This window comes from Schistocerca piceifrons, chromosome 7 (assembly GCF_021461385.2).
Source record: "Schistocerca piceifrons isolate TAMUIC-IGC-003096 chromosome 7, iqSchPice1.1, whole genome shotgun sequence".
Classification (NCBI taxonomy): domain Eukaryota; kingdom Metazoa; phylum Arthropoda; class Insecta; order Orthoptera; family Acrididae; genus Schistocerca; species Schistocerca piceifrons.
In genome coordinates, this window is record NC_060144.1 from 192,892,833 (window position 1) to 192,964,921 (window position 72,089).

Sequence of the window (72,089 nt, forward strand, 5' to 3'; positions counted from 1 at the left end):
CAGTATGGCGATGGCGAATACACGCTTCCAATGAGCGCTCACCACGATGTCGCCAAACACGGATGCGACCATCGTGATGCTCTAAACAGAACTTGGATTCATCCAAGAAAATGACATTTTGCCATTTGTGCACCCAGGTTCATCATCGTGTACACCATCGCAGACGCTCCTGTCTGTGACGCAGCGTCAAAGGTAACCGCAGCCGTGGTGTCCTAGCTGATAGTCCGTGCTGCTGCAAACGTCGTCGAACTGTTGGTGCAGATGGTTGTTGTCTTGCAAATGTCCCCATCTGTTGACTCAGTGATCGAGACGTGACTGCACGATCCGTTACAGCCGTGCAGATAAGATGCCTGTCATCTCGACTGCTAGTGATATGAGACCATTGGGATCCAGCATGGCATTCCGTATTACCCTCCTGAACTCACCGATTCCATATTCTGCTAACAGTCATTGGATCTCGAGCAACGCGAGCAGCAATGTCGCGATACAATAAACTGCAATTGCGATGGACTACAATATAACTTTTATGAAAGTCGGAAACGTGATGGTACGCATTTCTCCTCCTTACAACAACGTTTCACCAGGCAACGCCGGCCAGCTGCTGTTTGTGCATGAGAAATCAGTTGGAAACTCTCCTCATGTCAGCACGTTGTAGGTGTCGCCATTGGCGCCAACCTTGTAAGAATGTTCTGAAAAGGTAATCATTTGCATATCGCAGGATCTTCTCCCTGTCGGTTAAATTTCGCGTCTGTAGCACATCATCATCGTGGTGTAGTATTTTTAAGGGCCAGTAGTGTAGTTTACATTATCTCCTGTGACTTTCTCTTTCTGTCTGGCCAGTTTTTTAAATTTTGTCTCCTTTCACAACTTTCCCTATCGTTTTTTTCTTTTCCAATCATATTTTTGGACCATATAGACAACTTTTCTGGCGAGAAGTTCTTGCCCACTCATTGCCTCTTGTTAACCATTGGCTGTTGGGTTGTGTGAAAGATCTTTTGACAGTATTCTCCTGTGGTAGTTACTGGAGACTTCACACATTGCTCTCTTGAGTTCCAAACACATTTGATTCCACATCTCTGTATCTAAAGCCCTATGCTTTCTTTTATACCTATTATGTGGTAGTCTCCCTTTCTTTAGAAGTTTCTTCATACTATCTGAATACCACGAAGGACCTATTTCATTATGAACTGTTCTACTGAGTACATACCCTTTCCCTGTTGCTTGAACATACAGGCTGGTCCACATGTAACAGTCTGCCAGCTAAGATACCTGCACAAACATGTGTGCATGCAATATATCACCACAAATCTCATGTGTCTACATGGCACACTTTCAGTCTACTACTGGACCACCATCTGCGGGTTTTAGAAAACAAATATCAGTCATCAGTGTAGAAGTCACTGGCATTATGCTCTAGCAAACATACTCTACTTCAGGGCATTTATTCAGACCTGAGAAAATTCTCCCGTGGCATGTCTTAACTTAAAAAAAGTGCAAACAAAGTGTCAGAGGCAGAAGGAATGACCTAAATGGTTTAATACAATGGTCCCTAAAATGAGGACAACTTTCACATATTATTGTACTTCACAAGTTACAATGGGAACACAGTGACTGACAAAATTTGTGAATGGACATGGTGACGTACAATAGCAATTCACGCTCATAACTCGTCACACAATATGGCCAAATACTTATTTGAGGAAAACAGATACATCCCTTGAGTAGCTAAGAGCAACATTATGATTTCTGACAATAGCGTGAAGATTTAGAGGTTCACAATTTCAGACTGCAATGTCCATCAATCATTGACATAAAACATGCGAATCTATTTAAACCACTCTGACGAAATGTCTCATGCAAGCAAATAAAGTACCTCAATTATGCACTGTATCAGCTGTGACAAGTTACAGAAAACATTTTTACATTTTTAGACACACCTTCAGAGCGACAGATATTATCAGAAGTTACGAAAGGTACCAATGAGGTAGGTTTTACTTAGTTTCTGAGTATCTGGAGATTTTCAGTTCTGTACCTCACGTCTACCAGGGTACACAACAGTGTGCCTCCTTGTCGGTCATCCAAACTCCCCAGCAAGAAGGTGAATACCACCAGAGCTACTGTAAATTTTACGAAGTATTGGATTCAGTAACAATTTTGGTCTCTGCAAAAGGGCTGAACTTCACACCCATCTCGAGGAGCATACGGAAACAGCACGTTATTAGCAGCATGGAGAAAACCATCTGAGGCCTGCAAAAGGAGGAAGTAGAGGAGATCCAGTAGGAAATTGCAGGGTCATCAAGACGTCCTGACTTTCAAAAGTGAACATGACTTCAATGGAATGGGAGACTAGCCAGTCATTGAGAGATAATGCTGATACATCGTTCTTCCAACAGACAATGGGAATGCAACGGTGTTGATAGGCACTGATGACTACCATCATAAAATTGGCTCACTGATGAAGGATCCACCCTACAGGGAGCTCAAGAAGGATCCGCCCTCAACGATGACCAGGACAACTGTGGCTGTGCTGAAGAACTCAGGTCCACCAGAGGCAGTGAAGAAGGGGCTGGATCCTAAGCTGCCAGTGGCACCAAACTACTGAAAATCTACAAGAAAGGGACACCTCTGAGGCCATTACTCAACCATCAATTCATCCAATTACAGACAGGCCAAATATCTGGCGACACTTCTACACCCACTTGTGGGACACTGTGGTCGTAATGTTAAGAACTCAGCCCATTTCTGAACATACTTAAGGACATGCAGTTACAAAGAGATGAAATGGATGTGAGTTTTTATGTTACATCACTGTTTGTGAAAGAACCTCTGCAAGACCCCTTGGTGCTGCTGACTCAACATTTTGAGCCACAAACAGATAAATCCTTTGAACATACAGTACATCTACTTCAAGTGCAAAGAGGAGTGTTATGAACAGATGGAAGGAGTGATCGTGGGATCCCAGTGACTCCAGAGACTGCAAATCTCTAAATGGAACACACTGAGGAGGTGGCACTTAAAACTGCTTGCCAGAAACCCAAGCACTTCTTCATCTGTATCAATGATACTTCTGTGGTATGGGAGCCTGGCAGACAGGCACTAGTTGAGTTTCTGGACCAGCTTAACAGTATTCATCAGAATATTGCTTTCATCGTGGAAATAGAGGAGAATGGTTGTCTCCCTTTCCTGAACATACTAATAAGGAAGAAACCAGGTGGATACTAGGCACTTCAGCATACAGGAAGAAGACACACGCAGACATGTACCTGCGTGCAACAAGTTGTACTATTCAGTGCAGTGGTAGACAGTGCTGATCACTTTGGTACATAGGGTGTACATCATCTGTGATAAAAAGTCTTCTGGGTGAACTACAACACTTGAAGGAAGTATTCTGCAAAAATGGGTGCAGTGAAGCATAGATTAGTAGAGCATTCCAGAAGAGTCAGGATTCTGTAAGCCAGGAAGATGAGGAAGAAGACAAGAGAGTCACTTCCCTTCTACACTTGGGACCACTCTGAGCCAAAATTGCGATGCTACTTGAAAAATTCTACGTGAAAACCATATTCTCACCATCACCAAAGATGAAAGAGTGGCTTGACTCTGCAAAAGACCCACTAAAAAGGAACATTCCTGGAATATATAACATTGCTTGCTTCTGTGGCCAACAGCACATTGGGCAAACACAGTGCTGTATTTTAAAACACTGCAAGAAGCACGTTAGACTCATGCATCTGGGGCAGACAGCTAGATCAGTGACACCAAATTGCTTTGCTGAGTAACTGGCTGTTGGGACAGTGCCCTATGGGAATCCACTGAGATATGAGTTCATAAGGATTGGGTCAACAGACAGAGCACACCAGCTAATTGCGACACGGAATCCCAATATGACAAGAGTGCACCCAGTACCGTCAGCTCGCAAGATGCAGCTCGTATGCCCGCACAGGGATGTGAACGGCACACCCGCTACAACCACCACTGCAATTTCACCCCTCCCAACCTTTTGCCAGAACAGTGCCTACCCACCCACAGCCAGGGATTACAGCATTCACATATCTTGACATTTCGCCAGAGGAGGATGAGCATCACACTTGTCCAAACATCATGGCGTTTTAACACTGCTACCTGGATGGAAGACCAAGAGCTTCTCACCAAGGGGTAGAATGTTTCAAAACTATGATAACTTATATGCAAGATAGCATCATTAATATAAATTCCACGTGCAGAGAGCTGCTGCACGCTGTGAAGAGACAAGGAACAAAATATATTACCAGGAGCAGTAGGAAACATTGTACCTCCAACAAGCGTTACATAACTTGTGTTAATTTAGTATCTGGCAGTTTGCAAGAAATTATACCCTTTCCTAGACATGGCAGTGGTTTCAGCAGTGTTTTACAGTCATACCAGATGTGAACATTGATTGATGGCTTTCGGGATTGCATTCTAGGTAAGTGGATGTTGGGTTTTGTGCAACCTATAGTTTCCATCTGTCTACTGTACTGTGCATGTAACAAGGCGGGTAGTGGGGTAATGGACAATAGCAAGGAAGGCAGTGGGAATTGAACACGTAACAATAATTTTTGCATTAGAGCATCTATGGCAAAGACTAGTTAGCCATTACAGTCTTGATTGTGGCTGACAAAGGCAAACACATAAGGAGAATCAGAAACAGAAACAATGTCCTTAGAGTGGCAAATCTTGCAGCATTGCCTGTTGAGACATCTGCTGGAGTGTGTGGTGTGGAAAAGGGACAGAGAGCACACTGGTCATGTGACAAAATGTCCTCTTTTTCTCTGTGCACAACACATTTCATAGTCACAAATGCATATATCTGTCTAGCAGTGGTAAAGTTGACTGATGATGTGGATCGTGTGTGTGTGTGTGTGTGTGTGTGTGTGTGTGTGTGTGTGTGTGTGAAATGGAGAAAGCATCACATCAGAAAAGTAGTAACAACGTCAATCTGCACCAGACAGTCAAAATCTGTGCTGCTCATCACCTTTCCGGGAAAAATTCTCAAGAGGCACCATTTTTGGAGCTACCTATCATCAACAATAACACATTTATGCCCTCCAGTCACACCAAACAGGAAAAACTTGATCACGCACTCATCCTTCCGCTGCGTATGCCAGTAACTTTTATGGCCGGATGTGCTGATTTTGTGGATGAGAGATTGTGCATCCAAATAAATTACAGAATGAAATTAGCATTTATAATCATACCATCAACATGGTCATTGGCAATGGAGCTCAAGTTCACATTAGGAACAGTATGGGGAAGGAAATTATCCATATCCTTTTCACAGTAACCATTCCAGTATTTGCCCTAAACGTTTTACGGAAATCATATAAAACCTAAATATGGATAGCCAGACAGGGCTTTCACTTGCCGTCCTCCCAAATGCTAGAGCAGTGTGCTAACTACGGCATCAGCTCACTTGTTGCTTTATCGTTAGAATCTGTCATGACAACGGGGTTGAAGCCATAGGGCTGGATTTTTTATGGGTTGCTACCACTGCACCAGTGGAGCTGCAACTGGACCCACCATTATATTCAGACTGTAGTGGGGCTCAAGTTGTAATGAGTGTGTACTCAGTGGGAGGCTCATTCTTGGCTTCTCTCTTACTGTGCTCTCTTGGTTTCGGGACATTTTATTCTACAACTACAATGCTATCGGGATTTTGTCAAGTGCTTGTTTCAGTTTACTGCACTTCTGGTACTTAGTGAAACATAGTTATTACAAGGGGGAAAACCTCACCTCTTTTTGGACATGTATTCTTTATGTGCATTTGAAAACAATGCAGGATTTTCTATCACCGTCTGTCAAATCACATCGTCAGTAATGTCTCTTGATGTTATGACTATTCCAATGTGCCTGCTTGAGTTTATAGACAGGTACTTCATAACCTTAGTTTGCCTGACCCGCTTCCCGATATAACTGCTCCAGTGAAATGTTTCTGTGTAATCTCTAGATATTTTAGCATTCCCATTGATTTTAAGAACACCGAAGCCTATGCTTGATTTTTGGACACTGCATTAGTAAATAATTAATTCAATTTTGCAGCTCATTCATTTTCCTAGATTTCTTTTCCCTAACATGTTTCAACACTTCTGTACCATATGAAGTATTTACAAAATAATCGCAACAATAGCCCAGTTTTTTGTTAAGATTGTGATGTTTTCCTTTGTTACTAGTTTATATAATGTGTAGCACATTCGATAATTTTTGGCTGGGTAGCCCCTCCTTTGTGACAGCGTAATTGTTCTGGAAGATGGACAAATCTAATAAAAATCACAAACTGTGTGTGTTGTGCAATTTTTTTCTCCACACACGATTTTCCAATGTGTATCCCACTCACATGATAATACAGTCATGAAGCCATTGTATATGTTTATCAAAGGCATTCTACTTACTTCTGTTTTCATAATACCACATTCATACCAAATGAATCCTTCCCACTGCAGTGAAGTGTGCAGTGTGCACTCTTTTAAAACTTCCTGGAAGATTAAAATTGCATATGGCAGACAAGGACTTTCACAGGCAATACTCACGGAATGAGCTATGCAGGTAAGAACCATGACCTCCTCTAACAGCTTAACTGTTACCAATACTTCTCTCCTACTTTCCATACATAACAGAAACTCTCCTCTGTACCTTACTGGACCACCAGGCATGGAAGAAAAAATATTGTGGTTGGAATACTCTTTCATCAACTTAATTAGCAATGGTTCCTTGAATTTTCTTGAGTGACTCAATGTTAGTCCCTGTCTGCGAAGGGCATCTTCAGAATGATGGTTTGGGTACCCAACTACCCGGTCTTTAGTGTTAAAATCTCTTATGAGGCAACTGTGGTTAACAATAAAAAGTTCAACAGTAGCTAAAATACAAAAAAACTTCATTTACGCACAGAGATAAGTCATATTTATAGCCAGTTTCAAAACTTTCCTTAAAAAGGAGAAATTCTGTGAGTAGATCGAAGACAATACAACAGATCAATGTGAATGCACTGGCCTAAAAGAGAATCAGCTAGCCTAGATTACTGTGTACAAAAATCTCCAAACAGATGCTGAGGTTCTGGAACAGTGATATTAGAGAGGCAATTATATTAAGTTGGTAGAAAATATCGTCAACTGAGAAGCTGGTTATAATATGAACAGGGTATGGGATCCAAAATTAAAAGCAATAAAACAATGCTGAAAGCTCAGTCTATGCCATAGACATGGGAGTGGAGGACATATGTAAGGCCTTGCACAGGCGAGGAACACTTTGGGAGCAGGCAGAATATTTCTCTGAAACCATACTGGCTAATAGGTGACAGGAGGGGGTATCGGCATGTACCGGTACAAAAGGAAGAGCAGTGATGATGACAAGAAACTAGTGTTGAAATACTGAGCCATGGAAACACAACAATCCAACACCTTACCCACAAGGACTTTACACATGACATATCATGGCAAAGCATGAGACCTTATAATATTTATTCTACAGATGCAGTTCACCTAGGGTTGCTTACCAAGTCACTGTTTTGAATTAGAAGTTTCAGAGACACTGACACTGGCAATGCGACCAAACATCAATACGTGATCTCAACCAAATCTTATTTCAGTGCCCTCGACATGACAGAAGCAGTATACAACTTGAACAAATTGGATGGTCCTAGGTCACTTGTTACCCCTCTGCACCTCCAATTTACTACATCGCAGAAATTACTGTACCAAAACAAAATTTATTCAGGACCAAAAAATAGTAATTATAAGGCATATATTTGCATATATTGCAAGATTTTAGTCACATTGCTAACTTGTGCTATAATTGTTTTGTTTTAGTATACAAATGTGTCTTCTACTGACATTCATCTTTCATAAAAACAAAAGATTAGGAACAATGAAATACTACGCATAAATGTCAGGTGCCTATCCTGAGTGTCCCAGGAGGAATGGTCTATATTCAGTGATATGACAGGAATTATCATTTGAAACAAAAAACTTTGTATGGGCATAGGCATATTTTACAAACTGTCAATTGAAACATACGTATTTTTAACATATTCATCTCTAAGTATTGCTGTACACTTCACATTACAGGTACTGTACAGTTCACAATAAATGTTCCATGATGTGATCAAGCAGTTTATCTCACGTATTCAAGTTTTGTTTGTACACCTCACATTTTATCCAACCACATAATACAAAAATCTAATGGCACAAGGTGTGAAAGTGTTTGTGGCAAGTCCTAATCTAGCAATTAAAGCAAGTGTAGTTGAGAAGTTTCCTCACACATTCGGTAAAATGTACATTAAATGTTTTATCTTGGAAACCATTCAGAACAGGACACATGTCCATTACTACTACTACTACTACTACTACTACTACTACTACTCGGATCTACAGCCCTTGGAGGGCCTTGGCCTGCATCACAATATCCTGCCATTCTATCCGATCCATGGCTTTCCGTCTCCATCCTCTGACACACAGCTTTTTCATGTCTTCTTCAACTCCATCCACCCACCTCTTTCTGGGGCGTCCCCTCCACCGTCTGCCTCCAGCCTTGCCATCAAAAATCCTCTTACATGCTCTGTCTTCTTTCATTCTGACCATGTGCCCAGCCCACCGTAGTCTTCTTATTTTAATGGTAGTAACAATGCCAGGTTCTTCAAAAAGGTGTTGTATTCCTGCATTCGTACAAATGCGCCAACATCCTTGCTCATATATTGGGCCATATATTTTACGTAGCACCTTTCTCTCCCATATGCTAAGGATCCTTTCCTCATTTACAGTCATGGTCCACTTTTCGCCACCATACATAACAACTGGTCTTATAATTGTTTTGTAAATGAGGATTTTGGATTTATGTGATAGAAGCGAACTCCTAAGCATGGGTAATGCGGCAAAGTAGCATCTGTTACCTGCTGCTATTCTGGCTTTCACCTCACTGCCAGTGTCATTTGTCTCAGTGATAGTCGACCCAAGGTACTTGAAGTCTCTCACCCTTTCAAACTCCCTGTGGGCTATCCTGAGATTTGTGCGGTTTTGTTGGTTGGTCATTGCCATATACTTGGTCTTTTCGATGTTGACTGTCAGGCCAAGTTCCCTTGCACCTTTCTGCAGTTGTTGATAGGCTTCACCTAGCACAGCAGTGTTTCGTGCGAGTAATGCCACATCATCAGCATACGCTAGATACTGCAGTGAAAGATTTAAGAAGGTTCATCCTTTATTTAACTCTGACTGACTTATGACTTTTTCTAGGCAAAGGTTGAATAGCAAAGAGGAGATATTGTCACCCTGTCTAAGTCCCTTCTTCACTTCCACTTCTCTGGAGATTTCGCCCTGTATTTTTACTTTACAGTTGGTTTCGCTGAGGGTCATCATAGAAAGTTTAATGAGCTTCTTAGGTATTTCAGCCTCTTCCACTACATTCTTCAATGCCACTCTCCAGATGCTATCATAGGCTTGTTTAAAGTCGATATAAAGCTGGTGTATGTTAATTTGATGTTCATAACATTTTTCAAGTAGTATGCACTATGTGAATATCTGGTCAGTTGTTGACCTATTTCTTCTAAAGCCACTCTGATAGTCTCCAACTCTCTCTTCCGCATATGGAGTAAGCCTGCTGGTTAGAATCTTGGAGAAAACTTTATATGTAGTATTTAGTAGGGAGATTCCTCGATAGTTCTGGCAGTTTAAGTTATCTCCTTTTTTATGTATGGGGCACATTATAGCTGTTTTCCACTCCTTTGGCATGCTCTCCTCTTGCCAGATATTCAGTTTTATTTTATGAATTGTTTCCCACAGCGTTTCCCCACCATACTTGAGAAGTTTGGCCAGGATCTGATCTTCTCCAGGTGCCTTAACCCTTCTACTTCTGGGTTCAGTAACTCTTGGAAGTATTCTGCCCACCTGTGAAGTATTTTATAACTCTCCCCTATCAAATCCCCTTCTTTGTTCCTACACATATTTGTTCTGGGTTGGAACCTGGTCTTTCCTTCTTTAATCTTTCGGTACATTTCACGACTCTGCTTCTCTTCTCCTAGCTGTTCAATTTCTTCCAGTTTTTCTTTTCTAGTGCTCTTTTCTTCTGTCTGCAGACCCTCTTTGCTATATGGCACTTTTCATTATATTCATTCAGATTTGCTTGAGTTGTTCTCTGCAGTAATTTCATTTGTGCTATATTATGTTCCTCAATTCATCTCATACATTCTTTGTCAAACCAATCTTCTTTTCTTTAAGCCCATTCATGTCCTAAAACCTCTCCAGCTGCCTCGAGGATTGCAGTCTTACATCGTTTCCACATTACTTCTGTATGTTCATTTGACGTGTCGGTCTCCTTCTTAATCCTCTCTTCTATTTTCATCTGATATGCTCTCTGTATTTCTTCTAACTTCAGTTTCTTTATGTCAGACTTCTCAAGTTCAACCCATGCCATCTGGATCCTTCCCTCCAGTAGCAACTTTTCTGAACTACTTGAACAGGACTTTTTCTTGCAATGCATCCTTCACTCCTGATTGACTGCTTAATTGAGAAGGGTGATATCATCAGTCCCACAGTTCCAAAGTGAGTCACAGAAGAAAGAGGGTCTGCGAAAAGTGGATTGATCCAATAAGAGGAGTCAAATTATAAAATAATGATCATTAAACACACACAGTAAAGGAATAAAAGGCGAGACCAAAACTAAAAACTGGAAAAAAGGGGGGCCATCATGGGGTCACAGACCGAGAAGACTGTAAAAGATGTCCCGACCACAACCAACCTGCCCCTGCTCCAAGACTAATGTAGAACCTTATGTCTGGAAATAAAAACCACTTTCATGGAGGAAACTGAGGACCAGTTCAGCCATCTGTGGATCGTCTGCTAATATTAAATTTAAGGAATCGGGAAGACTATACTTAACATGAAGGGCCAAAAGAAAGGGACATTCCACCAATATGTGAAATATTGTCAGTCTGGCTCCACAACAACATTGTGGGGATGAGTCGTTACATAGGAGGAAACAATGGTAACCAATGCATAAATAGCATAAAACAGTGGACTCCTCCCGAGAGGAGTGGCAGGGAGAGCACTAAACTGCAGTAGACTCCTTGATTGTGTGGAGTTTATTCCTATGAATAGTAGTGCTCCAGATGGCGTTCCACTTTTGGTCAAAGAGAGATTCGACACAGATCTGCACATCCACAGTTGGAATCATGAAAGCAAATGTGGGGTAACTTTCTGCTTCCCTAGCCAAACGGTCAGTCAGTTCATTCCCTGGGATGCCCATATGACTTGAGACCCACAGAATGATGACTGAACAGGTGGCATGCTCAAGGGCATGGAGCAGGTCATGGATAGTAGAGACCAAAGGATGACGAGAGTAGCATCAGTCGATAGCCTGCACGCTGCTCATGGAATCTGAACAAATTAAAACACTGTGGAGGGAAGCCTGAGAAACAAAAAGGAGGTCCCCATGAATGGCTAGTAGCTTTGCTGTGAACACACTACATGATCCCGGCAATAAATGGTGTTCAAAGCCAGTAGAAAACATGAAAGCGTATCCCACCTTATCGATTGTCTTAGAACCATCAGTGTAAAAGATGGTGGCATCCTGGAACTCTGCAAGGACGGCACATATAAGATGCTGGTAAACCGTAGGAACCACAGAGAGCTGAGGGGACATCAGTGCCAGCAGCATGAAGAATAGCGGCAGAGATGCCTTGCATGACTACATCGATGGAATTCGACAGGGAGGAGTCAAAGTTACAGCACACATATATAAAGGCCAATTGGCCCTGCAGAATGCCCAATGTGGGGGGCTTGTCTGCCTGGTGGCAACAGGGGAATGATAGAATCACCAGACACTGTCACAAAGGTCATCATGTGATGACCAATGTAGGGAAGCCACAATGGCAGGGCAGGAGATTGTGACATCGATAGCAGAGAAGGTGCCATGAGCTGCACTGAAGTGGGTAGGGGAACCATCATTGAGGAGACACAAATCAAGGTCAGTGATAAGTTGGTCAATTCGGATACCCCTACCCATTGAAGTGACACTCCCCCACAGTGGATGGGGGCACTGAAGTCCCCAAGGAGGAGAAATGGGGGTGGGAGTTGCTGGATTAAGGGAGACAGTGCAACATAAGGAAGTGGTCTACCTGGAGCGAGGTAGACATTGCGAATGGTGATTGCCGGAGTCGTTTGCACTCGAACCACTATCGCTTCCAAGTTGGTACATAGGGGGATCCAGTCACAAATAACATCAGAGCAAACCAAAGTGCAGACCCCACCAGATGCTACCGTAGGGCTAGCATGGTTCTGACAGAATGCCTGATAGCCATGACATGTTTGAGAGTGGGCATCATGGAAATGCGTTTCTTGAAGAACAAGACAAAATGCAGAATAGGAGGAGACAAGACATTGCATTTCCAATAGGTGACATTAGTATCCATTGCAGTTCCACTGGATGATCGTGTGGTGCGAGTCCAAGGTAGACAAGGAGAAGCCGAGGGGGAGGTCAGGCCACTTGGAGGTCAGTAGTCGTCACCGACAAGGAGTGGGTGACATCCATAAATAAGATGTCAGGTTGCGAGGGGGGGGGGGGGGGGGGAGATGGTGCCGGGGGTGCTTTGTCTTGGGATTTATGTTTCTTCTTCTTCTCTTTCTGAGGTGGAAGAGGGCAGGGCACAGGGGGAACAGAGGCTTCTGCAAGATCTGGAACTGAATGAGAACGGGCGACCTTGGGGCGCTGACTCAGCCTCATGGCCGAGTGACAGTAAGAGTCTTCTGGCCTGAGAGACACTGGGGAGAGGGGTCCCAGGAGGGAGCCCGATCACCGGCAGATGCCGAAGAAGGGGGGCACTTCTTCAGCCAGGGAGGGGAAGCAGCTCCCTGACGGGAGGTTGTGGGGAGACAGGAATGGGGCTGGGGTAAGGATGAGGGAGGAGGAAGAAATGAAGTAACAGAAGAAAACGTTGAAGACAGTGACACTGGATGGAGTCTCTCATACTTTGGCAAGCCTCAGCATATGACAGGCGATCCAGGGACTTGTATTCTTGGATCTTCTTTTCTCTCTTGTAAGTCGGGGGTGGCCACATTCACCATAAAAAGGGTCCGCCATACAGCCGGAAGACATATGCCCAAAACGCAAGCCCTGAAAGCATCGCATTGGTTGAGGGACGTATGGCTTTATGTCACATCTGTAGCTCATAACCTTGATCTTCTCTTGGAGGGTATCCCTCTCAAAAGCCAGAATGAAGGCACCAATATCAGTGCGGTTGTCTTTGTGACCCTTTGCACACGTCTAAAAAAATGAATGCCACGCCAATCCGGATTAGTCTGGAGCTCCTCATGTTTGCAGGACAAGGTCCCTACGATAAATTATTCCCTGGACCATATTCAGAGATTGGTGAGGAGTGATAGACACTAGAACATTTCCAAGACAATCACAAGCATGAAGGGCTGCAGATTAGGCGGCGGAAGAAGCTTTGATCAACAGGGAGCCCGACTGCATCTACACTAAGAGACTTCTCTTCACCAAACTTGTCCTCGATATTTTCCACGAAAAACAATGGTTTTGTGGCGGTGTATGTGTCCCCATCCATCCTAGTACAGACGAGGTAATGGGGAAAGGGTTTCATCCCAAGACGGCAGGGCCTGGCCTGTCTCCCATGGTGTAGCCAGGAAAGGGAAGGTTGCCGGGTCACACGAAGCAGCATTCAATGATCCTTCACCATTTAAAGAGTCAGCCATATGAGAATGGCCAGATTTTTGCAGCTTGATACACTTCATGCTCTGAGCATCCGCCCTGAGACCACCCACTCCGACCAGGCGCTCTCCCCATGGGTGCCACCCAGCCACAGCAAGCGTCTTCTGGCATGGCGGCTGTTGTTGGGAGTTCCGATGCTCTAAGTCGATAAGCAACCACTCTTTAGCATACAGGGGGAGGGAACAGCTCAGGTATCAGTAGTGTGATCCCTGCATTGTCAGGGGGCTCAGCCATACGGGTACATAACAGCCCCACCACACGGACTGGTGACGTAACAGGGCAGAAAGGAGATACCGTGGGGAAAGGAGAGGGGAAGGAAGGGAGAAGAGGAATCCACACCATAGATGCTAGGAAGGGAGTTCTTCCCCATACGGATCACACTAAAAACAGGAAATTTTGAAGTGGAGGTCAAACCTCAAGTGGGGACCTAAACGCCAAAAAAGATGAGAGAACAGGCAAAAGGAACAAAATTGCAACCAATACAGGAAACCAGGTGGATAGCCAGGTTGACATAAATTAGAACACTGAGATAGGGGAAGGCAGTGGCAATGGGGAAGGAGCGAGGATATGGAGGGAGGGCAGGATGAAGGAAATGCAGCCAGGGAAGGAAGAATTGGCTGAAATAGCTCAGTGCCCCATGTGCGCCACGCACACACTCACGGAAGAACTGTGAGCCCCCTAGGGGGATCCTTCGCTCCTGTAATCCTCCTAGCCTCAATCTCTGCCTACCCCCTGCACCTACATCCTCTACCCAAAGTCTCCTCCTCCCCATGCCCTGCATCTCCTCCCAATTCACTTCTTCATGTCATTGTAATCTTGTGCAGCACAAACTCACTGGCTCCAGTGCCTGTGTGTGGCATCTCTATCTTGTACACCTGGGTCATTCCACATGAAGTGTGCTAGGGCTCCCAGCTCAACCATCTTCAATTTTGAACAGTATGTACCTGAGGGCCCTACATGAACGTATGCAAAGTCTCAGACTCACCTGTAACTTGGTTGAGGTGCTAGAGCCACTTTCATGAAGACCATTTTTACAAAGACCGAAAAGTCGCGAAGAAATCTTCAAGTTTGGCATTCCACTATTCCTAATGTAAAAGAGATAGACTCTTGCTTCTGGGTATAGTGGTACAAATTTTTGTGCTCTACACACAAATGATGGAAGTAGAGTTCAGAAAGCAATGCATTGGTATAATCTCAGTTCAAAGTGGACAAGAAAACATGTCACGGGAAATTTGTCGCATACTTTAATGAGGCATAAGTAGTGGAGAAAGTGCGCTATGGACCTGGTCGTTTGCCAAACTACTGTCTGGGTGCTCAGTACATCACAAATTTGGGCCTGGATTGTGTGTTTAATTCCTGTGCTACCATCCTGTAAACTTTATAAAAAAAACATGAATGTATCAAAATATACCCATGTTCAAAGTAATTCTCAAAACGGACATCTACCACATTACATTCATTAACACCACAACAGAGCACATTTCATTCTATTAGAAAAACTTGTTTTCATTTTGGTGTGTCTTTGGGTAAGGTGCAAAAATTGCGCCTAAACTACTGAAATTTTTTGTAATTTGACAAAAATCCTTGCGTTGGTCCATGGTCGTTATGCCACTACCAATCTCAGTGACTAGTAGCCCGATCGCCAAGGGGCCATGCCCAATAGCCATGCTAGGTCAGCCACGGGTGCATTTCGTTACTGCATGTTCCCAAGCCTGAAAGTGGGTATCTAGCAGATTCCCAAGCCTGAATGTGGGTATCCAACAGGTTCCCAAGCCTTGTTTGAGTCTGTTTGTGGTTCCCAAGCCATAAAAGCAGATTCCTTCAGTTGTTAAATGCTTTAAATTTGTTGCTGATGTCCAAAACTATTGCTTCCGGCAAGCTTTATTGCCACCCCATCATTGAAGCAGCTAGAACTGGTATGACTGCAATTATCTGTTGCCACGCAGTCTTAGGTGCCATGCCACGGTTCATGCAGCTTCCCCCCATTGGAGATTCGAGTCCTCCCTCAGGTGTGTGTGTGTGTGTGTGTGTGTGTGTGTGTGTGTGTGTGTGTGTGTGTGTGTGTGTGTTTTGTCCTTAGTGTAAGTTAGTTTTTAAGTTAAAGTAGTGGTTAAGCCAGGGACCGATGACACCCAGCAGTTTGGTCCCATAAGTAATGAAAAAAATTATTTGTTGTTCTGGAATCCAGCATATGTCTCTTCTAGCTGGCCAGTGAAATGACTGAGCAGCTCCATGAGGATGCATGAAATTGATCAAGGCATCTTTTTCTTCAGATGAAAGTTCACAGATATTTCCTATCCACCATAAACGTAAGCGACATACTGGCCAGGCTGTAGTTCAGTAATGGCAACATGTTTAGTAGCAACTTTAGCATATCGGTTAACATTTTCTATAGAGGACAATGTATCATTTGATACTCTATGAATCTGAAGTCGCTTTTCATCAATTGGCACAGAATGGTAATGGTCTCTTGCACCAGACACTGTACATCCACCCTCAAAACGTTTTTCTTGATCAATTTTTCCATCTTCAATAATTTCTTTTCTAATAGAGATCAATTCAATGCCATGCACATTTTTTGCCAATATTCAAACAGATCACTTGGTGTTAAAGATTTGGATGTCAATTGGGTGCTGAAGGCTATGCTGCTCAACACTTAACTGTGCCCCCAATTCCATCACATGGGATTTCCTATAGCTTGTTCCAAAAAAAATTCCATTCTGCAGTAATGCGAAAATCTTTTTATGATGGCAAAGATTTAGGAAGCTCTTGAAATTTTTGTACTGTGCAGCAGAACCATCACTAAAATAATGAATATGCTTAATTTCTTTAAAAATGCACTTCAGGGACTTGATGAAGTATGTTAAAAACACATGCACTGCAACTGTGTCATGACAGAGGCAACCACTGATTATGCAGCAGCTGATGCGTTTTAAGTCTTCATTATCTTTTCAGTAAATTACAAATGGATGTATTGTAGCTTGACTATTTTCCCAGTGGAATCCTTGAACTGCGTCTTGGACAATGAAGAAGTAATTTTCAACAAAATCCATTCATGTAATCAATTCTCCTGGTTTGAGGCCTTCTTTAGTGAACTGCAAATGCTTGCTCTGATACTTTGCAGTGTAGTGGCGAGTAGAAAGGGCCAAAAGTTTTGTAACTTAATAGTTCAATGAATTCTTCAACGTCATTTCTCTGGTTTCAAGTGTATCTCCGTCAGTGTGAGTCCATTGTTTGAACTGAATTTTATCCTCAGAATCAATATCTACAAAAGCACTTCCCAAATATTCCCTTAGAGCTTCTGTTTCTGGACATACTTCATAGTGATGAAACATGCAATCCTTTGTTTCCAAATTACAGACAATTTTGTTCAGTAATATTTTGTAATCTTCTTTTATTGGGCTATGTGCCAACATTAGTTTTAAATTTTCCCATATTGTGCAGTCACAAACTGAATGTGAACCAGCTGGGCCTACTGTCAAAGACCATTTTGGCCTTAATTCACAAAATTGGGAAAATCCAATTTACAGTCCATTTTTTATTGCAATACGCAACAAACATTTCTTTTAAGTTGCTCAGTAATTTTTGTTTTTGAACCCTTTCTCCATCAATCCAAACAGTAAAATAGTCCTCATTTCCTGGACAAATCCGACTAAACTCTTCATCACAAAAATGTTCATTGACTCTTGCCTTCACAGCCTCAGAAAGCTTTTTTCCACATTTATCTTTGGGCTTTATCAATATTCCCTGTTAATCTTTTAACTTTCTAGTCTTCCTTACCATTCTTTCTGAAATACTAAATTCTTCCATAGTCTTTTTGATAGACCAACTTTGAGGAACTAAGGTCAAAATTTGATTTTTCTCATTGATTTGATATATGTAATTTGTCTTTCAATTCTTGGATCAGCTGACTGTATTCTGAACAAGTCAAGCATTGCTTGCTTGTGGATGGTTGCTCCAGTTCACTGGGATCAAGTCCTCCCACTTCTGCAATTTTCTTAATAACTGAACCTTCAACTTCATGTATTTTGGGCTTTGCATATCCTTTTGTATCCCTTGCACCAATTTGTTGAAATTTTAGTGGTGATATTCCAACAGCTGTTAAGCTCATATTCAAATTGTGAACATCATTTGTCTCACCATCTTCATCTGACTGAGATGTTAACTTCCATTTGTGAATATTTCAGTGTATCAAATTCTTTTCTACAGGAAGGCCACATTTTTCGGACATGGTTTAATATCAGACACAGTTATCCTTTTTAGTAGGTCAGCAGTTTCTATGTTGATTGAGAGCAAGCTTTTTCGTGCAGTAAGGTATCTCTTACCAAATGGGTTGCAGCAAATTCAAATCTTTGTAGGAGTAAAGCTTCATGATGGACGCGTAGCTGAACATTTTCAGTAGAGTGTAAACCACTCCATCTAGTAAATAAATCTTGTTGTTCTAAGGAAAGTTCCTTTGCAGCTTTTAGTCCTTTTTAGGCACTGTATGTCATTAAATGGTATGGGGAATCAGTCTTTCAAAAACTGCATCATTAACTTGATCTTATTTTTCCATTTTAACAGCAACTTGATATGCTTCGGGTACTAAAATCAAATTGTCAAGTCCTAAATAAAGAAAAGAAATAAAATTAATAAGCATTCATCTTCACAAAAATTATGTATCAGTCTCTAGTACAGTTAAATTTAGCAATGAACCAGTCACAAACAGGTTTAAAATCACCAAATATTAAGCAAAATGAATAATTAAACACTGCAGACATAATCAACAAAATTTCAAATTTAAGGTGCAATTTTTGCACCTTACCCAAAGAGAGACAAAAATGAAAATATGTTTTTCTAGTAGAATGAAATGTGCTCTGTTGAATGGTGTTAATGAATGTAGTGTGGTAGGTGTCCATTTTGAGACACACGACTTTGAATGCAGTTATATTTTGATACATTCATGTTTTTTAGGAAATTTACAGGATGGTAGCACAGTAATTAAATACATAAGCCAAGCCCAAATTTGTGATATACTAAACACCCAGACGGACAATAGTTTGGCAAAAAAACCAGGTCCTTTAGCACACTTTCTCCACTACTTATGCCTCATTAAAGCATGGGACAAATTTCTCATAACATGATTTGTTGCCCACTTTGAACTGAAATTATGCCAAATGCATTGCTTTCTGAACTCTACTTCCATCATTTGTTTGAAGAGCACAAAAACTTGTATCACTATACCCAGAAGCAAGAGTCTAGCTCTTTTACATTAGAAGGTCAAACTTGAAGATTTCTTCGAGACTTTTCGGTCTCGATAAAAGTGGTCTTCACAGAAGTGTCTCTAGTACCTCATCCAAGTTACAGGTGAGCCTGAAACTTTGCACAAGTTCATGTAGGACCCTCAGGTACATACTGTACAAATTTCATTATAGTTGATGACGACTGAGCTGGATGCATCTTCTAAACTGGGACACTTCACATGGAATGACCCACCTGTTGCCTCTTCCTCTTGCATGCCTATCCCACACATCTGCTGCCTCTCTCCAAGCCTTAAGTTTCTCCTCCCCAACCCTTCCTCCCACAACTTTTTTCCCCTCAACCCACCCCAGTAGAAACAAGTTGTCGAACTGTAATTGAGTGTTCAAGCCAGAATGATGTAGCACCACAGAGGGGTGTGTGTGTACGTGTACATACTCTACATTGTTAAAGGATTCATTCAAAACCTAGCAAAGTTTTCATTCATTTTTTGGTGCCTGTCACTGACTCAATGCTTCTATCAGGCGAGTTGTCTCCCCAGCTCCTAAATTATGAGCGTGTGCTGAAAAGTAAAGCACACATGCTTGTAAAACATGTAAAAAGCAATTAAGAAGATCAGGCATAAAGTTTATTAACGTATAATTTTTAAGCTTCAAAATCATATATTTATTTTTCAACATATTCATTGTTGGGACTAACATATTTCTCCCAACATGTAACAAGTTTTTTTCATTCCATCACTGAAAATTCTTCAGACTTTTCTCGAATCCAAGACTTGACAGCTGCCTTCATCTCGTCATCTGAAATGTAATGATTACCCTTGAGCTCTCTCTTGGAGGAAAAAAATAAAAATCACGAGATGTGTTTTTTTCTTCTTTTTTTGGGGGGGGGGGGGGGGGGGAGATTGGAGAGTGTGGAATCGGTTCAATCTTCAGGTTTCACAGAGCCTCATCAGTAGCATGTGAGATGTGTGGATCTGAGCATTATCAAGTTGCAAGGTTATTGGTGCCAAGCTACCTCTAGCAAGACAAACTCGACTTTTTAGAGTCTCTATGTACTGAGGAGAATTTACCATTGCCTCTCATACTAGACAATGTTACATAAACTCTGTGAGCCTGTCTTTTCTCTTCTTGGTCATAATGATGTACCCATGACTCCTCCCCTATCACAATACTCGAAAGGAGGCCATCTCCTTCGTCACAGTAACACTGCAAAAGTTGCTCACTGTTTTCCAATCAATGCTGTTTTTTTTTTTCGTGTGAGAGACAGCATGGTACCCATTGTGCACAAATTTTACAATATCCTAATTGTTCAATAATGAAACTGACACGTTCCTTGAATATTCCAATATGGTTTTCACTACACTTTTGAGTGATTTGCTAGTCATTTTGAATCAAATTGTTGATGAGTTTACAATGTTTATTGTCTGTAGAAGTGATGGACATCCACTGCAAGTTTCGTAAACATTTATGGTTTTCCCAGGTCTGCAATACAGATTTTTACTACCCACTGATTTACAGTAGACCTATCAACAGTATTGTCACCATAAACAGCCTTCAAACAATGATGAACCTCACTAGGAGTCAATTTTTCAGCAGTTAAACATTCAAACAGTTTGCTTTTTAACACACATCTCCATACTTCCGCAATTCAAAATACACTGGATGAACGCAATTCATTCGAATTGTGCATATGTATATATGGAGAAGTTACCGTTCACATGCTACTTGGCACATTTCTCAAGGTCATTTAGGTCACGTTCTACAAAGCAAGTGTGCATTACTTTTCAGCCTACTCCCATATTTACATTGCCTTTTAACATAGACATACAAAATTCCACCATATAGATAAGCCTGCAAGTAAAGAATAATAATAGTCTATAAAAGTAGAAGAACATTTTTTTAAACATATTGGAACTAATGACATACAGTGAATAAGAAATGTTAATTGTATTAAAAAAATCTTTATTATTTTGAAAATGTGAAGAATATTAAATCTCAATTTCTGTCACTGAGATACATTCAATTTTTTTGACTGTGTATATACACTGTAAGGCAACAATAAGTGTGTGCAAGTTCTGTGTCCTGTTAACAATCAAATTATTCTGAAAGTCTTTTTGAGATGACCAAGACAGGCAGTTTATGTCAAGTTTAAGCAATCTTAGGAGGGGGAGGAGGAATTATAGATACAGATTTAGGGGGAGGTGGAGGTACTGGATTGAAAACAGGAGGAGCAGGGGGCATCCCCGGCGGAGGCACGAGATTTCGAGGTGGCGGCGGCGGCTGAACGACTGGTGGAGGAGGTGGGACTGGAGGTGGCACTAAGTTGGGAGGTGGGTGCACAGCAAGCATCCCCACACCCACTCCAGACACTGGGGGCGGTGGGCCTGGCACAGCAGGCACTGGGACTTTAGCCACCGGCTTTTGCTCATTTTTAAATGCAAACTGCAAAAAGAACTGTTTTGTGTCTTTATTCCAGTGTGTCCAGAATTTTCCCTCTGTCTTTTCCACTTCACGGCTTGGGACCTGTAAAAGACAAGAGAAAGTGTGATGATTGTAGCAATATTATATTTTTTTTTATAAAATACTAGACACACTCGTTCTCTCTTACTGAAATGTGCAGGAGTGAAGGCTAATTGTGACTTAGTACGGAAGTCGAGTACACTATCTTGCTGTTGTAAAGTAGCAGAGACAAGGCGAAATGACCGACTGTCATGATTAAATGGCATTCAATGAAGCTGCGCTTTGTTAGAGTGTGGAGGGTGTAAGACAAAATTTAAGTGATGCAGTGTATACAATTGCAAATATGTTTATTACAAGAGAAGTGATGTCTAAGTGTACACTTCAGATCAAAAACATACAAATGTTTTCTAATGCAAACAGTGTGGTTGTATTCTTGTTTATTCCATCTCCACCATAAGAATATGTATGTGACGTGTCAAACGTTGTGTTCCTGAAATCAAAAAGCACAACATTTGTGCATCCTTTTGGTCATGGCAAGTAGCTCTAACTTTTTTGAAGACTGTTGTAAATTTATTTTCATAATTAATCCCCATTTAGAGAATGCACGTCATCCTCATGTCATGATTTTTGTACTGTCACCACAGACTTGATAATGCCTTGCAAATGTAGACAGTCACTGAATAGACATCATATAATACAATAAACTTAAAGCTCACACACACAGACACACACACACACACACACACACACACACACACACACAGACAGACAGACAGACAGACAGAGACACACACACACACACACACACACACACACACACACACACACACACACACATCTATATAAATGTGTGCATAAACAAAACAACATTTGCTGCTAACCAGTCAGTCACTGTACTGGTATGCAATTATTATCTAGTCCTGTGGTTGTATCTGTAGCAGCAATGCCAAGTCTGCAATTATACTCATGTACTTGTTCTCCTCTGTATGTGGGATGTGTGTGATTGTTGTCAGGTACAAACTCGGTTAAACAGACAGCAGCAGTGACTTGTGAGTCGAATCACTCAGCACACGAAAATGGCAAGTTTGGAGACGATGTTATGCTGCTTGCTGGCACGTTTAAAGCTAGTACACGAAGCTCATTTCTGATCCCTACCCCCCCGCCCATATAAAAAAAACAAAACACAGTGGGAAGTATCCAGATAACCCGGACGGTGTAACACTGTGCCAAGATGTGCTGGCCGTGCACCAAGGCATGTTTAGCCACAGGGTGATCCTCATTACCAACAAACACTGTCTGCCTGTATCCATTCATGCGAATGGACAGTTTGTTGCTGGTCATTCCCACATAGAAAGCTTCACAGTGTAGGCAGGTCAGTTGGTAAATCACGTGGGTGCTTTCACACGTGGCTCTGCCTTTGATCGTGTACACCTTCCGGGTTACAGGACTGGAGTAAGTGATGGGAGGGTGCATGGGACAGGTTTTACACCGGATCAACACCTTCAACCCATTACATGCAGTCTCCCATTCTTCATCAAAGACACCAACCACTTTCTCGAATGCCTGGAATCCTTACCCAGTCTGTTACTCCTGGAAACCATCCTTGTAACCATTGATGCCACTTCCTTATACACAAATATTCCGCACGTCCAGGGCCTCACTGTGATGGAGCACTTCCTTTCACGCCGATCACCTGCCACCCTACCTAAAACCTCTATCCTCATTACCTTAGCCAGCTTCATCCTGACCCACAACTTCTTCACTTTTGAAGGCCAGACATACCAACAATTAAAGGGAACAGCCATGGGTACCAGGATGGCCCCCTCGTATGCCAACCTATTCATGGGTCGCTTAGAGGAAGCCTTCTTGGTTACCCAGGCCTGCCAACCCAATGTTTGGTACAGATTTATTGATGATATCTTCATGATCTGGACTCACAGTGAAGAAGAACTCCAGAATTTCCTCTCCAACCTCAACTCCTTTGGTTCCATCAGATTCACCTGGTCCTACTCCAAATCCCATGCCACTTTCCTTGACGTTGACCTCCATCTGTCCAATGGCCAGCTTCACACGTCCGTCCACATCAAACCCACCAACAAGCAACAGTACCTCCATTATGACAGCTGCCACCCATTCCATATCAAACGGTCCCTTCCCTACAGCCTAGGTCTTCGTGGCAAACGAATCTGCTCCAGTCCGGAATCCCTGAACCATTACACCAACAACCTGACAACAGCTTTCGCATCCCGCAACTACCCTCCCGACCTGGTACAGAAGCAAATAACCAGAGCCACTTCCTTATCCCCTCAAACCCAGAACCTCCCACAGAAGAACCACAAAAGTGCCCCACTTGTGACAGGATACTTTCCGGGACTGGATCAGACTCTGAATGTGGCTCTCCAGCAGGGATACGACTTCCTCAAATCCTGCCCTGAAATGAGATCCATCCTTCATGAAATCCTCCCCACTCCACCAAGAGTGTCTTTCTGCCGTCCACCTAACCTTCGTAACCTCTTAGTTCATCCCTATGAAATCCCCAAACCACCTTCCCTACCCTCTGGCTCCTACCCTTGTAACCGCCCCCAGTGTAAAACCTGTCCCATGCACCCTCCCACCTCCACCTACTCCAGTACTGTAACCCGGAAGGTGTACACGATCAAAGGCAGAGCCACGTGTGAAGGCACCCACATGATTTACCAACTGACCTGCCTACACTGTGAAGCTTTCTATGTGGAAATGACCAGCAACAAACTGTCCATTCACATGAATGGACACAGGCAGACAGTGTTTGTTGGTAATGAGGATCATCCTGTGGCTAAACATGCCTTGGTGCACGGCCAGCACATTTTGGCACAGTGTTACACCGTCTGGGTTATCTGGATACTTCCCACTAACACCAACCTGTCAGAACTCCGGAGATGGGAACTTGCCCTTCAGTATATCCTCTCTTCTCGTTATCCGCCAGGCCTCAACCTCCGCTAATTTCAAGTTGCTGCCGCTCATACCTCACCTGTCTTTCAACAACATCTTTGCCTCTTTACTTCTGCCTCACTGACATCACTGCCCAAACTCCTTGCCTTTACAAATGTCTGCTTGTGTCTGTGTATGTGCGGATGGATGTGTGTGTGTGTGTGTGTGTGTGTGTGTGTGTGTGCGCGCGAGTGTATACCTGTCCTTTTTTCCCCCTAAGGTAAGTCTTTCCACTCCCGGGATTGGAATGACTCCTTACCCTCTCCCTTAAAACCCACATCCTTTCGTCTTTCCCTCTCCTTCCCTCTTTCCTGATGAGGCAACAGTTTGTTGCGAAAGCTTGAATTTCATGTGTATGTTTGTGTTTGTTTGTGTGTCTATCGACCTGCCAGCACTTTCGTTCAGTAAGTCACATCATCTGTGTTTTTAGATATATTTTCCCCTAAGTGAATTGACGAAAGCAAGAGATACAAAATTTGTTGTATTTTGAGTTTAATTCTTGTAAATAATTTGTCAGTTTCCAGGTAGTAATGCATATGTAAAGCAGTGGGATTTAAAATCGGACATGTACCATCTGACTTGCAGCACATAATTGCTACTAACATTGGAAGTACACAAAAATCACAACACACCTATTGTGGTCTCCTAGGATGATTGTTGCGGCTTCTGGCACTTATATCTTCTCCGCAGTTGAATATGTCACTGTGACTATTCTACCCATGTTAAATGTTGTCTAGATATTTCTTGTTATATGTCGCATTAAAAGAAAATATGTTTGAGACTATTATGGAAAGTATGTTCCTTTTCAAAAGTAATCTGTGATTCTCTCTTTTAATAAGAAAACATTAAGTACTGTTTCTTTTGTCTCCTTTGTGAAAGGTTTCCTAATAGAAGACACTATGGTTATTTTATATTTTACAATGAAACATGGCTTTGTGTTGGTATAACCTAATGAAGTTCCATTATCTGACAATGCACTGTGAAATTTTGTCCAACCATGCAGTGTGGAATTCCTTTGTTATCTGCAACCTTAAGCATATACACAGATTATGAAAATTAAATATTAAAATGCACACGAACGTAAAATGTCATACCTTAAATGCTATTGTTTCATATGGTTCAGCTGCAAATAGAAGATATTGCCACTTTCTGTCTGGAGGTTCAACCTTCTGTTCATATGCAGACATGAAACGATGCCGAGGAAGAACACCTTCTGCAATTTCAGGATAATCTATTTGAAACAGTAAACTCTGCTGCCCTGTTTCGGGATCCCGTTGCTTTGTCACACGGTAACCAGGACGACCAATCTTCACAAACTTCTTGGGTTCAACTCTTGGTTTTTCAGGTGCAGGCTAGAACATTGTGTACAAATACTATTAATTTCTGTTTCACTTTTCCTGCTACACATATCTTTCTCAAAACCTGAAAAATCAAAGAAAAGCAGAAAAGTAAGAATAGAGAGACACTAATCATACACTAAGAGAGAGGCACACTGGTTACAGGCATTATAATTTGGCAACTGAGAACTTCTAAGCACCATATTGCCAAGCTTTGAATAAAAGAGAGAATGATCATTATTTTGACATAGTGTAAGTTTAAAGAGAGTATTTTATTAAGTACTACTTGCTGGTTTCAAGCAAGTGCTCATTCTCGTGTGCACAAATGGATGTTGACATATCATTCTTGTAAATAATAATAAAATCATATGACAAGCACAGTTATGTATAGAATGTGATTTTTGTTATACACATTGATTCAGCTGCTCTAGTGCTGGGTTTTATGCAACATGCACCATCTTCAAATACCATGAATAAGAAATTCTTTCACTAGCTACACCCAAACTGTTAGTCCTACAGAAAAAGTGAACAGGACCTTTTTGTAGGATATTTATTGTAGTTTTTGCTAGAGGCTATGGTTTTTGAATTAAAAAAAAAAAAAAAAAAACCCCACACATTTTTCTCGAATAACTCAACAGTGGCCTTCTGCGAAAACGCATCCCAGAACAAAATTTAACTACATTAACTTTCCTACAAAAAGGTCCTATCCAATTCTTCGATAGGACTAACAGTTTTCACATAGCAGTGAGAGAATATGAAAATCTAGAGCATGTTTTTGAAGGCATTGCCGGTTGCATAAAACCGATTGGTAAGGGCACCTGACTCGCTCCGTATACAGTAAGTGTTATAAGTTTCAAATAATAGCATGAAACAACACGAGCTTACAACATACACTACTCATTTCATAACTTCAATTTTAAGATCAAACTGCATGACAACTTGCAATGCAAAACAAACAAAACCTTTGTAACAGTGTATACATTACCATAAAGAAGGCGAAACCTACAAAAATGCAACTAGTATTTTACATTAGAATATACAGATCTCTGTGTTTTACTGCTGAATAGAATAAATATAATGGAGCTAACACTAATGCAAAATATGAATGGTGTCTCTCAGCTTCATTAGCAGATAATGGAGGGATAGAAAAGAGGAAGTGGAGCAGAATGACAGTTTAGTAGGACTGTCACTCTTTATCACTGGTTTAAGAAACCGACACAGAAAAGTATATCATCATCATCTTCATATCTTTGTTTCCCCTACTATGCCATATATTGCCTGTTGTGGGCCCCCTCTTTTCTTTTGCCTGGTGTGACATCTTTCTCACTCTGACTTTCAATTTTAAAACTTGCTAATCACTCTGGATCCATTCTCTGCAGGTGTTTCTTCCATCTTCAGTTTTCTTAGCACTTTTCTTGTACACCACCCACTTGTTTTTTTCCCCTCTAATGACCTTATTTCTGATTCTGTTGGTACTTTATATCCTTTAGTAGCTACTAAAAATCTCATTTCAGCATTGCAATTTATTTTTCTTGTTTCTTATTTAAATTCCATCACCCACTTTCACACAGCAATGTTAGGAGAGCAACAATTTCATAACAATTTCTTTCTTTCTTTCTTTTTGTTTTAGCTTTTGTGCGCTTGTTCATTGTTCTATATAACACATTATGCTTGTTTACTTTATTCATAGCCATAACGCAAATAACAACCAAAGTAATTAAAATAAGGTATCTGGCAGTAAATCCAAAACTTAGGGGTAGTACATTTAATGTATCTAGGTTATTTGGTACTATATTTGCTGCAACTAATTAGTCAAAGGTTAGTATATAATACACCACAGAAATCCAGCTGCAACTGACTAGTAGGTTATGTACTGCCACTGCTACTTTTTGGCATAACTGAGTAAACATCACTGCAGCAGCTAATGCAAGAGGCCATGGAAACGTGTCAGGTCAGAGCTGGTCAGACACAGTTCCAACAGGAGCTACCTGGTGACATGGCGAGTAGTGTCTCCAAAGCATTGGGCTGATCACCAGAAGCTGCAACTGAGCGGAAGCACCAGAGGTGCACCAATACAGCAGAAAGGCAGAGCCACAGTGTCCTGGGTGACCTAGTTGCTTCACATCTGAGCTGTGGTATGTCATGACTTACTTGACAGACACCGATGCTGTAGCAAAGCAAGAACACACGAAGTTAGTATATACACTCATCAATCTTAGTCAAATGTATCATAGTCTGCCAGTCACCAGTTCTGAGGGAAGACCTTGATCAACAAATCACAACCTACGGACTCTGCCGCAGCTATCTGCGGCGCTGCTGCTTTTGCCAAGTCTGATGCAGTGAAGTTGGTGCCCTCCTTCCAACTGTCAGGCCACTTGGGGACCTACTATGGCTGCTGCTGACCTCCTATCCCGTGAGACTGTTTGGGCCCAGGGCCAGGTAGCCACCATCACTTGGGCAGGCAAACATGTTGCTGTATACCTCTGTCCATGTGGGCAGACCCTGATGCTACTATAAGCCATCTTGTCCATGCTGGATAGTCTTTAATCTGCAGTGTGGGCAAACTGCTTGTTGTCCCTGCTGCAGTCAGCATCCCTGTGGGGTAGCTGTCATCATCACTCTACATCTACATTTATATTCCACAAGCCACCCAACGGTGTGGGGCGGAGGGCACTTTACATGCCACTGTCATTGCCTCCCTTTCCGGTTCCAGTCACGTATGGCTCACGGGAAGAACGACTGCTGGAAAGCCTCTGTGCGCGCTCTAATCTCTCTAATTTTGCATTCATGATCTCCTCGTAAGGTATAAGTAGGGGGAAGCAATACATTTGATACCTCATCCAGAGACACACCTTCTCGAAACCTGGACAGCAAGCTACACTGCGATGCAGAGCGCCTCTCTTGCGGAGTCTGCCACTGGAGTTTGCTAAACATCTTCGTAACACTATCACGCTTACCAAATAACCCTGTGACGAAACGCCCCGCTCTTCTTTGGATCTTCTCTATCTCCTCCGCAACCCAACCTGGTAAGGATCCCACACTGATGAGCAATACTCAAGTATAGGTCGAACGAGTGTTTTGTAAGCCACCTCCTTTATTGATGGACTACATTTTCTAAGGACTCTCCCAATGAATCTCAACCTGGTACCTGCCTTACCAACAATTTATATTATATGATCATTCCACTTCAAATCGTTCCGCACACATACTCCCAGATATTTTACAGAAGTAACTGCTACCAGTGTTTATTCCACTATCATATAAAGGATCCTTCTTTCTATGTATTCGCAATACGTTGCATTTGTCTATGTTAAGGGTCAGTTGCCACTCCCTGCACCAAGTGCCTATCCGCTGCAGATCTTCCTGCATTTCGCTACAATTTTCTAATGCTGCAACTTCTCTGTATACTACAGTATCAACCACGAAAAGCCGCGTAACAGTGCCGACTGTCACACCTCTTCAACACTGGCATCCACACACCATTACATTGCTATCCTGTGCAGAGTGATGATTACCATCTTCCTGATACTAACAACTCATTTCCACCATCCACTGTAGTGGATGTCACTCCTAGCCATTCTAATTGGTATCAGACACGGAACTGATGACTACACTTGCCCCTGTTTACTGCCTGAAGAGGAATATTACCTGCCAAATAACTGCATTGTATAAAAGTAGAAAAATCAGTAATGCTAGAATCACTTCAATACTGATAAAGATGTAAAACTCTCTTTACTATGCTGTTTTTCATATCATTCGGCTACAGAGATTTAAGGAAACCATGAAAAACCTGTGTGGTCTTTACTGTATAGACCACAGCAATGAAAAACCTAAATGGTGATATGAAAAACAGACTTAAATCCCATTTTTTTCTGATAAATTGGCCAGTTATGTCCCAGTGTACATCTTGCTACAATTTATTTTCAGACTATATGAGAATTTAATTCCTATTTTATTTCTCTTCTTTTTGGAACCTAAAAATTTTTGCCACCTGCAGAAAGGGAAACAGGTGTGTAACACTGTTCCAACACAATTTTCATTCATGAAAGGCAATTTCTGAAGCACTATTCTGACATTTTCAGACGGATAAAAAATGAATACTATACACTTCATAAGTAATTCATGAAACTCAGTTTGAACAAAAATCAAAGATGCTTGCTCATTATTATAAGCTCTGTGACAGAAAGAACTATCACCAGTTAAATCATAAGATATTGGAAGAAAATGACATACGACCTTTAGTCATTAAGTGACTGACTAATTACGTTGTTTTATTTGTTATATTTTTACCCACAGTCACCTGATCACTTCACAATGCCATACCGTGGCATACTGAATGTTGATTGTTTTGTAAAAATATGAAAAATTAAATAGTGAGAAAAAGTCATTGCTAAAAACTCTAAATAGGTAACTAGAAATAAAAACTGTTGTAGCAGATCATGTTGAGGAGACAGTGCAGATCATTTGTTGACAATGAATTGTCATTTTAGAAACACCCAGCTTCTCAGCGTGATAAAAGAGCTCAACTGACACTCTTTCTACTCAATGTTATTTTAGTTACAACTGGCTTTTCTGTTACGGGTGCATACTGACAGAGGTTGGTGTTATGAAGGAATAAGCATCCTTGCAGTGGATTGTATTTGCTTCTGTGAGGATCTTCAAATTACCACTCATTACAGAGTACACTCCCTGGTCCTTTTCAGCTGATATGGAATTGGCATCTTAAGCCTCCCTGCAGTGTTATATGGTGTAAATGGGTGTAAAGCTATATGGCCTGGCTTGCAGTGGACATCTCCTTGGATGTGAAAATAGAAGGGCATTTGCATCATAGGATAACATAAGTATAAAACAGCTAACTTAGCTATCATATCCTTAGTGTAATTTTAAATGTGTCTTGTTATGATATTAGACACAATTCCAGCAACCAAATAGTAATTAGAGAAGGATTGGGTACCAGTTCCAGCTCTGGTGACAAGAAGGATGAAGAAAGTCAAAAGGAATATTAGAGCAGGCAACGAAAGTGATATTACTTTCAACAAGAGAAGGAAAATGAGGGTTCTGATGTTATCAATGATATGGTAGGAATGCTCATAGATAGGCAGAAAGACCCATTATTATATGATTACACGATTGCAGACCTGTCAATGGAAGCAGTAATGTCCACATGCTTATGATACCATTATTGTATGATTATACGATTGCAGACCTATCAGTGGAAGCAGTCACGTCCATATGCTTATGATGCCATCTAAAGTGGAATAACTACATAAAACTAATTGTAGGTAAGGCAGTTGCCAGACAGAGATTCCCTTGAGGAATGTGCAGGAAATTTTGCCCATCTACAATGGAGGTAGCTTACAAAATCTTTGTTTGATCAATACTTGAATAATTTTGATCAATACTTGAATAATTCCCATCAGTCTGGGATCCATACCAGATAAGACTGATAGAGGAAATAGAGAAGATCCAAAGAAGAGCAACACATTTCATTACAGGTTCATTTAGTAAGCATGCACGTGCTACACAGATCCTCAGCCAAATCCAGTGGTACACACTGCAAGAGAAGTTTTCTGCATTAAGGTCTGCTTTACAGTTAAAGTTCTGAGCACGTATATTCCTGAAAGAATATCTTGCAAAAAGATTATGAAAGCAAAATTAAAGAGATCTGAGCTCACATGGAGGCTTACCAGCAATCGTTCTACCTGCAAACCATTCACAACTGGAACAAGGAAAGGGGAAAGTGACAGTGGTACACAAGGGACCCTCCACCACACACCCTTAGGTGGCTTTTGGAGTACAGATGTAGATATATAAGGGTAGTGCATTGGAAAAAGAACATGGTAACACAAAATGTACTGTAAAATTACAATGGCTTAACTGACCAGTCACAATCTCACTATTTTTTACACTGCTGCTAATGGCTTCAACATAAGTGGCAGCTTTTTATTGTCTTCTTCACTGGTTTCACAATCATTCATCATGACAGCATCCAGATTATTAGCAAAGCAGTCTAAGGTCCATGGCAAAAAGAGCTAATTCAGGGCTAGTAACCTTGATAACATCCCTATAGTATTTATGTGTAACAACCAAAGAAGTATAAAAAGTGGGAGTCTCCTGCCATTCCACCCCCCCCCCCCCCTCCTTTCTCCTCCAGCCCACTGGGGTGAAAGCTGACATGAGCAACTCCACTGCAAGCATGCTCTGGATGTAGGCATCTCAGTCTGCTGATACCAGGACACATCAGGGATAAAAAGTGTAATTACAAATTGCATGTAGGTTTAACTTAATTTCATGTAAGCTAATTAAAATTTATATCTTGAAGCCTTATTATAACACAGTATGCCAAAAAAAGAGAGAGACTGTATTATGAAACTGCAGCATACTTTTCTTTTTCATGTAGTAATTACCATGGTTTGTCATAGCCATTAGACAGCTAACCTTACATATTATAGCAAATAAATAAAAAAGCTCAGTGACATTTTTGTTTACATTCTCGAAGGAATATAAATGCATGCATTTACTGAAACAAAGAAAGTCTTCCTTACAAGCTATTTTACAGTTACTATTTTCCATGGATATAAACTAATTAGTTTTTAGAGAATGTGTGACAATGTCAAAGTTTGGGAGGGTGAAGAGAGCTGTCCCGCTGGTTCAGAACTGCAGGACAGAGCACACCCTCACCCACAGCTTCTTCCATTGCCAACACAGTCTGTCATTATGCTCTCCCATGTTGGGGGCTTAACACAACATTCGGAAAAACTGGAGAAGGCTAATTGTAATTTTTTTTGCTGCAACTGATAGTATCTGCACAAATAAAAGGGCAATTGTGACTGGTCAATGAAGTTACTGAGATTCAACTGACAATCATTGCCCTGTCAGACATGGCCATATAGACATAAGGTATATGACACCTTTCTTCATCTAGCAGGAGAGCTGTTAACAAACCTCAAACCATATGATATGCTGCTTGTGTGGAAAAATGTTCTCAAAGTAATGCCGAGAACATAAAATTTCATTCTGATTTGATGAATTCCAAACAGGCACTGAGAGTAGTGTTTCAGGGCTTGTCTATAGTCACAGAATGTAGCATAAAGCTAAATGCAGAGGATTTTGTATTAATGTATGCACACCAGTTGTCAAGGCTAATCCCTCCAGGAGGAGGCGGCACGGCAGAATCAGACAAGCTAATTCTACACTGAAGCTTAATTATTTCCACAAATGCTCACTTGGGCAGAGGATTGGGAGAAAGCCCTACCTAGCAGCACCTCACCTCCAATTACCTCCACAAGCAGAGCCAGAGGTCATCCTGCCGCCAACAAACACTCTTTCACTCGAATGCGACTTGAGGATAAAAATTATTAACCGACAAGGGGACCTTAAGGACAGCCTTCCTTTGATTTTCTTCACAGGATTTGAAGGCCAGAGCCCAGATTTCAATATCCTAAAATAGAATGACACAGTTCTCAAAAACATATAAAATAAATTGTCTGTAAACATTAGAATATTTCCAAGTGCTGCTTCGTACAAAACATTTCAAGCTTATTAACATAACTGCTGGTAACTGAACACATAGCAACAAATATCTATAATATTTTTGTGAGGGCATTATCAGTCATCTCAGCACTGACCCAATCCCAAACGGGTCTCCCAGAACTTCTCTTTTGTGGAGAACCAACCATACCTGTAATAGACTACTACTACAATGGGGATCACCACTACCAAAGGTATTCTATCATGTCACTTCCCCTTTAGAATGCTTCTAACGTAATTGCTTAGTCAAATGCGAGATCACGTTACAAAGAGTTTGGACATTGTGTACCTGAGGTGGGACGTCGGAACAAGCCTGGTATTAATGTAAACAACATGCTGGCTGCTCAGTACTCTGGCCTTCAGCGTGTGTGTGTGTGTGTGTGTGTGTGTGTGTGTGTGTGGGGCGGGGGGGGGGGGGGGGGGGGGACGACAACAACAACAACAACAACAACAAAGGAATTATGATACTTAGATATAATGAAAAGTTGGAATTCTCTTTCTGCTACAATTAAACGCACAGGACAACAAGCTGCATATGGAACTATTTAATGTTTATTACATCATCAGCATTATGATATTTCAATTTCATGTCAATATCATTGAATGATATCTTTTAACAGAAGAAACATTACTCTAAATCTAAATATGGTGGAAACACTTTTGCTTTGTAAATCACATGACAAGAACACTCATGAATAAAATGAAAGTAATAGCTACAGGGACTTTCATGACAAGCAATTAATTTTACTTTTTGCAACATGAAAGAATTAAAAAAATAGATCCTATATTTGTTCAATAGCAGTAGTGAGAAATAACTCATTGGACACTTCTTAATGTAAAAAAAATATATGAATACGCAAGAATAGCTAAATATATCAAACACCCTGATGGGTCAAAACCCCTAATGCTCTGTGGGATTGAATGCTGCCTGGTAGCATTTTAGGCACACAATACAGAAAGGAAAGTAAACAAGTGGAGCAGAAATGGAAGGGGAATCATACCAGTTATAGTTCAAGGTGCAAATAGGGAAATCCATGGCATAAGCAACTTTGACAATAGCAGAGCATTACGGCCTGGCACCTGGAAATGAGCACCTCAGAAATAGCAAAGCTGGTTTGCTGTTTGTGTGCTACTGTTGTGGTCATCTACGTATAGTGCTCAAAGGACAGTAAAAGAACAGAGTAGATGTCGGACATCCACACTACGTTATAGGATGTGGAGGTTGGAAGCTCGACACTCTTTGAAGCATGAGGTGGTGATTTGTGGTAGATGTGACAACAGAGTACAATGCTGGTGTAGGCACAAGTGTGTTGAAGGACACCATTCAGCAAACATTACTGAACATGGGACACCACAATAGATGATCACTGTTACCATGCTGGCCTAACATCAGTAATTACGAATGCAATGAGTGTGGGGTCACTGAAACTGGACTGTGAATCCATGGAAACATGTCACAGTGTTGGCTGAATCATGTTTCTTGCTACACTAGCTCAAAGGTCAGATATACCATCTTCCAGGCAAACAGTGTCTCACAACATGCACCGTGCCACGGACAAAGGCTGCTGGGGACAGTATTATGCTATGATAGGGCAGTAACCAAAGGCACAATGACAACTGTGGACTACATGAACACTGCTGAGGACCACTTGCACCCCTTTACGCTTGAGGTCCTCCCTGATTGTAATGGATATTCCAGCCAGATAACTGCTTATATCACAAGGCCAGAATCGCACTACATTTGTTTGAGGATCACAATAGAGAAATCACATTGATGTCTTGGCCACCAGATTCACCTGAACTGAATCTGATTGAACACATCTGGGATGCTATCAGGCAACAGCTCCGATCCCACAAGCCACATGTTAGTAGACATCTGGTGCCACATACCTCTGAAAAACTACCAAAAACTTGTTGAACCCACGCTATGCAGAACTGCTGCTTTATTATGTTCTAAAAGTGGGCTAACACACTATTCAGCAAGTGGTCATCATGTTGTGGCTCATCAGTGTATGTACAAAAGTGTCTACCAATATATTTTATAGAAAACAGCAATTGTGTTTCTAATTGTATTGTGACAATTTAACATACAAGCCAGGTACGGACTCAAAGCTGCATTTCCTGCTTTTTGCGAGCAGTAGCCTTAACATTTAGGCTGTCTGAGAATGCCAAAACCTATACTGCCACTGATTTTTCCGCCTACAACTTTTGAACACAACTACCGGTGCTTCTCTCACGAGGGTGACATGGGAGCAGCACCTCTCTGAAGGACCAGAACTGGTGGAGTAGATGGCTTTTCCTGCCATAAGGGATATGTATGAAATGAATTAAATCTCCTGAAATGAAGTGAATGCTTGTGAGTACAGAAAGCTATGACAAACACTTAAACAGAGAACTGTTGGCAATTTGAGCTGCAAGTACAGACCTGTTGTGGTGACTCCTTTGCTTCTTTAGCAGCGCGACGAGCCAAATTTGCCTGATGCTTCTTTCCCTGTGTGTGTGCCAAATAGCTCCCTTCATTGTTATGCAGTGTGAGGCAAAGTTTACACTCATATGACCCTGGAAGCGAATAAAAGAAAAACAATTATTATGGTTGCCTCACAAAATAGTAAATTTTATCATAGACAATGGTTTAGTTCTTGTGGACAATGCGATGAAGGCAGGAATCAGCTGCGGCCTCGTCCAAAAACAAACTGTGGCACCGATGTTCCAGAAAGTCAATGAGCAGTGGGCCCTTGCAGTCAAAGAAAAATGTCATCGTGACTTTCCTGGAGCTGGCGTGCGCAGCTTTGGATTTTTGCGGTAGGGATGAATCCCTGTGTTTCCAATCTTGGCCCTGATGATCGCTCTCCAGCTCAAAACAACGACATCGTATTTCATCTCGCATGACAATATGAGACAGGTAACAATAGTCTTCATTGTGATATTGTACCAGGTTATGCAGTGATGGCAACATTCCGTTCAACTTCTGCTCATCCATCACACTGTGGGGAAACCACTGTGCACAGATTTTTTGGAACTCCAGATGCTCTGTCATGATGGCGTGGTGCCCAACATGAGCTGAATGTCTTCCTCCATTCACCTTGAGTAATTTCTGATGGCAGCATCTAATGCAGCAATGACGGAGAAGTAATGACACAATGGCTGTCTTTCAAGGATATCCGATCTTCTCAAAATCATTTATTCCATACAAACATGCATGCTCATGACATACTGTGTTTGCCACACACAGCAGACTTTCAGGGATAAATTTCACTCCCTGACAGCTGTTATGGGGTCAAAAACTATACTACACCTTGTTGTTCCTCTTTCTTGTCCTTTATACATGGTGACTTTTTTCCATCTGTACAAACTCTAGGGATTCACTGATGAGAGGATATGGAACAAAATAGGTCTAATGAACTTGTGTCCAGAAATGCATGGTTTCCCTTCTGGAGACAATTTACTCAATCATTCACTGTTGCAGAGACTGTGGTCTAATATGCACTGTACTACACACCCACAGTTACAGCATGCATTGAAAATGATATCCATGATCCTCAACACATGTGTGTACACTCGGTAGCATGTTCTGACTCATATGTTCACATCAGCCAGGCTGCATCCAAACAGTGTCAAAAGGCAGCATGAATACACAGTTCCAGTGTCTCCACATCTGAAACGGACTCTGCATACACGATACTTTTGAGATGGCCCCATAACTAGAAATGCTCGGGTTGAGATCTGGTGAACAGGCAAGCCATGCAACTGGGCTTCCTTGTCCAGTCCATCGACCAGGGAAAACACGATTGAGATGCATCTGGATATTAACGGCGAAGTCGGCCGGAGTACCATCATGTAGCAGCCACATAGCCCTTCGAATCACCAAGGGCACTTCTTCCAGCAGGTGGTCAAAGTCATCTGCAAAAACACTGATAATTTCGGCCAGTTAGGCGATGTGGAAGGAAGACTGGCCCCAAAATATCATCGCCAATTATCCCAGCCCACACATTCAAGATGCACCGATGCTAATGATTCGTTGCCACCATACCATGGGGGTTCTGCATATTATCCCACAGATGAGTGTTGTGAAAGTTGAAGACTCCATTCTGCGTATAGGCGGCCTCATCTGTGAATAGGATGGATGACACAGATCCCGGAATCGTGGTTACCTGGTGAAGAAACCAGTGACAAAACTGCTCCCAATGTGGAAAGTCTTTCGCTAGTAAGCACTGCATATGCTGTAAGTGATACGGGTAGTAACAATTGTTCTACATGGTCTTCTGGCTTACCATGTACTGGCGAGCCAACTGCCTGGACTGACACGGTGGTCCGAAAATTTCAGGTACGTCCTTCAGGATTTCCTACTTCCTGAAATGACCTCAGACAAACGGTGAGACACTGTTGCAAATATTGAATGCTGTGGTTGTTGCCAGTGGGGATTGGTCTCCTGATACAACCTTGCTGCCCACCATCCATTGCTGTTTCCTTTCTATAAGTAAACACCATGTTGACAAGCTCTCAATCTGAATACGGGTACAATTCAGTCTCTGTAACAAAGTATGATTGAACAATTGGTCTCAAGCTTGGAAACCATGCATTTCCAGGTATGAGATCATTAGAACTTTTTGGTTCCACAACCTCTAATCAGTCAATCCCTAGAATTTACACAGGTGGAAAAAATCACCCTGAAGTGAAGTCACACGCACGCAACTCACATAATGTCGAGCACTTTCAACAGAAAAATGGTACAGGGCTGAACATTTGCACTGTTCCTTCCTGATTCCCAAGGCACTGCTATACATACCAACAAATCCACCATCCTCTTTATACAGTGTGATTCAGCTGCTCCTACTGCTGTTGTTTTATGCAACCTGCAATGTTATAGCTGGGCTTAATAAATAATGCAAGACTGTCATATTCTCTCGCTCACTACATGCAAAGTGTTTGTCATACAGAAAAAAATGAACAGAATCTCTTTGCAGGAAATGTAATATAGTTAAATTTTGTACATGTATACGGTTTTTGCTAAATGCCATGGTTTTCGAATTATTAAAGAGAAATGTACAAAAGTGACCTTCAAGCACACTCTCACACCCACACTCAACCTCCACTTGTCAGGAGTTTTAGTATGCTGCTCATGGCGCTTCTTCGTAACAATGTAAAAATATTTGTGACTTCACAAATTATTTCCCAAATTTCACATTTCTGGTCTTCACTGACTGGCTTTATTACTTCACTGGCTTAGTCAAGTACTTACAAAATCTCAAATCGATGTTTGTGTAAATTTTACCTAACAATTTTGTGAATTTTAACAGCATAAAACAAACAATTACATAGCTGCATTCATCAGGACCTCTACCTATGAAACTACTGCGGCTGTAAGGATTAAGTTTGGAGCTAACTGTCAATGCAATTCGTTTTAGTGTAATGTTTACAAAAGTCATTTTTCATTAATTACCCCCATTGGCAAGTTTAAATTAATGATGTTAACAAAGCTGACTGTACTGGTGGCATAATAGCTTGATCATAAGAGATCAAGAAAAATCAAATATCAGAAATAGTTTCTGTAGTTGGAAATTTTGACTGCCACTAATATTATAAGCTACTGACAGACAAAACAAAACAAACATTCACACAAGTGTAAAACAACCCCCCCCCCTCCACACACACACACACACACACACACACACACACACACACAGTTACTGTCATTTCCAGGTGCTCCAGCCTGACTGTTTCTCCATAAATCTTTCATTTCAAGAATGCTATTCCCATTACATATGCAGGAGGACTTCTGTGAAGTTTGGCAAGTAGAGAAGAAACAGAAATAAAATTGTGATGGCACATCACAAATCTTGGTTAACAACTCAGCTAGTATGAGCATTTCTCGCAAAAGGCTCAAACTTTAAGTCAAAGCTGTCAATACATTTTGTTGCTTCAAAATTTTTGCCAAGATTAAGTTGCTTGATCTCTGTTGGTTTAGAAAATTCCCCTTTTGTGACCTTACTGCCTGACAGTGTGTTTATAAAATTTGTAAGTGTTTGGGACAGGCAAGGGTGAGCTGCCCAAAAACGAATTTGTTGCCAGCGTATGTGGTCTTTAAAACCTCATGTCTCAAAATGTATGCCTGATCGATATTTCTGATAATTAATATTTGAAAGAACCCCCTCTTCTCTCTACGAAATGTCAAATTTCCACAAGTGTGGTTTTTTTTCTGTGAAAGCCTATAGTTATCCAGTAAAATTTCTTGTGTAAATGAGAACTACGGCATTCCATAATGTGGATAAATATGAAACATTAAATTTTTACTACACTTAGTCTTCTCTCACATCAAATTGACACTCAAATTCTACATCCTACTGTTTTACTATCAGTTTCTTCCAGTACGAGAAATTTGGGAATATAGCTTGGTGAGCATGTGCTATGAGGTTCACAAAAATATCATAGAAACATTCACGTGTTGGTAGTCATGTTTTGTTGTTTTTAGAATGAAAGTAACCCTACAATCATTAATTACAAGCTATGGCAACAATGCGCTAAGTATTAACTGTTTCTTCAGATGCATAATTATATTTATATCTGGTTATTTTATTTTCCAAGTGTGAGATGTCCCTCCCACATGTAACAAAAAATCTATGAATATTTGTGAACCACTAAGTTTAGTCTGTGAGTTATCAACTTTTTAGAGTCATGCCACATAGGTAAAAAAGTCATTAACTTTAAAAATTGATTTGAACTTTAATTTTGTATGGATGTAATACTGCTGATCTAAGTAACTGATGTATAATTCTTGCAAAAGGTTGCTACACGTTGGAAAGTACAGTGATGTGTGCAAGTACTTTCACAAGGCAGCTCATGTGGCAGTACTACGTCATCTGCAGAGGGCACCTCTGACTCTGTGTGTGTGTGTGTGTGTGTGTGTGTGTGTGTGTGTGTGTGAGAGAGAGAGAGAGAGAGAGAGAGAGAGAGAGAGAGAGATCACCATCAAAGCCCACCATGGGCCCCAGTCTATTTAAGGCTAGCCTCAGTTCTCTATGTGTATTGCTACAGCTCTTTGTGTGCGTATATGGTTCCTGCTGAATGTTACTTAAATACTATGGTCAAGTTGTTAATGCTTCAGTGGAATAAAGTTGTGTTCAGTCTACTGGTCGTGTTGTACTTACATCAAACTACAACATGATTGGCAGTGAGTGTGGTCCTGTTCTCCATGCAAATTTCTATTCTGGTTGGTCCTCCATTTATTCTCACGATGGCTGACGATGTTACAGAGAACATTTTATATCAGTAGGTTGAGCAGCAACAATTATTTGCCATGGCATTGCACCACCATTCACAGGTGCTGGACAATCAAGCTCAGGTACTTCAATCATTGGCTTAGCATGCTCCTCAGTCTGTGTCACCTAGTGTTTTGCCATCCACAGCCCCCATGGCTTATCTGCTTCCCTTTTCTGCATACAATGAATCCACTGAGGAATGGGACATATAAGAGAAATGTCTGCGACAAGACTTTTGGAATTCCTGATGTTGTTGTGTGTTGTGCCTTGTTCCTTTCATGGATATCACCAAGAGTGTATCAAGTCCTATGTCAACTCGCCCCTTTGCAGGATTTGTGGTATTTAACATTTGACCAAGTATGTGAACTTCTTTCCAAATACTGATGTAAGTGATCCCATGTTATTGCATCCTGGGTTGAGTTTTACTGCTGTAGGAAGCAACTACACTGATCATATCGAACATGGGTGGCGGAACTCCATGGGTCAAGTCATCGTAGTCATCATTTTGTGTCCAATGTGCATACAGTGTCTTATGCTGATCAAATGGTGAGGAGAGATGCTATCATTCATTTAGGTCCAGATCATGAGGTGTGAGAATGTGCCCTCTTGTGTGAAAACCCATCCCTCTCCAAGGTTTTAGCTATTGCACAGTCGTTCAAGGTGTCACAAGATGCACATATCTATACTGAGTCATGGTGTGTGGTATCAGCAATCCAACCCTCTCCCCCGCACCACACTTCAGATAGTTCGCAGAGGGAAGACATGGTCATGGCGGTCCACACATGATAACGGTGTTAAGGCGGCCGGCCTCACTCCCAGCATCAGCTGCATCAACAAAGTAAAAGGCAACGTATGCATTCCATGCTCCCATCCTGCTCTTAGTGTTTCATTAACCAAGAGCACTCAGACTGCCCAAAATGCTGAGCTACCTGTCACAACTGCAACAAAAAAGGTCACATCGCTTCTGTACGTAATGCAAAAATTCAGCACAACAATCCTGATGCAGATATGGACGTAAACACTGTATCGGCTATTTCTCTTGCACCAAACACGCTTTTCAATGATGTAATGTTTTTGGTAAAGTTCTGCACATGCAAGTGGCTACACGAGCTGCGGTATCCTTGTCAAGCTCACAAACTTATATGAACTTGGGCTCCTCTCTACTTCTCCCTGAGACACGAAAGTTAGTGAATTACAATAAACAGAGTATTCGTATTCTCGACCAGTATTCTGCCCCAATTACCTAGAAGTCAAGAGTCTGGTTACTTACGTTTCTTGTTGTAGATAATGCACATATCAAGAATCTTTTTGGAACAAGCACTTTTAAGTTGTTTGGTTTTATCACTTCAGATGAAATGAATTTAGTGTCCAAGTACGTCCTGTGTACACAGTTAGATGCAGTATGTTCCAAGTTTTCCCCTTTGTTCTCTCCTGGATTGGGGTGTGCCAACAATTTTCAAGTTCACATTACCTTGAAACCTTCTGTTCAGGCTCATGCCCATTCAGTTCCAGTGGCACTCACAGAACAAGTCAAACAGGAATTAGGGCACCTCACGGAATCTGGCATTGTTTGGCCTAGTGCATCAAGTGAATGGTCTAGCCCCATATACAGAGTCACTATGTATGTTAGGTGTCAATACACCTTTTCGACTGTACCAATACTTGCGGTTGCTCCCACTATTTTTTAGCTTTTCTTTGGAACATCTTACACTGACTGTGCAAGGTTGTGCAAACTATTTGGATGACATTGCAGTTTACCGTGCCTCCATTGAGAAACATTCACATAATCTCTCCATACTCTTATTTTCTGTTCTCCAAGTAGCCAGGTTGAAGTGTAACTTACAAAACTATTTTTTTCAATCTTCAATTGTTTATCTTGGGCTTGAAGTTTCTTGTGAGGGTCTCAAACCACTGCATCAACATGTTTCTGCTATTGTATGCATCCATGCCATATGTCAGTCACAGAACTTCAGATTTTTCTATGCAAAGTCACCTATTACCAAAAATTTTTGCCTGGGACAGCCCCAATCATGCAGCTGTTGTATGTGTTGCTGCCTGCCAGTCGATCTGCATCCAGGATTTGATCAGGAGGAATTGCTTTGTTTCCACACTGATGTCACCGCACAGTAGATGGCTGATGGATCTCCTGTAACTAGCTGACGGATCGCGAAGGCTGTAGTGTTGTCCGAATGCACCTCCTCCCTGTGCGTTCGACCCCCTCCATAACCATTACATCTTTCAGCATTGATTCTCTGTTGTAGATGGTGTTCTGCTTTTAGACACGGATGACGTGGCCCCTCGGATAGTGCTCCCCTCAGTAGTTTGTTTGGAGGCTCTCCATTATTATATGTAGATCAATGGGGCGTATCATGCACAAAAGCGCTGGTGTGTTGACACGTTTTTGGCCTAGCTTGGACAGTGGTGACATTACCTGCCTGGCTGCCTTCTTTTCACGGTGTGTGATGCAGCAAACAGCTCCCCAGGCATCGTAGTCTCCTCGGCCAGTGCTGTCACATGCATAGGGCCATATAAATGAGGATTTCGCTGGCCGTTTTCTCAATGCTTATCGGCTGTTGATATGATAAGTTTAATAGCAGTTTCTGTGCTCTTGGGGCTTCCTTTCTTAAAATTCAGATGATCAGTAAACATAATTTAAAAGGTTGCATCAAATGCTAAGTTAGTCAAGCACAAATCTTAATAAGTAGCCAAGTGACTGGCTGTGGCTCCTGACCTGTTGAATTGCAGTTGCCAGCAGTTTCAAGCAAACAGGAGTGCATTAATTACTCTGATTACATTCAGCTGGTTTCAGACTGCAAAGAAATATGCACATTTCTATTCATGCTGAGAAAATTTAGATTCTCACATTGCCACCTGGGAGTTCAATAGGGAAAAAGTGTGCTATGAGCAGTATGGAAAAAGTTGGGCATACTTCTTTCTGATGAAGAAAGTGCTTGAAGTTTTTAAGGATGATGAGTTCAGTGGGCTCTGTCCTAGCATGAGGATTTCTGTTTCTGTCAGAACTGACCTAGTAAAGGTTCAGAACGAGAAATGACTATTGTTAAGCAATTTGAAAGAAAAGTCCACTGTTCAGTGAAACAAACATGGCCAAGAAGCACTGACAAAGGCTATAAATTTTTGATGGGTTTGACAGTTTGCAGTACTGAATCAAAATCTGGCATGCTGCATCAATGTGAAAGTTGTCCTGGACGAAATTCACTGGAGTCACACCTAGCTGACAATGTACAAGAACACTGACCCCAAAGAAACTATGCAGTATAAATGGTGGATCTAAACAGATTGAGTATTCCTTTAAACTGCTAGTGTATGATTTTATCACAAAATAGGATTAAAAATTGCTGAGCTGACCACTTACCACATTGTTTCAAAAACAAAACACAATATCTCAAAAATGCGGAGTAAAACCTAGAGCCTGGTAAAGTAATTGCATTGTTTGATTTTGCAGTGATTACTGCTTTGTTGTTCTGGAAGAAGTTCAAGGTTTTCAGTGGAAAACACTCAAGCTACTGTGCACTGGTTCAAAAGGCAACGAATAAATGATGGCAAGTGAAGTTAGTACAGATTCTTGTGTCTGTGAAAAGATCTGTGTGTGAAGCATCCAACAACTACCACCATCACACATTAACAAAAAATCTGCCAGAGAGCCCAAGAAAATTCTGGTCACATGTAAAATTGCTAAGCGGGTCTAAGGTTTTCTTTCAGTCTCTTGTTGACCAGTCTGGTGTGGCAGTTGAAGATAGCAAAATAAAAGATGAAGTTTTAAATTTGACGTTCAAGAAATTGTTCACACAGGAGAATTGTACGAACATACCATCATTTGACCATCAGACAGAGAACAGTACGCACGACATACTAATAAGCATACCTGGCATAGAGAAACAACTGAAAGACTTGAAAGCAAATAAATCCCCTGGTCCGGATGAAATCCCAGTTTGATTTTACAAAGAGCACTCCATGACATTGGCCCCTTACCGAACTTGTGTTTATCGTGAATGTCTCACCCAGCACAAAGTCTCAAGCGACTGGAAATAAGTGCAGGGGACTCCAGTGTATTATAAGAAGGGTAAAAGAACAGACCTGCAAAATTACAGACCAATCTCCCTAGCTTCTGTGTGCTGCAGAATCCTTGAACATATTCTCAGCTCGAATATAATAAACTTTCTTTGGACCAAGAGGCTTATGTCTGCGAATCAGCATGGTTTTAGAAAGCAATGGTTGTGCAAACTCAGCTTGCCCTTTCCTCACATGAAATGCTTAGAACTATGGAAGAAGGGCAACAGGCAGATTCCATATTTCTAGATTTCTGGAAAGCATTTTGACATGGTGCCCCAGGAATAAGTTCAAAGCTATGTTAGTAGCTTGAAGGCTTCTTAAATAATAGGACCCAGTATGCTGTCCTCGACAGCAAGTGTTTATCAGAGACAAGGCTATCGTCAGGAGTGCCCCAGGGAAGAGTGAAAGGACCGCTGTTGTTCTATATGTACTTAAATGATTTGGCGGACAAGATTGGCAGCAATCTGCGGTTGTTTGCTGATGATGTCATGGTGTATGGTAAGGTGTCAAAGTTGTGTGACTGTAGAAAGATACAAGACAACTTGGACAAAACTTCCAGTTGGTGTGATGAATGGCAGCTTGCCCTAAGTGTGGAAAAATGTAAGTTAATGCAGATGAGTAGGAAGATGAAACATATAATGTTCACATACAGTATTAGTAGTGTCCTCCTTGACACAGCAAAGTTGTTTAAATATCTGGGCATGACATTGCCAAGGGATCACCAATATAGTACTGGAGGGAAGTGTCGAGGGTAAAAATCGCAGAGGGAGACTAAGAGATGAATATACTAAGCAGATTCAGAAGGATGTAGGTTGCAGTAGTTACTTGGAGATGAAGAAGCTTGCACAGGATAGAGTAGCATGGAGAGCTGTATCAAACTGGACTAAAGACCACCACCACCACCACCACCACCACCACCACAACAACAACAACAACAACAAATGTTGCAAAGCAATATGAGGTGGAACGAGCATATGAGAATTTTGGTAAGGAAGGTGAAAGGTTGACTTCGGTTTATTGGGAGAATTGTAGGAAAGAATGGTCCACCTGCAATGGAGGGTGTTGGTGCAATCTATTCTTGAGTACTGCTCAAGTGTTTGGAATCTATACAAGGTTGGATTGAAGGAAGACATTGAAGCAATTTGGAGGTGGGCTGTTAAATTTGTTAACGGTAGGTTCAAACAACACATAAGTGTTACGGGGACGCTTCAAGGACATGGGAAAGTGACATTCTTTTCGAGAAATGCTATTAAGAAAATTTAGAGGACCGGCATTTGAAGCTGATTGGTGAACAATTCTACTGCCACCAACATACACTGCAAATAAGGTCCATGAAGATGAGATACAAGAAATTAGGGCACATAAGGATGCATATAGACAGTCGCTTTTCCCTTTCTCTATTTGTGAGTGGAACAGGAAAGGAAATGACAAGTAGAGATATAGGTACCTTCCGCCACACACTGTACAGTGGTTTGCGGAGTATCTATGTAGATGCAGATCCAAAAGTTGTCTATTCTGTCAAAAACGGCAAATACAATTTACAAGGTTTTATGTAATTAGTGACATCCTCTGTCATGATACAGTGGCGATTGATGGTGGTGGTGGTGGTGGTTGTTGGGATGTTTAAGGGGGACTAAACAGCGAAGGTCATCAGTCCCCCATTCCAAAAACAGGCGAGACATAAATTCACGAAGCAGGTAAAACGCCAAGGGGAAGGAGACTCCCCCCCCCCCCCCCCCCCCAGGCCCTAAAAGAACACAAATGCGGCAACGAACACTACAGACACAAAGAGTACAGATGAACACCAGACAAAAGGAAACAGAAGAAAAGAAGATGGCCGGAGACTGGTTGACTGGCCACAAGAACAAAAAAAAGGGAAAGAGTCAACCATCCGACTACACACTAAAACCTGCAACCAAATATGAGAGACTCGAGAATAACAGACACAGAAAGGGAAAGGGGCAGGACCTCCCTAAAGGGAACCATAAAACGGACTACCACGGATAAAATTTAAAACGTCGTCAGCCATGGAGGCATCGTCACATAAAACCAAAGGCAAAGTGTCCGGGAGATTAAAAGACTGCTGGAGGGTGCGCAGTCGGGGACACTCCAACAAAATGTGGGCGACTGTCAGCTGGGACCCACAGCGACACAGGGGGGGGATCCTCCTGACGCAAAAGATGGCCGTGCGTCAGGTAGGTATGGCCGATGCGGAGCCGACACAGGATGACAAGAGTCCCTGCGAGAAGCCTGCAGGGAGGAGCACCACACATCGGTCGTCTCCTTAACAGCCAGCAGTTTATTCAGGGATGTCATGCCACACCACTCAGCAGTCCACATCCCAAGCACCTTACGGTGCAACACCAACTGCTGATCGCGAGCCGTGAGGCCGACCTCCAAAGCTGGGGCGTCAATCGCCCCTTTGGCCAGCCTGTCAACACGTTCGTTCCCCGGGATGCCAACGTGACCTGGCGTCCAAACAAAGACCACCGAACGACCAGAACGGGTAATGGCGGAAACAGACTCCTGAATAGAGGACACCAGAGGAGAAGAGGTATAGCAGCGGTCGATGGCCAGGAGGCCGCTCAGGGAGTCACTGCAGATGACAATGGACATATCTGAGCAGGAACGCATATGCTCAAGAGCGCGCAGTATGGCCACCAGCTCTGCAGTAAAAATACTGCAGCCAGCCGGCAAGGAGCGCTGTTCAACATGGGCAGCGTGAGCAAAACCGTAGGCAGTGCGACCATCAACCAGGGAACCATCAGTGTAGACAGTCTCACAGCCCGAAAATGATGCGAGGAGCGCAAGAAAACAGCGACGGAGGGCCACAAGCGGAACCGAGTCCTTGGGTCCCTGTGCCAAGTCCAGACAGATGGACGACCGGGGCAAACACCAGGGAGGCGTAGGTGCACGGACCCGGAAGGGAGGCAGAAGAGGGAATGACCCCAGTTCCGACAGCAGGGACAGGACGCGGACAGCTATGGAAAGCCCAGACCTAGGTCGCCTTTCGGGCAGATGGAGGACCGTGGCAGTGAAAAGCAGGCGATGATTGGGGTGGCCAGGCGAGCAATGCACGTGGACAGCATAGTCGGCGAGCAGTCGATGGTGGCGAATCCGCAGTGGGGGAACCCCAGCCTCCACCAGTAGACTATCCACGGGGCTCGTACGAAAAGCACCAGTGGCAAGCCGAACCCAACAGTGGTGTATGGGGTCTAACAACTTCAACACTGAGGGTGATGCAGACCATAGGCCAGGCTCCCATAATCAAGCCTGGACTGCACAAGGGCCCTGTACAATCGCAACAGCGTGCAGCGATCCGCACCCCAAGATGTGTGGCTCAGGCAGCGGAGGGCGCTGAGGTGCCGCCAGCACTTTTGCTTCAGCTGAGTAATATGAGGAACCCATGTGAGCCGGGCATCAAAGACGAGTCCTAAGAAGCGGCAAGTGTCCACCACTTCAAGCAGGTGGCCGTTGAGGTAAAGTTCAGGATGAGGGTGGACCATCCGACACCTGCGGAAGTGCATAACTCGAGTCTTGGCTGCAGAGAACTGAAAACCATGAGACAGAGCCCATGATGCTGCCTTGCGAACGGCTACTTGCAGCCTGCGTTTAGCGACTCCCGTAGTTGTGGAGCTAAAGGAGATGCAGAAGTCGTCGGCATACAAAGAAGGAGCCACCGACGTCCCCACGACTGCAGCCAGACCATTAATGGCCACTAGAAATAAGGAGACGCTCAACACCGAGCCCTGCGCGACCCCATTTTCCTGTGTATAAGAGGAACTAGAGGTGGCACCGACTTGCACCCGGAAAGAGCGGCGCAATAGAAAGGTTTGAAGAAAAGCCGGGAGCCGATCACGAAGACCCCACTCATGCAACGTAGCAAGGATGTGATGCCTCCATGTGGTGTCATACGCCTTCCGCAGATCAAAAAATACAGCAACGAGACGCCGACGTCGGGCAAAGGCCGTACGGATAGCAGATTCCAGCCGCACCAAATTGTCCGCTGCAGACCGTCCCCGACGGAAGCCACCCTGCGAAGGAGCGAGGAGATCGCGCGACTCAAGGACCCAACACAAAAACGTTGGTGAGGGTAATGGGACGATAGCTGTCCACCGCCAGTGGGTCCGCACCGGGCTTCAAGATGGGGACAATAAGACCCTCTCGCCATTGCGACGGGAACACGCCCTCGCTCCAAATGCGGTTAAAAATGGTGAGGATGTATCTCTGGCAGTCCCTGGAGAGATGCTTCAGCATCTGCGCGTGGATGCAGTCTGGTCCTGGTGCTGTATCAGGGCAGTCGGCAAGGGCAGCGAGGAATTCCCTCTCGCTGAAAGGAGCATTGTATTTTTCAGAACGACGCGTGTGGAATGATAACGGCGTCTGCTCGGTTCGCTCCTTTAGAGAGTGAAAGGCGGGGGATAAGTTGTAGTCGCACTTAGCAAAGTGCGCAGCAAGGCGTTCAGCAATGGCGGCAGCGTCCGTGCAGACAGCGCCGTCCAAGGAGATCCCAGGGACACCCATAGGGGTCTGGTATCCATAAATCCGCCGGATCCGGGACCACACGAGTGAGGAGGAGACACGGGAGCCCAAGGATGAGACATACCTCTCCCAGCACTCCTGCTTATGCTGTGCAATAAGACGACGGGCCAAGGCACGGAGCCTCTTAAAGGCGATGAGGGTCTCTAGAGACGGGTGCCGCATATGACGCTGGAGGGCCTGCCTACGGTCGCAAATAGCCTCAGCAATCTCCGGCGACCACCAGGGTACAGCCTTCCTCCGAGGGAGTCCAGAAGAGCGGGGGATGGCAGCCTCGGCCGCCGAAATGATTGACGTGGTTAAGACATGGACCACCTCGTCAATGTCACCCTGTGGGGAGACTAGATGGTTGCAGCGGAAGTAAAAGCCGGCCAGTCAGCCCTGTGGAGGGCCCAGCGGGGCAGGCGCCCAGAAGAATGACACTGGGGCAGTGACAAATAGATGGGAAAATGGTCACTACCACACAGGTCAGGATGCACTCTCCAGTGGAGGGATGGGACAAGTCCGGGGCTGCAAAGAGAGAGATCGATGGCCGAGAACGAGCCATGGGCCACACTGAAATGCGTGTGAGCACCGGTGTTCAAGAGGCTAAGGTCGAGCTGAGCCAACAAATGCTCCACGGCACGACCGCGCTCATCGGAGTCAGTCCCACCCCATAAAGGGTTGTGGGCATTGAAATCGCCCAGTACCAAGAAAGGTGGCGGCAATTAGGCCAGCAGCGCAGCCAGCTCATGCTGCGCGACATCACCATCCAGTGGAAGGAAAAGACTGCAGACGGTAATAGCCTGTGGCGTCCACACCCTAACAGCGACAGCCTCTAAAGCCGTTTGTAGAGGGACAGACTCGCTGTGAAGAGAGTTAAGGACATAGATGCAGACGCCACCAGACACCCTTGCATAAGCTGCTCGGTTCTTATAACAACCCCGATAGCCACGGAGGGCGGGGGTTCGCATTGCTGGAAACCAAGTTTCCTGCAGAGCAATGCAGAGAAAAGGATGAAGGCTGATAAGGTGTCGGAGCTCAGCTAGATGGTGAAAGAAACAGCCGCAGTTCCACTGGAGGATGTTATTGGCCATGTCTGAGAGAGGCATGACGGGACTTGGAAGGCAGATTACGCCGCTGGGTCACCTGATGCCTCCAATTGAGCACCGGTGCTAGCGCTATACATGGCGTCTGAGGGACCGGCGAGATCGAGGTCCTCAGCGGATGCCAGAATCTCCACCTCGTCCTCAGACGCAGAGCTTGTAGGAAGCGGTGGGACGGGTGCCACCGCAATGTCGGTATTCTTGGGGACTTTCTTCTGCTTCTGTTTCTCGCGTTGTGCCAAGGGTGGTTCAGGCTTGGAGGGCTTCACAGGGTCAGTCTCAGGGACAGACGACGACCGTGAGGCCCTACGACCAGGGACTGGTGGTTGTTTGCGCCACTTGCGGGTGTCTGCTGTGTCGCTGGTCGGAACTTGCGAAGGGAGGTCCCCAAGGGACCCCTTCCTTGCGAGAGTAGCCGAAGAAGTCTTACGCTTCTCCGGCTCGGAAGGGGGAACTGATGTCCCCGATTGTTGGGGGGGTGTTGCTCCTGAAGTAGATGGAGCAGGAGCAACAGGTTGTGAAGTGCCCCCCACAAGCAAGGGGGCTGGTGGATGCTGACCGATCTTAGAGCCGATTCGTGATGATGGGAGAACGGTTGTTGCAGCAGCGGCACAGGTTGACGTCATTGCCACAGGATGGAGCCGCTCGTATTTCCGTCTAGCCTCGGGGTAGGTCAGGCGGTCCAGGGTCTTATATTCCATTATCTTCCTTTCTTTCTGGAATATCCTACAGTCCGGCGAGCAAGGGGAATGGTGTTCTCCGCAGTTAACACAAATAGGAGGCGGGGCACATGGAGTATCAGGATGCGAAGGACGTCCACAATCCCGACACGTGATGCTGGAAGTACAGCGAGATGACATGTGCCCGAACTTCCAGCACTTAAAACACCGCATCGGAGGAGGGATATATGGCTTCACATCACAACGGTAAACCATCACCTTAACCCTTTCGAGTAAGACATCACCCTCAAAGGCCAAGATGAAGGCACCGGTGGCTACCTGATTATCCCTCGGACCCCGATGGACGTGCCGGACGAAGTGAACACCTCGTCGTTCTAGGTTGGCGCGTAGTTCATCGTCGGACTGCAGAAGAAGATCCCTGTGGAATATAATACCCTGGACCATGTTGAAACTGTTATGGGGAGTGATGGTGACGGAAACATCCCCCAACTTGTCACAAGTGAGCAACCTCTGTGACTGGGCAGAGGATGCTGTTTTGATGAGAACCGACCCAGAGCGCATTTTGGACAAGCCCTCCACCTCCCCGAACTTGTCCTCTAAATGCTCCACAAAAAACTGAGGCTTAGTTTGCATAAAAGATTCACCATCGACCCGTGTACAGACAAAGTACTGGGGTGAATAATCTCCATTGCTGTCTTTAGCCATGTGTTCCTCCCACGGAGTGGCCAGGGAGGTAAATGATCTTGGATTGAATTGCTTGCCGTTGAGGTTAGACCTCGATCACTTAGAGACTGCTGGTGGAGGCCCACCAGCGAGAGATGATGTACCACACTTCATTGCGGGTCATCTGCCCTGATGCCACCCACTCCGACCAGGGGCTCTCCCCACGGGCGCCACCCAGCCACAGCAAAGACCACCTGGCAGGATGGCCCTTGCTGGGAGTCCCGATGCCCCAGAGGGATAGGCATCTACTCCTCGGCATACGTGGGGAGGTAGCAGCTCAGGCATCAGCAGTGTGATCCCTGTGTACTCAGGGGGCTACCACCAAGAGGGTACATGACGACCCCACCACAACGGACTGGCTACCGTGCTGGATGTCGGGTGTCGAATATCCATATGTGCCATGAGGGCAAAGATGGAAGTTCATAATGGAGGGCATGTATGCTGCCCGGAACACACAGCAGCTGATGTGGCTGGAAGCACGGTGTAAGGCCAACTCCATGACAATATTGGGTGTGCCAGATCTTAGGGCAAGATGGATATATAATACACCACGTAAGGCGTCCTTCCCCAAATGGTACGCACTAACAGAAAATTTTGAAAGGTAGTGGTCAAACCCCTTAGGGGACCATCACATTAAGGCCGAAACGTTTGAGACTCCTTTCAGTAGCCTCTTACGACAGGCAGGAATACCGCGGGCCTATTTTTACCCCCGAACCCGCAGGGGGGGGGGGGGGGGGGGGGGGGGGGGGGCGATTGATGTCTTTTTGACAAAATTGGTGGTTTTACTGAAACAAAAGCAACAAATCTGCAGAAAATGATATACTTCAGCAATGTGTCTGTAGCCCAGTACAAGAATTTCAAGATTTTCACCAATCTGTTGCCACCTCAAAGATTTTGGCGTAAATAATGAGTGGAACTGTTTTGCAACAAGTCACTGCATGTCCGCACATGGTGGAATTGGAGGCACTGTAAAACGATTGGTTGCATGAGCTAGTCTACAGTGCAGAAAAGAAAACCAAATGCTGATACCCTAGGATTTACACACATTCTCTGCGGAAAACTGGAATCAAATTGAATTATTTTTTGCTGAGAAGACATGTTGCACACAAGTTTAATAATGGCTGGTAAACTGGTAATGTTGGTGAAATCTCATTTGAGGAGAATGGCGTACTTACAAATTTCATGCACTGTTGTAGCCCTTTGAGACTGTTTCACTGGCCATTTTGAAAAGATACATGCCCAAAGCCTGACAAGCACATTATTATAAATCTACCAGTGCCAGCTAAAGTCAGCAATACAGTGTCAGCACCAATTATTACTAAAGTTGATGAACACTTTAAATAATCACTGTACTAATGCTGTTTTTTCATCAATGTCAGTATGTCAGCATGAGCACCGTAAAGTACCCAAGTGTGAGGCTTCAGAAACTCTTCTAAATTCCCAAAAGGCTTGGGAATCTGTTTGACAAACCCATACAAGGCTTGAGAACTTTTATTAAGCAACCTACAAACAGCTTGTGAACCTGGGAAAAAGTCCCACATACAAACATAACTGGTCTTGTCTGGCTATCCCTTTGGTGAGATATCAAAGATGCTTCAATGACATGTACATTCATTGATCTTGCAGATAATTCTGCATGCTACATGAAAACATATATGCATCAACAACACTTCACACAAATAAAAGAATTTTCAGTAGTACAACAAGAGTTACTAAGCCAAAGACAGGAAATATGTCTTACTGAAAATTCCCAAATATGCTTTCATCACAAAGCAATACTTTTGAACAAGTACAAATTTCTACTGGAATCCTGTTGTAAACATTCTGGTGCCAACTTCAACCCAGTCAGCAGATGAACCAGAGTTAGTATATCTAGCAGAATTACTCAATATAAGCCTAATGTTTTGGGGTCTCCCTTTTAAAGTATCAAAGAATATCACCAAGGGCTTCCAAAGGCATGGTAAAATGAAAAGTAAGTGAATCTTAAGAAGCAACTGTGAATAACATTGCTGTTGCTGGAGGCTTTGATCCAAAAGGTTTTCAAATACCTCTACAAGCTAGGCATGTCCTGAATGTGAAGATTATAAGCAGCTTATAAAAGAACTGAAAGAGAAATTACAATTAAGGCAGCATAAAAAATTGCAGATTCTGACAATAGTACCCCAAAGCTGGGTAATAAAAAGAGGTAATGTCAGAATCTGGTGTTTCAGAAAGGATGATAAAAAAAGCTAGAAAAGTTAAAGGCAGAAAATGGTGTATTGCTGACACTGCCAAATGACAACTGTGGCAAGAGGACTTCAATGCTATACAAGAAAGATTAGCAACATTTTTCCAAAATACAGAATTCGGCCAAATCTGCCCAGGTGAAGGGACTTTGTTTCGATTAGAATAGATGGAAAGAAAATTGTGATAAAAAAAAATACCAACTGCTGAGTAATGTGAAAGAAATGTTTGCTAAATACTGACTTCAGCATGGACCTGAAATTGGATTTTCCAAATACTGTGAATTGAGGCCAAAATGGTGCATCACTGCAGATGCTGCACGAACCCACTGCTTATATTTACAATATACACTAAAATCTAAAATTGATGCCCAATTTAAAAAAAGTGCACGATTTGGAATCCACAAACTGAATAATCATTGGTGCAAAACTTGTCCACAAAAAGAACTTCTGCAACAGTTTTGAAGATAGCAATCTAGATGATACCACTGAGTTCAAACAGTGCATGCACACCAATGGATACACATTGGAAACCAAGCAGATGATCACTGAAGATTTTATTGAAGATGCTGATATCCAAAATTTTCAAGCTTTCCACTCACCATTATATTGCAAAGTGCCAATGTAAGCCCACAGTGCATAAAGGAAAGCCTCAAGCCATCAGGACTGGTCATATTAATGGATTTTGCTGAAAATTGTTCATTCATCGTCCAAGATGCAGCTCAATGTTTTCACTGCACTAACATCCAAAGCAACTTGACACCCATTTGTTGTGTACTTTAGAAATAACTTGAGCATCAACACTACATTGTAAGTGACAGACACACTTTTTAGTGAAGTTAATAAATCTAGCATCACCTAGGAGGGAAAAAATAATCATGCACATTTCCTACTTAAAGATGGGTCAGCAGCACAATACAAAAACCTAAAAATTTCCTGAAACTTTGCCACCATCAAAATTACTTTGGAATCTTAGCTGATTGGATTATTATTATTATTATGTGCTATACGCCATGGAAAATCTTCATGTGATGGAGTTGGAGGAACAGTAAAGCATCTGGCAGCAACAGCAAGCCTTCAAAGACCAACTCAGGAGCAGATTTTGACACCAAGATCACTGCAATCCAGTTCATGTTTCTTTGGAAAGAAGAAACTGAAGCATTAAAAACTGAGCAGGGGAAAAGGTTCCTAAATTGCTGCACAGAACTGGTATCAAAAAGATAATTGTTTTGTGGCAGATGTAGACCAAAGTCGAAGAACAGTTTCTTACAGAAATATGGCAGCATTACAACTAAGCCAATACAATGACTCTATTTAAAATGGAAAATTGTGGACTGGTAATGTCTCCAAAGTTTCAAATGACGAAAATAATGTATTAGTCAGGTTCACGCATTCCAATGGAACTGCGCATTCATTCTACTGGCCAGCCAGGCACGATATTTGTTGGATTCCAAACCAACACAATATTTCCGTCATTACAGTTCAATCAGCAACAAGACTGGCCTGACAATACAAGTGGCCAGAATCAACTGCAATTGCTATTATCAACACATTTCAGTAGGCTAACTGAATCAATGCGAACTGAAACACTATGATTTGTGTGCCATAATCAGTAAGACTGCAGTAGTTGCAAAGCCATCATGGACCAACGCTAGTTTGTGCAAATGTATATGTTTTTAACCTAATAAAAACAGAAGTTTGTTTGTTCTTAAACACAATGTTTCAAAAACAAAAATCTTTTTCTGATCAAACAATGTGAACTTTTTTTTAAATAGTGCCAATAAAAACGATTTGAGCAACCCCTTTTGAGATATGGCCTCTTGAAAGTGAGCCAAATTTCACTAGTAAAATTCTTGAGTAGACCTTTAACTTTGATAGCCTAACTCAGTTATTATTTGAGCAATCAAGGTGCTACATCTAAAGTTTTCTGACATGCTACAGATGACTAAAGAATCTGCTTTAGTAAGTTATTCTTTCAGTAGATACCAGCTGATAAAGTATACTACAAAATTGTTTTGACAAGATTTATGAGCCACCATGATAGCACATTATGATAAATGTACCACAACTTGGGCTTCTGTTATACAACTACACTACTGAAATGAAAAAGTTCAAGAGAATCACTAAGTATCAGCATGACAGGTCCCTTAGATCATGAGCAATGATAAAATGAAGTTGATGAGTTATTCACTTAAGTCACGATGTCAAACAAGTAGGTTCCACATAAAGATCACTAGCGGCCCAACCATACAGCTTATGGACTGTAATTTTTTAAGGGCCCATGCAAGTCCTGTATGCACATTCGGTAAAAATTTCATCCACAATTAAGATGGTTGGGTTAGGAGCTTAACTAAATGTAGGTTACCTGACATGAGATGACCTCACTACAGTCTTTTTGCATCATTTAAATTACGAGCACAAGGCATTAAAATTTCTGAATTATATATTACGAGCACAAGGCATTAAAATTTCTGAATTATATATGTGTAAATGTTCCTTGGTCTGTTAGCAAACTTAAGTAGCAAATCTGAACACTGGGGCCATTTCTAAGATTAGATCAATTGACATGGAGCGTAGACTTTTGTACGTTATTACACAAAGCCCACACATCAACATACACAAAAAGATGGCCCTTAAAATTAAGACGACACGATATTTAAATCAGAAAGATACAAAAACTTCTACTAACCAAGATGATTTTTCATAAAATAAGGATCCTTATTGAGATCAATGGTCTCAAGGGCCAACTGACGAAGCCTTTCACGACGGTCACGATTACTTTCTGACCATGATGCTTGACCACCTCCTCCGGTCTTCCCACCGGGTCGGTTCTGGAAATCCATCTTCTACCTATCAATATTAAAACAAAAATTGGTTATGTCACATAATGACCACAACAGGAATAACTGTTAAGATAAGGCTTTCGAGGGGCGATGTTTCAAGGCAACAAAGTACATCTATGAATATTACAAGTATAATTTATCCTAAAAGTATGAGCGAAACCGGCTTCCAAGTTATTACGAAAGGGTTTGACATTACTAAACACGGATATAAAAAAAGAAGTCTGTAAAATTTATCTATGTAATAATAGCAACTTTCAGGTAATTGCTACTTTAAAACTGTTACAAAAAGTTAGAAGGACTAACTGTCTGATTCGAAATTCTGTAAAATAAACACAATGCATCAACATGCATCCATCTTCGGCACACAAACGAAAGTAACAAAACAGAATTGCAGACGGTAGACACACATAACCAAAGATACTACAACCAACTGTGACCAAAGTATGTCTTTGAAACGAGCGAAGACAGGCGTCTAAAGCTAGCGAAATGAGGGACGTGCGTCTCGCGGGCCCCGAGGAATCGCTTCATGACGTCATCAGTAAGGCTGAAAGCGTGACAGCGCTGCCTGGTGACTAGACCTGTAAACAACTCTGTTGACGTAAGTGACGTCACACGTTGGCCACAGCGTTTATACAGACTTGCCATCAGCTATTGTTTTGGAACGTCATATCAATCCAGATTGTTTGAATGAAGCTTCCATTAACAGAATTAAATGTAGAAAGAAGGTTTGAATGCGAATAATCTGGATTATGGTGACATAATAATCCGCAGCGTAGTCAAAGTTACACATTAGAGTCTTACGTGATTGATTGAAGCCAACTGATAACAAATTATTGGTCGAAAGGCAGAGTGATTTATAGCATAACACATATTACGCATTGAGGACAATGTGTATAAATGTTTTTAACGCATTAACTGCAGCTTTGAGCTTACCAATGTAGGCTAACTACCACTGAGACGTTTGCAGCACGAATTTGTCTTTGAACCCATACCAGCAGTAGCAAATGCGGAAAAACAAATCAAATATGGTAAAGGATACGTAGTGGAAGGCCCATTGCATTTTTCCAGTTTGTGTACGATATCTGTAAGTAATATGCATCAAAACATGTCGGATGATTGTTCATTTTCTAATATATGTTTTTTGGGGATGACCCAGTAGTTTTATTTTTTTATTATGAGAAATGCATTAAATGTGGGAAAGTGCATTTAAATACGCCGCAAACAAATATCAGGCAAAGCCACACGTCTGTCTGTTATCATAACCGTTATTTCTCATTCGCTGCGTTCCACAACTGTCGAAAAAATTATCGCTTTTCAACGTAATGTAGACCTCAGACTATGCTACAAATAGTTATTACTCCAGCCAAGGTTTCTAGGGAAAGGGGGGGAAGGGGGCGAAATCCAGTATAGTGCTCTAGCCCAGATATGTGCTCTTGCCCAGTGTGTGTTACCGATATGCTTAAATTGTGATCGCTGTTTTTCTGTAAACAAACAGCTATATGCCAATCACATCTCCCTGTATGTAGTTTCTCAAAAATCCAGTTTATGTGAGCTTAAGATAAAAAGAGCTCAATGAGGGAATATTAATAGATCTAAGCAGTAAGCCTACTGACATCTCCAAATTGTAATACTGCTATAGATGCAAGTCACTGATTGTCAGAGTGTATCAGTGGGACAAAACATTTGAAGTAAATCACAAAGCTTAGGTTAGTTCAACTATTACTTCTTAATGTAGTAGGCAGTCACAATTTTCTTCGTATTTTGATGTACATACATACTACACAAGCAACCAAATGGTACCTGGTGGAGGGTACCTTGTACCACTACAAATCATTTTCTTTCATGTTCCACTCGCAAACAGAGAGAGGGAAGAAAGGCTATCTACCATCCGAGCCTAGATTTCTCATGCCTTCTAACTTTTCTCAATAGTGTTGTACAAAAAGAACATTATTTTCCCTCCAGGGATTCTCACATGTGTTTGCCAAGCATCTTCATTATACTCGCACATATTTTGAAACTACTGGTAACCTATATAGCATCCAGACTCTGAGTTGCTTCATTGTGTTGCTTAAATCTGACCTGGATCTCAAACATTGGAGCAGTACTCATGAATGTGTCACATAATTGTTCTATACGGATGGTGTAAGTGATCTTCTCCTCATTTCCAGTCACAAACTATATTCATCTTCTCAGAGGAAGGAAGTAACAATCCTGAAAGCTAGAAAGGTTGTGTTTTTTTTTTAAATTCAAGTGCTGTTTTTGTCTCATAATTTGTATAAGTCATTTCATAATTTTACAATGAGTGCTGTCAGTTGTGCATATAATGGTTACATTAAAATCCTGTTAATTTGAACCTTAGTGTTAACATTAACTAGCAATTGCATTCGAGTCAAAACATTATGTTTAATTATAATTATGGAAGGAGAAGCTAATGAAATATTTTTTTTTTTTTACTTTGTATTTTTTATTACCTTAGGATTTTCAGTTTTCTGCCTGATGTCTAGCAGCAACCTGTTAAAGACTTTCGATCAGAATGTGATATTCCATTCTGAATCGTAGGCAGGGATGTATAGTCTACATGGACATTGTTTTTACTTCCAGTATTTTGCAAGTTCATTTCACTGAACAGAGTAAAATTACCCCTATTATGAACAACAAATACTATTAGGGAGTAAATATGTTGACATGTAAGTGAAAGACTCCGAAGGGCCCTGAAAAGACTCACTGCGCTATCAATTTTACACAGTAATTTTACTCACATGGATAAAAAGTTTTGTTAACTTGCCACATCAGATTTGAATAAAATCGCAAGCTTTTCATTGCAGCCTCCATCACCGTCACCAGTAATGGTACTGGTGTGGTGTACTGTAGCAGCACATTAAAAGTGAAACTTCCTGGCAGATTAAAACTGGGTGTGCTCGACCGAGACTCGAACTCGGGATCATTGCCTTTCACGAGCAAGTGCTCTACCATCTGAGCTACCGAAGCACGACTCACGCTCGGTACTCACAGCTTTACTTCTGCCAGTATCTCGTCTCCCACCTTCCAAACTTTACAGAAGCTCTCCTGTGAACCTAGCAGAACTAGCACTCCTGAAAGAAAGGATATAGCGGAGACATGGCTTAGCCACAGCCTGGGGGATGTTTCTCATTCTGGAAACATTAAAAGTCTTTCAATTGAATTGATTCTGCATTATTTCTCTTCCTCATGTCCTTGACATTAATGCTACCAAGTTGTGTTCTTGTACAGTAATTAGTTTCCATGTTATAACATGTTAAATATAGAAAGTTTAACTGTATCCAAGCAGTAGTTTTCTTTGATGACAATATCAGTTCCAGTGCACAACTGAATTTCAAAATCTGTCTTGTGGAGTGAAAATCCATTACTGCTGCTATCTTGTGCTGACAATGAGATGACTTTCATAGAAATACTGAATTATTTCATTTGTAATATAGTTTCATAGTTTTTGTAGTTGCTCATGACCTTTACACTTGCATGCAATGGATGTAGCATCAGCATACAGAACTATTCTTGAATTTGGGGAGCATTATTTTGTCATTTATATAAATCGACAAAAGAAAGTATCCCAGTACTAAGTCCTGGGTACCCTGTATTACATATCAGTAATGTTAGATCAGTGTGTGCCACTTGCCATTCTTAAGAGTGAAAACTGATTTGTGTTAGATAAGGTTTTATTAAACTGTGAACAATTATCAGCACTATTACCCAGCCGTTTTCCCAGAGTATTTACTATCTCTCTCTACAAGCAATTGATAGAGATTAGCTTTCCCATCTATAGCTTATCGCAGAAAGTTCAGTAACACCTTCAACACATAAGTAATTGAGCACCAACTATTGGCACTTTTTACAACATCACCCTAAGGTTTGATATCCCTACTGAAAAACGAGCAGAAATTTTTTGTTAATTGGTGCATAATAAGGTTCTTTTTTGGTATACCAGTGCTCAGTAATAACTGAAACATCTGGTTTATTAAAACATGCTATTATGTCCAAATCATTGTGCTTACTTCCTAGGCTCGTAAAGTTTTGGAGGATGATCTTTGTTCGCAGGTTGCATTGTCACCACATGTTTTTTTCTTTTTTCTTTGTAACCATAAATATCCTCATTAAGTAAATCAGATGTACTTGTCAAACTGGGAAGAGGACACAAAAAGGTCACACATGTACAAAATAATAATAAAAGGAAAGATTCCAAACGAGTTTCTTACAGCAAAATGTAAAACTTAATTGTTTTTGGATATATTACTTACTTATATCCTTCATTCAAAAACTTAAGAAGAAGGCTGTTAGTTTAGTGTCTTCAAGGCATAATGCTGTTTCATTGAGCATCGCAACAATCAAGCCTGAGATAGTAGTGTACTATGATACTACCTATGAAGAAATTGATGCACTGGATGTGAAGTGCACTGTTTAGTCTACCCAGCAGGTGTTCCAGAAGATGGCCCTGCACTATTCTATAGCATCATGAATATTTGTGTGGTATATACATTAGTGATATATTCATCACTGACAGAAAATTTAATAATCACATTTTTGCTTGAAGTTTCTGAAATGGCAGTTGATGAGATCATATCTGAAGAGACAGCTATCAACCCACACTTTCAGCATGAAGTAGGACTACAATTACCAGAATTCTGAAATGTGGATCTAGTAAACCTAGAGTTGCTCTAGGAAAATAAGTAAGATGTGACATGTGTCCCAGATCAAAGATGAGAAAATGGAAGGTTGCTGTATTAGTTATAGCACACAAATATGCAGTGACTAAGAAGTGTGAAATGACTGTGTTCAAAGCTATGTAGACTTCTTTAATTCCTGGTTTAAGTCATTCACATTATTTCATTGCTGTGTTAACTGCTGCCATCCATTAATACCAGAATGTCAACAACTACTTTGTTACTTTAAAATCTTCAACATGTTCACTGTGGCTGACACAAAGGTCAATAAGAGCTACTAGCCACGAGCTTTTAAGTGTCAGCTGCAGTGAATGTGCAAAACAAGAAAATTTTTGCAATTTAATTTAAAGTCCTATTCAGCTTCCTTTTTCAGGCGTGTTTATTTTTAAATATTAAAACTGATGAGAGTTTCATTACAAGACCTCTAATTTTGAAATCTGGATGACATCATCCCAGCACTGCAACAAAATATGCACCATACACAACAGGTTCAATGCAATCTCTCCTCTCCACAAATTTGCACCTCAGATGTGTTATATGTCATATATATGTTATACATCATATAATACTACAGTTAATTTTCCATATATCTGAGCAAAATGAGTTAAGGTGTGTCCATGTTTATTTCATCTAGGCATTGCATCTTTCCCTTAACTTCAGTGTGCTTTACAATAAAATTTGTATGAAAAGTTTTCTGTGTAAATTACCTATCCTACAGCTAATGCTTGTGTAACCCAGTGTGCCATTCAGGTGGGTTTACTGGTGTGTCAATGTAATTGTCAGGTTTGGTTTGAAAGGGTTTCTTGAAATACACTCCTGGAAATGGAAAAAAGAACACATTGACACCGGTGTGTCAGACCCACCATACTTGCTCCGGACACTGCGAGAGGGCTGTTCAAGCAATGATCACACGCATGGCACAGCGGACACACCAGGAACTGCGGTGTTGGCCGTCGAATGGCGCTAGCTGCGCAGCATTTGTGCACCGCCGCCGTCAGTGTCAGCCAGTTTTCCGTGGCATACGGAGCTCCATCGCAGTCTTTAACACTGGTAGCATGCCGCGACAGCGTGGACGTGAACTGTATGTGCAGTTGACGGACTTTGAGCGAGGGCGTATAGTGGGCATGCGGGAGGCCGGGTGGACGTACCGCCAAATTGCTCAACACGTGGGGCGTGAGGTCTCCACAGTACATCGATGTTGTCGCCAGTGGTCGGCGGAAGGTGCACGTGCCCGTCGACCTGGGACCGGACCGCAGCGACGCACGGATGCACGCCAAGACCGTAGGATCCTACGCAGTGCCGTAGGGGACCGCACCGCCACTTCCCAGCAAATTAGGGACACTGTTGCTCCTGGGGTATCGGCGAGGACCATTCGCAACCGTCTCCATGAAGCTGGGCTACGGTCCCGCACACCGTTAGGCCGTCTTCCGCTCACGCCCCAACATCGTGCAGCCTGCCTCCAGTGGTGTCGCGACAGGCGTGAATGGAGGGACGAATGGAGACGTGTCGTCTTCAGCGATGAGAGTCGCTTCTGCCTTGGTGCCAATGATGGTCGTATGCGTGTTTGGCGCCGTGCAGGTGAGCGCCACAATCAGGACTGCATACGACCGAGGCACACAGGGCCAACACCCGGCATCATGGTGTGGGGAGCGATCTCCTACACTGGCCGTACACCACTGGTGATCGTCAAGGGGACACTGAATAGTGCACGGTACATCCAGACCGTCATCTAACCCATCGTTCTACCATTCCTAGACCGGCAAGGGAACTTGCTGTTCCAACAGGACAATGCACGTCCGCATGTATCCCGTGCCACCCAACATGCTCTAGAAGGTGTAAGTCAACTACCCTGGCCAGCAAGATCTCCGGATCTGTCCCCCATTGAGCATGTTTGGGACTGGATGAAGCGTCGTCTCACGCGGTCTGCACGTCCAGCACGAACGCTGGTCCAACTGAGACGCCAGGTGGAAATGGCATGGCAAGCCGTTCCACAGGACTACATCCACCATCTCTACGATCGTCTCCATGGGAGAATAGCAGCCTGCATTGCTGCGAAAGGTGGATATACACTGTACTAGTGCCGACATTGTGCATGCTCTGTTGCCTGTGTCTATGTGCCTGTGGTTCTGTCAGTGTGATCATGTGATGTATCTGACCCCAGGGATGTGTCAATAAAGTTTCCCCTTCCTGGGACAATGAATTCACGGTGTTCTTATTTCAATTTCCAGGAGTGTATATTCCCACATAAATTTTTAAGTATCTATTCTCGGTTGCAAAATATCTTACACACTGTCAGTGCCATTTCAATGCAAAGATTTTAAATCATGCTGGGGAATATACCAATAACACAGTTCCAGCATACCTCAGAAATTTAATTTTAGTTGCTTCAACCAATGACAATTACGGACTTGCCAAGTCTTGCACTGCCCTGTTTTGTGTATTAACCCGTTGGCTGGCATGAAGGTGCCGGTGGTCACAGCAGATTGCTCTGCTGGGGCCAGCGCTGATCTCATGGTAACAAGCAGGTATCAGCAATTTTACACTTTAATCTTACCGAGGAAAAATATTTACTTATATTTGATATCCCTTACCATTTCAAGACGATTTTTCGGTTTGCGGTATTTTTATTTAAATGACTACAAAGTTATTCATGAATTCAGTTTTAGATACATATTTAACTGTGTAAAGGATAATTCCTGAAACAGTAATTAGCATTCTAGCTGTATCTTTTTAGCCAAGGCTGTACAGATGCATATACTTCACACTAGTTCCTAAACGACTGCTTAACACATTGACTACCATGCTGCTGACAGCAGAGCAGCACACTTAATGCTGTATTCCACACCTTATCATGTCAGGGCCAAGAAATGCAGAAGATAATCTCTCAGGGAGTACTATAATATAATAAACTTATAACTAAAAAGGCCATTTCCAATTTTGTCTACCAAGCAAATTATGCTTTGAGTCAGTGATTTCTTTTGCCATAACTGACTAGTGAACACGCATGCCAAAGTATGGTGAATATTTATACTTTGCCTGTGAGAAGCAGCTATGCACATAGTCCAATTTATGTTGAAATTATCACCTGGGTATTTTAATTAAATTTGGTCTACTATAAGCAACATGATAAAGGAATCAAAAGAAAGACACACACAGAATTAATTTCTTTATTAACAATGCTCAGATTTCCACATCACCATAGAGGTACCAAGCTGGATGCGTTACTCGTTTTTTTACATGGCGAGTTTCCCCAGTAGGCCTATAAACCATGAAACAGACAAAAAAAAAAGCTACTTCTCGTTGTCTTCTCTTCCTTGGACTTTCACTTCAGAAGCTCTGAAACATCCATTACAAAAACACATTGCACCACTCACAAATCTGGATTCAGTCACTGCAATTCATATCTATTTTACTGTCAAAAATACTGACTATGATCAATGATTAATTGTGAACATTCAAAAGTTTTCAAACGTGCAGGTTACTGTTAGAATACAGTTACTACACAATTTTTGATCAGGAAAAAGTTACGATGATTGCAACTTAAATACCGAAGCCATTTGTTATGATAATACGCCGTTACCACAAATAATCCACATAGATGCATTGAAAGAAACTTTACTGAGAACATAATGCATCAGAATACTATAGGCACAAAGAATGAAATTTCTGTAGATTTACCATACATTTTACTTTTCTTGCGCATGATAAGATTACTAACGGAAGTTACTTACCGTCCATTGTCTGGAATATAAACTATCCTTTCTCCTCTGCAAACATGTGCTTTTGCAGCAAGTATTATCAATTTTTTTCCGTGATTGAAAAGCTTTAACGCACACAAATCCCGCACTCATACACAAATCCACAAGGCACAAGGCATCAGCATGCCATGTTCAAAGAATATCCGCGTTTCGAAAACTACCAGCGATATTGGCTTGCATGAGAGGCGACGTCATGCCATGATATGACGTCATGATTCCTCGGGGCCCGCGAGACGCTTCTAAATGAGGGATGCTCAACTACCAGACCTACCGATAGATGGCTCTAGCGCGTGCCGGCAAAAGATCATCATTGAGTGTTCGCCAGAAGTCACTGGTGTCCGCCATATCTAAATTTGGCAAAAAACGAAGTGTCGAAACACGGATGAAAATGTTTTTCGTTCTGCGCCCTCATAAGTCTTTTATATTGGATGTTCTAGACATCTACACATCAACATAATGAAGTGTTTCTGATCTAGCGAGAAAAAACAGTGACAGTTCTGCTATGAAATTCCTAAATTCCACATCACCATAGAGGTACCAAGCTGGATGCGTTACTCGTTTTTTTACATGGCGAGTTTCCCCAGTAGGCCTATAAACCATGAAACAGACAAAAAAAAATCGTTTACTATTAATTTTATGAGTGCTTATTTCCCCATATTCAAACACTATTTAAGATTCAATGGAGGTCAACAAATTACCTTACTTCCCAAAGCTTTTAACTACAGGTATAATTCGGAAAATCAAGTTTGGAAAACAGTGAAGACGTCTCTTTAAAAAAAAAGGTGACATAGTTTGCTTAGGGGTATCTTTACTGACAACAGAAATTACAATTGAACTATTAAAGTATTACTTACGTATAAACGGAAAAATTGTTATTTTTCTTTATCTGAAGTGATGCATTACCGATCTGCATATATGCTGACACTAATTGCAACATTCACTTACGAATGTGGCCCTCTCTTTGATCAGAAATGTAAATGCCATGATTTTATTAACGCCTGTGCGTGGCATGGTGTATTTTAACTGAGTAATAAGGTAGAAGCACCAGTTTTTGACAGTGCTTCAGGCTTTGATACGAGACAAGAAATACATTTAAATGAGACAAACATAAAGGCCAACGTTAAGGCTCCTCTTAAATGCATGACTTGCATCATTTGGAAGTTAAGTCTAGTAATAATATGATACTGGACTGATCCATGATGTAGAAAGTGAAGGAACTTGTTGAAAATAACATCGATCACAGCTTTTAGTTTTAAGGTTGGGGTGTCTTAAAACTGTAATTTTCCAGTCTGACACCCAAACAATGGCTGGTACCATGGTTTTATTTTAAAATTGAATTCAAAAATGTCAGTGAGCAAAGTTAATTACACTATGAATTACAACCATGGAATTTTATTTCTGTGAATCTTGGTTCCAGTTTATGACATGGTGTCAATCACTGGAATGACTGGTTGTCAGTATAGGGCCCAAGAAAAAAACAAACCTGAAAGCGAAAGCTGCAGAAGCTGGCCAGACAGGCACCCCAATGGCTGATACAATCTGTGTGAGACAAGTGTGACATTATATTGCAAATTTAGTGTAAAAAGTTCCATATTGTCTGAATCTGTCCTATACTGACAGCACATTCTAGTCCAGTCGATTTTCTTCTCTGCAAAAGTACAGTAGCCAATACCAGTGGCACAAAGGTAGTGCCAAATTACAAACTATCCGGTAACAACAGAAGTATTGCTGGACAATGTACAGTAAATAATATGTAGTAACCTGAAAAATTCAGAATTGGTTTGAAGAAATAGAACAGTATTTGGAAAGAGAGTAACATTTTGAAAATAACAAATGACGCAAGTAGAGTTTTCAGTTCTTATGAAATGATGAAAAAAAAAATCTCATTATGCTTTAACAGCATATGCTGCTGTAAAGCTTTAAAGCTTGCTCCTCCTAAGAACATGATTTCCTCCCATCTCTCTCTCTCCCTCCTCCATGTGAAGAGTATTCCTGTAATAATAGCTAATAGCCTACCAAGAACATGAGGGTGTCACAGTGGAGATATGTTTTCTGGTACAGACGTCTGATACAACTATTCCACAGCAAAACTTTCTTTCAATAGGTGTGGTACCAGTGCACTCCCATAGGATTACAGAATATTACGTCCTCCAGGAATCACATTGGGTACACCACATTGAGCATAAACTGTACAGCAACTACAACGTTTTGTGAGCAAGTAATACCAGTCAGTATCTTTAATTTTAACATAACTCTTGACTCCCATAATTACCTGCTTATATGAGTGCTTGTACTACAGGTTATTGGTAAAGAAAATACTAACTGAATAGGTCTTCGCACTTTCAATACTTAGCAGAAATTCTGAAAAAGTAAATTGTTTTATTACTGTATCACCTCTATGGTGACTTAAGAGGTACTGACTGGTTTATTTGAACATTTAATAGAAGCCTTCTTTTTACCTGCTATTGATAAAGAGCCATTCCAAGTTCTGTACTGAACAATCTCTCGCTTTTTTCATGAGGTTTGTTATTCTGTACACTAATATTTCTTCTTCTAAATGGTAAATAATGCATTCAGACATGGTTGGTATTAAAGATAATTCATGAAATAAATTATATTTGAACCAGAAAATTAAAGGTTCCACATGGCACATGAAAAGTACCTTGCTACACACATGTATGTTCAGATTCCAAAATGTCTGTGAATTTGAGTTACAAACTTTTTTTAAATAGAAATATGAAGAGCACAATACTTTGGGTCTGCAATAACTCAAATATAAAATACTTTAGCTCTTTATGGGAAACTTTGTTCTTTACGTGACTCATGCAACTGCTTTCACTGTTAATGGAAAACTAAATGGTTTATGTTAAAGTTAACTAGCAAAAAGTGTAACCATTGTTACATAATTTCTGTGAAGTAAGACTCCTTAATGTTAATTCCTTCCTTTGTCATCATAACTTGATAATTTCAGGTCTGTATGGGACATATGAACTAACAAAATGAAATGCTTTTATTACTATAACCAAACAAAATCTTTTTAACATGTCAGCAAAAAGTGTAACTGTATAATTAAGGTAAATGTTGATGACAATTAGGAATGTAACATGAAGACTGAAATTTCCTAGATTTCCAAGTGTAACTGTAATCACTGTATTCTGTACTTTGTGGTGCTAGAAAGATAATTCTATATGATTATTTGCATTTATGGGGCAGAGGCATTAATTTTTGCAGGTATGCATATGCTGCTGGTGAATAAAAGTACATAGTCATCGCAAACATTTTCACATTTGTTGTGTATCTATTACCCTTTGGCGAGAGAGAGTTGTTCACTAAATTGCACACTAATTCCACTTGTGTTCCTTTCTGATGATTGAGGAAGTTATGTAACTTCTCAGGAAGATGCCCCTCCTCCTTCAATGAACTTATGATGTCATCCATGGAAAACACTTTCTTCTCTCTTCTTCTTTTCACGGACGCACTTCAGTTTACGTTTTAATTCGTGCACAATGTCTGAGAAAAAATTGCAAATTTCGGTCGCCTTGTCTTCCATTCCTACTTTCGACTGTATACCACAATCAATTACTGAAGAAGCGATTGCACTCTGAAATAAAGAAATAATTTCGTTATATATGTTTGAAATAACTCAAGGCATGATGAAAAAATATTATAAGAAAACTTTGGGGGTGTGAAAACATCCTTATACTAACGTTTTCGACACAATTCGCAGCTTCTGCATTGGATAAATGGGTCATGCTTTCCACGCAAGAATTCTCATTGACAACATTCTCCACGCAATCAGTAGCTTCTACAGTGGGCAAATCGAGCACGGATTCCATGACAGAACGCTAAAAACAAAAATATGGACCTGTATTACAACATTGCTTAGACCTATGTAGCCCATTTGTGTCCGTACAAAATAAGTTCACAAAAGTAAAAAGCACACACATAGCAAGGAAATTAATTAGCTACCTCAAATGGAGAAGCATCGTTGTCACTCAAAATCCTAACAACATGTCGTCGTGGCTGTTTATTTGGCGGCATCAAATGTGTCGGAAAGTCAAAAACTGATGGCACTGCTTCGGGTTTGAGACGTTTCTTCCACGTTCCAGGGCTCACTATCTTGTCGGAAATGGTTTCCGCAAAGAAAACTGCAAGACGTAGGATTAAAACCTTTCCGCTTCACGGAAGTAATCCACTTCTTCAGCAGCTCTGGGTGCTTTAGAGGAAACCTGTTCAAAAACATCTAATTAGCAAACGCACTAAGTCTGTATTGTATCAGTAGTCCTATTACCTGTGAAATGGTAAGTCACCTTCCTTACCCCATCGCTTCGTACAATTCAAAGCGGAACAAGAAATTACCGTTTCCATAATCCTTAATTCCTTATACACCGTACAGACCGAGAGAAACTTCTTGCCAAATTCGAATACGGCGGGCAATGCAGACGACAGTAATCAGCTGGTAGAGCCATCTATCGGTAGGTCCGGTAGTTGAGCATCCTTCATTTCGCTAGCTTTAGACGCCTGTCGAGCGAAGCATTACCTCCATGGAGCGAAGCATGGAGGTAAGAATATTCTTACCTCCATGGAGCGAAGCCACCAAGGAAATTATAACCTCCTTGGAAGCCACAAAACCTACATAATGACGTGCGTTTATTTACATAACTCATGATATGTTCTGGTGTGTGCGATGGCACTTATTTATTTAGATCCCATAAATCCAACACAGCGAGACATTCATATGGATTTAGGACGTGTCACATTATTAAAAATTATACAGAACGAACACATAAAAAAACCTAGTAAGAGGAGATATAGTTATAAGATAAAATACACATCAATAAGTACAGAAAAAATTAAAATAAAGGTAGATCTTGATAATCATGGTAAAATGACGGCGTGTATAGTATTACAAACTGTTGTATTACAAAGTGTTGTTCATGTTAATTAAAATAAAGGTCGATCTTGATAATCATGGTAAAATGACTGCGTGTATATTATTACAAACTGTTCTATTACAAAGTGTTGTTCTTGTGACATTAAAGTGGAAAAATTAGAGAATGTTCATTAACACATTAATGGTACCACACAAGTTGTTTATTGAAATTAAATTTTGGTACAATCTTGAGCGACAGTGGTAAACTGTGTAATGGTACTCATGCAGCAACGGAAATATGCTGTGCCGGAATCGAACTAAATGTGTTACAGGAGCTTTGCTGTGACATAAATGCAGCTAGAAAATACGTAGAATTTCTGGAGAATTTAAAGCAGGTATTGAGGGATGCTCGTGAAAACAAAAACTATAAAATGGAAAGTGTGTAGTGCAGGCCTAGGTCTAAAAAACTACCGAACAATTTCTAGACGGTGGAAAGGCAAACTTTAATTATATTGATTACTATCTAACAGACGCTGGCGATATACGGCAATATAGCAATAACATAGCCGCAAAAGGCAGTAATGGTAGAAATATGTATCCTATGAAATCCAAGTTAGTTGTTTATTCACACAGTCATGGTTGCGATATCGCAAAAATACTGCAAAACGAACATAAACTTAGAGCTACCAGTTATGTAATACCTGGGACCCTTATGCATGAAAGGTGATAACGCTACACAAGAAACTCGGGTTTTGGTCATAATTGGTGGTGCAAACTATGTCTACTGCAATGAACTAAAAAGTGCCACCGTGACTTAAGGAAAGCTCTGGGCTCAGTGAACAACGGAAGTTTCCTCGTGACTGGAATAGCCCACAGATATGACAAAACAGAAACGTCCTGTGCAAACCAGGAAAATATTAATGCCAACAGGTAATTTCGTACGATATCCGAAGCATGCAGGAACACATACTTCCTAGATGTGCAATTCCTTGAAAGAAAACACTTCACCAGGCATGGTATGCAATTAAATGTTCATGGAAAAAAGTTCATAGGTTCTAGAATAAATGAGATGGTGAAACGATGTGGACAAATAACAACATCGTGCCTATTATTGTAGCAACTCATAACGGAGAAGCTACCTCATCACAGGTGAACAAACACAACTAACTACAGTAACACTAAACGCAGCAGTACACACAATAACCGGAGCAGAAATGCCAACAACAGCACCTCCGTCAACCGCAGCATCACAGATAACAGTAACAAAAGTAATCCAGCAATAGTAGGAGCAGCAGCAGACATGGAAACAACCATCCATAGAGCAGCAAGTAGAAGGGAAAGACTACGTCCTTCCCATCTGAAGGACTTTTTAACTGAAGGTATGATGGAAATGAAGCCACGAAGATAAGTAACATTAAATGTCCAACATAACTCCACCAAAATATTCAGTGTGTAAAAAGAAAGCACAACAGTTGGAAGTCGAGTTACAATTCTTAGACAGCTCAGTTATCTGCATCACAGAGCACTGGTGCAAAGAAATTGAAATCATATATATTAATTTACTCTCATATGTCCAAGCATGTTCTTGCTGCAGAAACACAATGCAAGGAGGAGAATCATGTTAACAATGGTAACAATGGCATTGGATTTAAATCAGAAATGAGATAATCTTGTTAAGGGGAGACAAAGACTTTAAACTTTCAGCAATAGAGATAGCTGCTATAGATACGCCCAAGAAACTTAAGTTCGTTCTATGTTATGTGTATACCGTTCTCCCAGTGGCAATTTAGATATTCTTTTCAAAATTTATAGAAAGCCTAAAACTAGCATTGAATCTGAAACACAGTATCCTTTTGTGTGTAGACTGTAACATAAATTTCAATTCAATTCAGTTTATTAGTGTCCTTGTAGTACATCATCAAAATGACATAGGACTTGTCAATAAACATTACAATTTAAAATGCATGTACATGAAAATTTATAATTGAATTTACTTGTCACTTAGACATTACAATTTTAATAGAACTATAAGGACATTAACATAAAAATATACAAGTAGGATAACAACATACAAAAAAAGCTA

At 41.8% G+C, this 72,089-nt stretch overlaps 1 protein-coding gene across 1 annotated transcript; it reads right to left on the reverse strand.

Moving 5' to 3' along the window:
• Nucleotides 1-20,910: 20,910 nt before the first annotated feature.
• Nucleotides 20,911-57,142, reverse strand: LOC124804982 (splicing factor 3A subunit 2). The gene is made up of 5 exons (XM_047265373.1): nucleotides 56,985-57,142; nucleotides 56,528-56,688; nucleotides 35,688-35,821; nucleotides 25,490-25,747; nucleotides 20,911-21,488 (listed from the first exon to the last, which is right to left on the reverse strand). The coding sequence occupies exons 2-5, from the start codon at nucleotides 56,679-56,681 to the stop codon at nucleotides 21,114-21,116; spliced, it is 921 nt and encodes a 306-aa protein (XP_047121329.1). The 5' UTR covers nucleotides 56,682-56,688; nucleotides 56,985-57,142; the 3' UTR covers nucleotides 20,911-21,113.
• Between the last annotated feature and the right edge of the window lie 14,947 nt (nucleotides 57,143-72,089).

Coding starts and splice junctions, on each gene's coding strand:
- LOC124804982 (XM_047265373.1), bottom strand. CDS start 56,681: ATGGATTTCCAGAACCGACCCGGTGGGAAGACCGGAGGAGGTGGTCAA. Junction 35,822..56,527: donor TTTTATGAAAAATCATCTTG/GTTAGTAGAAGT, acceptor ATTCGCTTCCAG/GGTCATATGAGTGTAAACTT. Junction 21,489..25,489: donor ATGAAACAATAGCATTTAAG/GTATGACATTTT, acceptor TGTCTTTTACAG/GTCCCAAGCCGTGAAGTGGA.